This window comes from Chelonia mydas, chromosome 11 (assembly GCF_015237465.2).
Source record: "Chelonia mydas isolate rCheMyd1 chromosome 11, rCheMyd1.pri.v2, whole genome shotgun sequence".
Classification (NCBI taxonomy): Eukaryota; Metazoa; Chordata; order Testudines; family Cheloniidae; genus Chelonia; species Chelonia mydas.
Window position 1 is genome coordinate 79,397,380 of NC_051251.2, and position 55,777 is coordinate 79,453,156.

The 55,777-nt window shown below is 50.8% G+C and overlaps 1 pseudogene; it reads left to right on the forward strand.

The window, feature by feature from the left end:
- Nucleotides 1-12,900: 12,900 nt before the first annotated feature.
- On the forward strand, nucleotides 12,901-33,634 carry LOC102943005 (annotated as a pseudogene).
- The last annotated feature ends 22,143 nt before the right edge of the window (nucleotides 33,635-55,777 follow it).

The following is a 55,777-nucleotide window of genomic DNA, read 5'->3' on the forward strand; positions in this document are numbered from 1 at the left end:
AAAGAGGCTAGGACTTTTCATCTTGGAAAAGAGGATACTAAGGGGGGATATGATAGAGGTATATAAGATCATGAATGGTGTGGAGAAAGTGAATAAGGAAAAGTTATTTACTTGTTCCCATAATATAAGAACTAGGGGCCACCAAATGAAATTAATGGGCAGCAGATTTAAAATAAATAAAAGGAAGTTCTTCTTCACACAGCGCACAGTCAACCTGTGGAACTCCTTGCCTGAGGAGGTTGTGAAGCCTAGGACTATAACAGGGTTTAAAAGAGAACTGGATAAAATCATGGAGGTTAAGTCCATTAATGGCTATTAACCTGGATGGGTAAGGAAGGGTGTCCCTACCCTCTGTTTGTCAGAGGGTGGAGATGGGTGGCAGGAGAGAGATCACTGATCATTACCTGTTAGGTTCACTCCCTCTGGGGCACCTGGCATTGGCCACTGTCGGTAGATAGGATACTGGGCTGGATGGACCTTTGGTCTGACCCAGTATGGCCATTCTTATGTTCTTATGTTCTTTGTTCTTGCCAGGATTTTGTAATTAACAAGTGTTATTTCACAATTTTTGTTCTTTTTATTTTTCCTCTAGCACAAGTTTATTCTTTATCATATGACCTCATCGATATCACAGATGTAGGCCTGGAAGGGACCTCAAGAAACCATCGAGTTCATTTCCCTGTAGCTGTGGTAGGTTCAGTGTATCTAACCATCCCCAACAGGTGTTTGTCTAACCTGCTTAGAGATTTTGGAAATCCTACAGGCACCTACTTGTATTTTGAGGTGCCTAGATACTTTTGAAAATTTGTCCTGCAGAATGTAGGCCCTACAGAACGGGGGAATGTCTTCTGGAAAGCAGTGACTCTGGGAAGAACTCACGGGTCCTTGTGGACCCATAACTAAACAGAAGATCTCAGTGCGATGCTGTAGCAAAAAGGGTTAATGTGACCCTTGGCTGTATAAACAGGGTTGTAGCAACTAGGAATAGGGAGCAGAATGTAGCTCTGCATATGGGATCAGTGAGACTGACACTAGAATACTGTGCAGAGTTCGGGGACCAGCGCACAGCTCAGGGTCATAGGAGCAGCGAGGGGGATAACAGTGGGAGAATTTACCCCATGTCTGAGACATCTATACTTACACCAAGACAAGGAGTACAGGGAACGAACTGGAAGCATTAGCACATTAGCTAAATTATGACTTAATCGGCATCACAGAGACGAGGTGGGATAAATCTCATGTCTGGAATATCAGTAAAGAAGAGTACAGCTTGTTCGGGAAGGACAGGCGGGGGAAAAGGGATGTGGTGTTACGTTATACATCAAGACTCTATTCACTTGTTCTGAGGTCTAGAAGGAGATGCGAGGTAGATCTGTTGAAAGTCTTTGTGTGTAAGGACCAAAGGCGCCGGAAGAGGGGAGGGGACAGCAGAGGCCACCGCCGTGTGTGTGTGTGGGGGAATGGCCCCCGCACTCCCACCCACACATACACGCATCGCCTCTGCCCACAGTGCCACTGGCAGGATATGCGGAGGTACAGCCAAGGAGCACTGTGGAGAGTAGGCACTGCAGGAAGTACTGCCCAAGAGACCCAGAGTGACAGTACCCTGCAGCCCTCAGGTTGGACAGGTGTCCCTACTTAATCCAGGAAGATATCTGGGCAACCACATAGATCTTGGTCTGCTACATCTCCTGATTCCAGCCTAACTTTGACCCTGACTCATGATCCTAACCTGATACTGCCTCTGGTCTCTGACCCAGCCTGACCCGGACTCTTTTTTATGGAACTTGGCTTTGTGATTCCTCTAACATTGACCCAGAGACTCTCTTCCCTGGTAGGCAGACCTCATTCCAGCTGTGATTTGTAGGCAAGACTGCCTATGCTCTGATCCCTTACAATGGGTTAAGATAAAAGTGGGGGGGGAACAGAAGCTATGTCATGATAGGGGTCTATTAGTGACCCCCAAATCAGGAGAAGGAGGTAGGTGTGGCATTTCTAGAACAAATAACAGAAATATACAAAACATAAGACCTAGTAGTAATGAGAGGCTTTAGCAGATACCTGTTGGAAAAGAAATACAGCAAAACACAAATGGTTCCTATATGTTTTTGGAATGTATCCGGGAGAACCTTTTGTTTCTGAAGGTGGAGGAAGTAACCAAGGGAGTAGCCATTTTCAACATGATTCTGACTAGTGGGGTGGAAGGAATTGGTCGTGAATCTGAAGGTTGGAGGCAGTTGGGTGAAAGTGGCCCTGTAATGCCAGATGCCATGATTGGAAGGGAAGGAAGGAGTGAGAGTAGCAGAACAAGGACAATGACCTTTAACGAACTCAGCGAGCTGGCAGCTAAGATCCCACGGGAAGAAAATCTATGGGAAAAAGGAGTTCAGGAGAGCTGGCAGTGTGTCAGAGACACTAATAAAGGTCCAACCCAACAGCAAGCTCTCCTGATATAAAGGACAGATAGGAAGAATAGTAAGAGGCCCATATGGCTCCATCAGGAGCTTTGTAATGACCTGCAAACCAAAAGGGAATCCTACAAAATGTGGAAACATGGACAAGTTGCTCGGAATGAGTCCAGATGACTAGCACAAGCACATAGGGACAAAATGAGAAAGGCGAAGTCAGAAAATTAGCTGCACCTAGCTAGGGACAAAAAAGGCAATAAGACGAGGTTCTGTAAATAGGTTAGGAGCAAGAGAAAGAGGAAGGAAAGTGCAGGCCCCTTACTTAGCAAAGGAACAGGGCTAATAACTGACAACCTCAAGAAGGCTGCGTGTCAGGAATCAGACCCAGTCTCTGGGCAACCTAATGAGCACAGCTGGCCGGCAGTAGGCTGCTTGATTGGCTACAGGAACTGATTGGTTGGAAGAGTCAGCAGAGCAGTTCTGAAGCCCAGCAGCAGCAGTTCAAAGGCTGCTCAAAGCATCACCCATGTCTGTGATAGCACCTGCTCCTGCCTTGGCCCCAACCTTGCCCCTTATTTGCCTCATTCCAGCTAACCCAGTTCTGACTCCTCAACTCAGATTCCTGATCTCTGACATCAGCTCTGATCCCTGACTCTGGCATCAAGGCTCTGACTCCAGTTTTGACCCTGGGCTCTGATGCCTGGGTACTGACCCCTGCTCTGACCTCTAGGCATGATTGCCCATTGTGACAGATTTCTGTTACCAATCTGCCTGAAGCATCAGGTGATCAGTCTAAGGCCACAGGATCATTAAGGGAGGAGATAACGGAACACAGCAAGGGTCTACATTTTAAAGCTTTATTGATAAAATAATAAAATAACAGCAGAGAGTACTGGAAATGCTTCCATGTCACTCAAAGGAAGGAAGGAAGCGTTAGTGCTCCAAGCCCTAACCCACTTTCATACTCATATATGCCCCACCCAAAGCTGGCCAAGCCTGGGTGTGACGTAAGAAGAAGAGGGGGGGAAGGGTGGACGGGAGTGCTGTCCTGGGCCCAGGTCGTCCGAGGATCCGCTGTGATCTCCAAATTGCTCCAGCTCTCAGGAGGGTTTTAAGTCCCAGGATCCTTGGGAGGGGGGGATGCTTCGTTCAGGGACCCCTGCTCCTGATGCCCTCTGTGCCAGTCCAAACCTGCTTTTCATGGTGTCTTCAGCTTTCTCAAAATACCCTGGCTCCAGGGACGCAAGGCTCAGCTCCCCCTCTTGCTGTCTCGCCAGTGTTTTCAATCTTTGCAGTCTTAGGGTATGTCTACACTACGTAATAAGGTCGAATTTATAGAAGTCGGTTTTTTAGAAATCGGTTTTATATATTCGAGTGTGTGTGTCCCCACAGAAGTGCATTAAGTGCATTAACTCGGCGGAGTGCTTCCACAGTACCGAGGCTAGAGTCGACTTCCGGAGCGTTGCACTGTGGGTAGCTATCCCACAGTTCCCGCAGTCTCCGCTGCCCATTGGAATTCTGGGTTGAGATCCCAATGCCTGATGGGGCTGAAACATTGTCGCGGGTGGTTCTGGGTACATATCATCAGTCCCCCCTTCCCTCCCTCCCTCCCTCCGTGAAAGCAAGGGCAGACAATCGTTTCGCGCCTTTTTTCCTGAGTTACCTGTGCGGACGCCATACTACCGCAAGCATGGAGCCCGCTCAGCTCACCGTCACCGTATGTCTCCTGGGTGCTGGCAGACGCGGTTCTGCATTGCTACACAGTAGCAGCAACCCCTTGCCTTGTGGCAGCAGATGGTACAATACGACTGGTAGCCGTCCTCATCATGTCCGAGGTGCTCCTGGCCACGTCGGCTGGGAGCGCCTGGGCAGACATGGGCGCAGGGACTAAATTTTTGGTGACTTGACCAGGTCATTCTCTTAAGTCCGGCAGTCAGTCCTATTGAACCATCTTATGGTGAGCAGGTAGGCAATATGTCCTTCTGCACTGTCTGCTGCCAGCCAAAGATGTAAAAGATAGATGGAGTGGATCAAAACAAGAAATAGACCAGATTTGTTTTGTACTCATTTGCCTCCTCTCCTGTCTAGGGGACTCATTCCTCTAGGTCACACTGCAGTCACTCACAGAGAAGGTGCAGCGAGCTAAATCTAGCCATGTATCAATCAGAGGCCAGGCTAACCTCCTTGTTCCAATAAGAACAATAACTTAGGTGCACCATTTCTTATTGGAACCCTCCGTGAAGTCAACCCTGTAAGCCGTGTCCTCAGTCGCCCCTCCCTGCGTCAGAGCAACGGCAAACAATCGTGCATCTGAGTTGAGAGTGCTGTCCAGAGCAGTCACAATGGAGCACTCTGATTGGGCTAAAACATTGTCGCGGGTGGTTCTGGGTACATATTGTCCGGCCCCCCTTCCCTCCCTCCCTCCGTGAAGGCAAGGGCAGACAATCGTTTTGCGCCTTTTTTCCTGAGTTACCTGTGCGGACGCCATACCACCGCAAGCATGGAGCCTGCTCGGGTAACCGTCACCGTATGTCTCCTGGGTGCTGGCAGACGTGGTACTGCATTGCTACACAGTAGCAGCAACCCATTGCCTTCTGGCAGCAGACGGTGCAGTATGACTGGTAGCCGTCCTCGTCGTGTCCGAGGTGCTCCTGGCCACGTCGGCTGGGAGCGCCTGGGCAGACATGGGCGCAGGGACTAAATTTTTGGTGACTTGACCAGGTCATTCTCTTTAGTCCTGCAGTCAGTCCTATTGAACCGTCTTATGGTGATCAGGCAGGCAATACGGATTGCTAGCAGTCGTATTGTACCATCTTCTGCCGGGCAGGCAAGAGATGACGATGACTAGCAATCGTATTGTACCATCTTCTGCCAGGCAGGCAAGAGATGAGGATGGCTAGCAGTCACATTGCACCATCTTCTGCCAGGCAGGCAAGAGATGAGGATGGCTAGCAGTCGTACTGTACCATCTTCTGCCGAGCAGCCATGAGATATGGATGGCATGCAGTCCTTCTGCACCGTCTGCTGCCAGCCAAAGATGTAAAAGATAGATGGAGTGGATCAAAACAAGAAATAGACCAGATTTGTTTTGTACTCATTTGCCTCCTCTCCTGTCTAGGGGACTCATTCCTCTAGGTCACACTGCAGTCACTCACAGAGAAGGTGCAGCGAGCTAAATCTAGCCATGTATCAATCAGAGGCCAGGCTAACCTCCTTGTTCCAATAAGAAAAGTAACTTAGGTGCACCATTTCTTATTGGAACCCTCCATGAACTCCTGCCTGAACTACTCCTTGATTTAAAGCCACCCCCTTTGTGGATTTTAGCTCCCTGAAGCCAACCCTGTAAGCCGTGTCGTCAGTCGCCCCTCCCTCCGTCAGAGCAACGGCAGACAATCATTCCGCGCCTTTTTTCTGTGCGGACGCCATACCAAGGCAAGCATGGAGTCCGCTCAGCTCACTTTGGCAATTAGGAGCACATTAAACACCACACGCATTATCCAGCAGTATATGCAGCACCAGAACCTGGCAAAGCGCTACCGGGCGAGGAGGCGACGTCAGCGCGGTCACGTGAGTGATCAGGACATGGACACAGATTTCTCTGAAAGCATGGGCCCTGCCAATGCATGCATCATGGTGCTAATGGGGCAGGTTCATGCTGTGGAATGCCGATTCTGGGCTCGGGAAACAAGCACAGACTGGTGGGACCGCATAGTGTTGCAGGTCTGGGATGATTCCCAGTGGCTGCGAAACTTTCGCATGCGTAAGGGCACTTTCATGGAACTCTGTGACTTGCTTTCCCCTGCCCTGAAGCGCATGAATACCAAGATGAGAGCAGCCCTCACAGTTGAGAAGCGAGTGGCGATAGCCCTGTGGAAGCTTGCAACGCCAGACAGCTACCGGTCAGTTGGGAATCAATTTGGAGTGGGCAAATCTACTGTTGGGGCTGCTGTGATGCAAGTAGCCCACGCAATCAAAGATCTGCTGATATCAAGGGTAGTGACCCTGGGAAATGTGCAGGTCATAGTGGATGGCTTTGCTGCAATGGGATTCCCTAACTGTGGTGGGGCCATATCCCTATCTTGGCACCGGAGCACCAAGCCGGCGAGTACATAAACCACAAGGGGTACTTTTCAATAGTGCTGCAAGCTCTGGTGGATCACAAGGGACGTTTCACCAACATCAACGTGGGATGGCCGGGAAAGGTACATGACGCTCGCATCTTCAGGAACTCTGGTCTGTTTCAAAAGCTGCAAGAAGGGACTTTATTCCCAGACCAGAAAATAACTGTTGGGGATGTTGAAATCCCTATATGTATCCTTGGGGACCCAGCCTACCCCTTAATGCCATGGCTCATGAAGCCATACACAGGCAGCCTGGACAGTAGTCAGGAGCTGTTCAACTACAGGCTGAGCAAGTGCAGAATGGTGGTAGAATGTGCATTTGGATGTTTAAAGGCGCGCTGGCGCAGTTTACTGACTCGCTTAGACCTCAGCGAAACCAATATTCCCACTGTTATTACTGCTTGCTGTGTGCTCCACAATATCTGTGAGAGTAAGGGGGAGACGTTTATGGCGGGGTGGGAGGTTGAGGCAAATCGCCTGGCTGCTGGTTACGCGCAGCCAGACACCAGGGCGGTTAGAAGAGCACAGGAGGGCGCGGTACGCATCAGAGAGGCTTTGAAAACCAGTTTCATGACTGGCCAGGCTACGGTGTGAAAGTTCTGTTTGTTTCTCCTTGATGAAACCCCCCGCCCCTTGGTTCACTCTACTTCCCTGTAAGCTAACCACCCTCTCCTCCTCCCTTCGATCACCGCTTGCAGAGGCAATAAAGTCATTGTTGCTTCACATTCATGCATTCTTCATTCATTCATCACACAAACAGGGGGATGACTACCAAGGTAGCCCAGGAGGGGTGGTGGAGGAGGGAAGGAAAATGCCACACAGCACTTTAAAAGTTTACAACTTTAAAATTTATTGAATGACAGCCTTCTTTTTTTTGGGCAATCCTCTGTGGTGGAGTGGCTGGTTGGCCGGAGGCCCCCCCACCGCGTTCTTGGGCGTCTGGGTGTGGAGGCTATGGAACTTGGGGAGGAGGGCGGTTGGTTACACAGGGGCTGTAGTGGCAGTCTGTTCTCCAGCTGCCTTTGCTGCAGCTCAACCATACACTGGAGCATACTGGTTTGATCCTCCAGCAGCCTCAGCATTGAATCCTGCCTCCTCTCATCACGCTGCCGCCACATTCGAGCTTCAGCCCTCTCTTCAGCCCGCCACTTACTCTCTTCAGCCCGCCACTTACTCTCTTCAGCCCGCCACCTCTCCTCCCGGTCATTTTGTGCTTTCCTGCAGTCTGACATTATTTGCCTCCACGCATTCGTCTGTGCTCTGTCAGTGTGGGAGGACAGCATCAGCTCGGAGAACATTTCATCTCGAGTGCGTTTTTTTTTCTTTCTAATCTTCACTAGCCTCTGGGAAGGAGAAGATCCTGTGATCATTGAAACACATGCAGCTGGTGGAGAAAAAAAAAGGGACAGCGGTATTTAAAAAGACACATTTTATAAAACACTGGCTACACTCTTTCAGGGTAAACCTTGCTGTTAACATTACATACATAGCACATGTGCTTTCGTTACAAGGTCGCATTTTGCCTCCCGCCACCGCATGGCTACCCCCTCAACCCTCCCCCCTCCCTGTGGCTAACAGCGGGGAACATTTCTGTTCAGCCGCAGGCAAACAGCCCAGCAGGAACGGGCACCTCTGAGTGTCCCCTGAAGAAAAGCACCCTATTTCAACCAAGTGACCATGGATTATATCTCACTCTCCTGAGGATAACACAGAGAGATAAAGAACGGATGTTGTTTGAACGCCAGCAAACATACACTGCAATGCTTTGTTGTACAATGATTCCTGAGTACGTGTTACTGGCCTGGAGTGGTAAAGTGTCCTACCATGAAGGACGCAATAAGTCTGCCCTCCCCAGAAACCTTTTGCAAAGGCTTTGGGAGTATATCCAGGAGAGCCGCGAATGCCAGGGCAAAGTAATCCTTTCACATGCTTGCTTTTAAACCATGTATAGTATTTTAAAAGGTACACTCACCGGAGGTCCCTTCTCCGCCTGCTGGGTCCAGGAGGCAGCCTTGGGTGGGTTCGGGGGGTACTGGCTCCAGGTCCAGGGTGAGAAACAGTTCCTGGCTGTCGGGAAAACCGGTTTCTCCGCTTGCTTGCTGTGAGCTATCTACAACCTCCTCCTCATCATCATCTTCTTCATCCCCAAAACCTGCTTCCGTATTGCCTCCATCTCCATTGAAGGAGTCAAACAACATGGCTGGGGTAGTGGTGGCTGAACCCCCTAAAATGGCATGCAGCTCATCATAGAAGCGGCATGTTTGGGGTTCTGACCCGGAGCGGCCGTTCGCCTCTCTGGTTTTCTGGTAGGCTTGCTCCTTCAGTTTCACGCGGCACTGCTTCGGGTCCCTGTTATGGCCTCTGTCCTTCATGCCCTGGGAGATTTTGACAAAGGTTTTGGCATTTCGAAAACTGGAACGGAGTTCTGATAGCACGGATTCCTCTCCCCATACAGCGATCAGATCCCGTACCTCCCGTTCGGTCCATGCTGGAGCTCTTTTGCGATTCTGAGACTCCATCATGGTCACCTCTGCTGATGAGCTCTGCATGGTCACCTGCAGCTTGCCACGCTGGCCAAACAGGAAATGAGATTCAAAAGTTCGCGGTTCTTTTCCTGTCTACCTGGCCAGTGCATCTGAGTTGAGAGTGCTGTCCAGAGCGGTCAAAATGGAGCACTCTGGGATAGCTCCCGGAGGCCAATACCGTCAAATTGTGTCCACAGTACCCCAAATTCAACCCGGCAAGGCCGATTTAAGCGCTAATCCACTTGTCAGGGGTGGAGTAAGGAAATCGATTTTAAGAGCCCTTTAAGTCGAAATAAACGGCTTCATCATGTGGACAGGTGCGGGTTTACATCGATTTAACGCTGCTAAATTCGACCTAAAGTCCTAGTGTAGACCAGGGCTTAGACCTTGTTTTCTTCTTTACTGGCCTCACTTGCCTCGTTTGTTATGGGCTGGCTCTGCAGGTCTGTTCAGTTGAATCTCCCTTTCTCATGGCTGGTCGGTGGATTCCGGGCCCCCTCTTTCTTGGCAAGCAGCCGAAAGACAGATGTGTGCCGTGGCCTTGAGCTGGTGGAGTCAGCGTCTTATCTTCGGGCCTAGCATGAGTGTGGAGTTAACCCGTTCTCTGCTCTCTTCCCCCCACCCACCCACCCCCTGGCCTCTTGCAACCTGCAAAGGAATCCTCCATTCCACACTCACTCAGACCTTTGACCCTTTCCAAAATACCCTGCAATGCTTGCAACAGTGTTAGCAATATACAAAGCCTATCTGCCTTCCCCAGGGGACCCTTTGAGGGAGGGGGCCATCGGGGTGTGACACCATGTCTGAGTCACTAACACTGGGGTGTTTAATGCCTATTTAGCTTCATTCTTCACTAAAAAAGTCAATTATGACCAGGTACTCAACACAATTCATATTCACAACAAGGGGGAAGGAGCCCAGCCAAAATAGGGAAAGAACAGGTTAAAGAATATTTAGGTAAGTTCGATGTATTCATGTTGGTGGAACCTGATGAAATTCACCTGAGGGCACTTAAGGAACTAGCTGACAGGCTCTCAGACCTGCTAACGATTCTCTCTCAGCAGAGCCATGCCATCCACAGGACGGTTTGAGCCGGGGCGACTCTAGGCATACCTCCCAACATTTTTGAAAATTTAATTGGCTTTATTGCTCCCCCCGCCCCATGAATCACTTTACTGGGTGAAAGGTTTCAGAGTAGCAGCCGTGTTAGTCTGTATTTGCAAAAAGAAAAGGAGTACTTGTGGCACCTTAGAGACTAACAAATTTATCTGAGCATAAGCTTTTGTGAGCATCTGATGAAGTGAGCTGTAGCTTATGCTCAAATAAATTTGTTAGTCTCTAAGGTGCCACAAGTCCTCCTTTTCTTTTTACTGAGTGAGCTTTACTGAGCTTTACTGCTTCCGGAGGATGTGGGGCCTGGGCGGCTTGGGGGCCGGCAGCAGTGTCCAGCCCTGCTCCACTCCACTCCGCTATGCCCCTCCTCACCAATTTCCAGTGTCACTCGGGAGAGAAAGGGGCACGGGCTTGGGGAAGGGGTGGAATGGGGGCAGAGCAGAGATGGGAAGAGGTGTGGCGGGGGTTTGGGAGAAGGGCCTGGGGTGGTGGTGGGGGGAGTTGTCCCGGGCCCTGTACCCCCCTAGGGACAGCCCTGGCTCTCAGAACTCATGGAGGATGGATGTGGATCCTGGGACTGGAGAAAGGCAAACACTGTACCTGTCTTTAAAAAGGGGAACAAAGAGGACACAGGGAACTATAGACCAGTCAGCCTAACTTCAGTTACCGGAATAAATATTTTAGAGCACTCTCCCATGCAGGCCCATCCCTAGGGGGGGTGCGGGGCCCACTAGGAGAACTAGGTAGTCGCCTAGGGCGCCAAGTGGTTGGGGGTGGTGGAGCGGAGGTGAGCTGGGGCAGGGGGGTGCGGGGAGGGCCACCTGCAGCAAGTAACGGGGGGCGGCGCACAGGGCAACGCTCCCCACCCCGGCTCCCGTCTGCTCTGGCTCCTCCCCTGAGCCCCGCCCCGCTCTGCCTCTCTCCCTCCTAGGCTTGCGCACCAAGCAGCTGATTGGCCCGCAAGCCTGGGAGGCGGGAGAAGCAGCAGCGGCGGCCTGCTCGAGGAGGAGGCGGAGCAGAGGAGAGCGGCCACGGGTGTCAGAGACTCTGAGAGCCCCCTAACAAAGATGGGCACGGGTTCAAAGCTTCTGTCCAGGATTTGGCAGGGAGGGGCGCTCTGGGCACTGGATCCCCTGCTACAGTGCTCGGTCTGAGACCTCACATACAGCACTGACCCTTCGGATGAGCTGTTGGCACCAACAGGCCTCACTGAAGGAATTCTTAGGAGACACCGGTGCTTCCTGACTCTGAATGTAAATCTGGCTGTGGGAATGTCCCTGCAAATTCAGAGATTGCTCCATTCATCTGACTGGACTGGCACAGTGCTGGGCTCACTGGCACTCATTGGTTCTGTTCAGTGATGTTAGATGTTGATTGGCCAGTAATCACCATGTGTAGTTTTCCTTATGTGATGTTGTGATGCGGGGGTTAGTTGTTTGTGATTCTGCCCCCCTTCTTCACCTTTATTATTAAGTCACTAAACTGAAGTTCCAGAGTGAGGGGGTGAAAGACAAGAAGAGCAAAACCTTTGTCAATGTATCCCTATCAGCCCCTTGACAGTCTGCGGGGCCATTGCCCCGAGGGATGGCAGGTGCTGTTACCGCTGGCACTCATCCTATGGGTGTCTGCCAGGGCAGGGGGTGCTTCACCTGCCCCAGAGCCCTGTCAGTGGGAGTCACAGGGGGGTGGTGGTGGTGGCGGCCTTGAGTCTGTGCCCTGGAGCCTTGGTCAGGCTCCCTTCCTGGCCAATGCTGGCCGCTCTGTGGGCAACACTGGCTGGCGGCTCTCCCAGTCTAGGGAAAGTCACGGGCACAGTCTGGTTCACGCTGACCACTGCACGGCCTGGCAGGAGCTGCACGGCTGGGAGCAGCGTGCCCTGAGTGACTAACACTAGTGCAATAAAAAGAGCAGTGTAGCCGGGGGTAGCGTGGGCGGTGGCTCAAGCTAGCTGCCCAAGTACATACCTAAGGGGTCCAGGCGGGGTTGTTCTCAGGCAGGTAACCCGAGCTGCTGCCCGGGTTACCCCAGCTACGCTGCTAGTGTTAGTGCACTAGCTCGAGCAGACCTAGCATGTGTCTGTCTACACCCACGCAAAGCTCGCTCCCGCCTGCAGTGCAGATGCACCCTGAGAGAGGTTTGAATGTTTCAGATCCCAGGGGGCGCAGAGCCGAGGTGACCCTGTTCAGAATTCATCCGACCTTTGCACCAAGGCTGGAGCCAATGAGGGTGGGTCACTGACATGAAAAATCACCAGGGCCAGGGACTCATCTGCTCATTGAGAGATCCCCAGAGACCTGGGACAGGTGTGGTCAGGCGATGGAGCCACTTTTCCCCACAGCAATCAGTGGCCATTCATACCATACTGGCTTGTTTTCCTTAATACGTCCCATTCTACAGTAGTGCCTAAATGCCCCAAACGAGATACCCCATTGGGCCTGGCCCTGGACACACCAATAGTCAGGGACCATCCCTGCCCTGGGGAGTTCCTTACAGTCTAATAGACCAGACAGCTCCACATGCGCAGCCATAGAGTGAGTGTGGTATGGACTGGCTGCTGGCCCAGTGACATCTGACCCTGCTCAGAGCCAAGGCAGACGAGGCCTGAGGGGGAAATCCCTTCCCTTCTGGAGCATGGTTGGCTTGTTACCTCCTCCCCACTGCCCTGTGTCGTGTCACCACATCCCACTCACTCGCTGTCTCGTTTGTTATTTCTCCTGTTCCCCAGACCCAGCTACAATGATGGGGAAGGTTCCCTTGTTCTCTCCCGGCTCCACAGTGAGCTCCGCTCTGCCCGGCTCCGTCGCTCTCTGCCTCGCTCTACAGGTTCACAGTCTGGTGTCTGGTAGGAGCTCTGGGCTCCTCGCTGGGTTTGCTGATGTTCTCTTGCTGGTCACTAACACCCATCTTACCTCACTGCCTTTTCTTATAAACCATGTCTGCGCAACCTGCCAACAACCAGCAACGTGGAGAAACCACAGGGCACATCTGGGTCCCCAGTAACCGTGTTTGCTACCTATATACAGTCTTGTTGTCAGGCCTAGCTATACGCATGCTGCTGCTCTGACTAGAAGCTTCTAAGACATAGAAAATGGTGAGCATCATTGTAGGGCTCTCATACTATTTAAAGGGACACTACCCAATTCCTATAGATTACACGGCTGGACTGTGTAGGTCACAGATTAGCCTCTTAAGCCACAAACAAATTATGAATCCCCATCTCTCTGGTTATGAAATGAAAACCCACAAGTTATTCACATTGCACTAGGCACATCTGACTAGGGCCGAGAGCGAGATGTCATAGAATCATAGAATATCAAGGTTGGAAGGGACCTCATCTCACAATGGGGATGTGAGGATATTTACTGGCTTCTTCATTCTGTGCCCTTGGTGAAGACCTTATGTCCCACTCCACCCTGGGGCTGCTCCCACAACTACTCAGGCATTTTGGTTCCTCCTGCTGTGGTTTCCATCCTGCTAATTTAACCAGCTCTTGCTGAGTCTCTGCCCTGAGACATGCCCCCCCCCCCACCTTTTCTGTGCAGTTCCACAATGGCTGGTTCTCTGCCCCCAGCACTTTTCTATCTGCCGCCTTCTCCCTCTCCATTATCTGACCTGTAACTTTACCTGCATAGTGATGACGATCAATTTTCATATCTTTACACCTTGCAGGCCCTTACACCAGCCCTACACCAGTTGGAGAGGCCCTCACACTGGAACAGCATGAAAAGTCCTTGGTGTATCAGAGAACCAGACCCCCCCAGTATCCATTATACCCAAGGAGCCCTATTCAGAGATAATAGGGACAGTGTATAACATTCACATGTGAACTCTGGGTGACCGATATTGGAACCACATGCAGTATTTTGGGGACTATCAAATTAACATTATGCATGTTCTGTATATCTTTGTACCCCTTGATAAACAGTATCTATATGTAGCTTTGTGGGCTCAGGACTATAATCTCCTCCATCAGGGAGGGTGTGACGCTCTGTAACTCGGGGGAACACCAAGTATCCCATGTTCATCCTTGTAAAATGATTGTGTGGTATCCAATGCAAAGTTTGTCATGTCGGGTGTCTTCGGAAGGCTCAAGACGCACTGAGCATCGTTGTTACAGTAATGTTATAGTGATTGTTGTTACAAGTAACGTTCTAGTATTGTTATAGGTTATAATTTCATGTATGTAGTTATGAGCCTGAAAACATATTCTCCTGGCTTAAAATGAGCCCAGGCAAAAACTATCCAAGAGCAGAGGGGCAGTTCACACCTCATCAGGCAGGTATGAAACAAACCCAGCCCAGCCTCACGGGAACAAAGGACACTGGCCTAGGCAGCAACAAAAGAATCTGTTGGACTCTCGAGTGAGTCACCCCTCCTTCCTTTGGTCAGTTTCGGACTGCGATGAGGTAATGCTCACCTGACTCTGAAGGGGCGCGGGGGACAAAGCCAAGAGGAAAAAAGAACAGGATAAACGGGAGAGACGTTTGCCATGCTCTCTCTCTTCCACCTACACCTACAGACACCACCACCAAGCGACTGAAGCGCTGATCAAAGGGGAGAGCCTGGCTGAAGAGCAACCAGCCAGCCTGTGGTGAGAAGCATCTAAGGGCATGGCTACACTTGCAAGTTAGAGTGCATTAAAGCAGCCCAGTGCGCTCTAACTCACGACCCATCCACACTGGCAAGGCACTTAGAGTGCCTGGACTCTGCAGCTGGAGCGCTCCTGGTAATCCACCTCCACAGGAAGATTAATGCTTGCTGTGCCTCGGCTGAAACGCCCGGGCATCAGTGTGAACGAGGTGTTGCATTATTGCGCTCTGATCAGCCTCCGGAAATGTCCCATAATCCCCTTCAGGCAAGTGGCCACTCTTCTCATTGTTTGGAATCACTGCAGGAATGCGGATATGCCCTTTCAAAGCTCCATTTCTGACAGCCGGCTGCTTATAAAGCAACCATTACTGTGCAATGCTGTGTGTGTGTGAGAGAGAGGGGGGTGGGGGATCTGAACTTACAAGACAGCATGCTGATATGCTGTCAGCCCCCCAAAAACCCACTCTCTCTCTCCCCCCACATACACACAACACACTCCCTGCCACACTCCCCCCCCACATTTGAAAAGCACGTTGCAGTCACTTGCATGCTGGGATAGCTGCCCAGAATGCACCGCTCCCCATGCCGCTCCAAGTGCCGCAAATGTGGCCACGCTAGTACACTTGCAGCTGTCAGTGTGGACAGACTGCAGCGCTTTCCCTGCCGTGCTCTATGAAGGCTGGTTTAACTCAAAGCACTCTACATCTGCAAGTGTAGTCATGCCCTACATTTGTAAGGGCATTGAAAGTGTTAAGATCAGCTTAGAATGCGTTTTGCTTTCATTTCATTTGACCAAATCTGACTTGTTATGCTTTGCCTTATAATCACTTAAAATTTATCTCCATAGTTAATAAATCTGTTTGTTTATTCTACCTGAAGCAGTGCGTTTGGTTTGGAGTGTGTCAGAGACTCCCCTTGGGATAACAAGCCTGGTACATATCAATTTCTTTGTTAAATTGATGAACTCAATAAGTAGGTATAACTGGACGCTGGAAGATGGAGGTTCCTAGGGTTGTGTCTGGGACTGGAGATATTGGCTAGTGTCATTCAGTTGCACAATCCAAGGAGCAGATTACATGCCAGAGGCTATTTCACCAGGAGAGTGGTGAAGCACTGGAATGGGTTACCTAGGAAGGTGGCGGAATCTCCATCCTTAGAGGTTTTTAAGGCCCGGCTTGACAAACATAGTGTTTCCTAATATCCAACCTAGACCTCCCCCACAGCAACTTGAAACCATTGCTTCTTGTTCTGTCATATGCCACCTCTGAGAACAGCCAAGCTCCATCCTCCAAGTGCTTCAAAATGGATTCTTTGAGGACCTGCTCCATGATTTTGCCAGGGACTGAGGTGAGGCTGACTGGTCTGTAGTTCCCTGGGTTCTTTTTCTTCCCTTTTTAAAATATGGGCACTATATTTGCCTTTTTTCAATCGTCCGGGACCTCCCCCGATCGCCATGAGATTTAAAAAATAATGGCCAATGGCTCTGCAATTACATCAGCCAACTCCCTCAGCACTCTCGGATGCATTAGATCTGGACCCATGTTCTTGTGCATGTCCAGCTTTTTTAAATAGTCCTTAACCTGTTCTTTCACTACAGAGGGCTGCTCACTACCTCTCCATACTGTTCTGCCCAGTGCAGCAGTCTGGGAGCTGACTTGTCTGTGAAGACCAAGGCAAAAAAAAGCATTGAGTACTTCAGCTTTTTCCACATCATCTGTCACTAGGTTGCCTCCCCATTCAGTAGGGGTCCCACACTTTCCCTTGATCTGTTGAATATCCTGTTGAATTCTATGTACCATCATTTCATGTGAAGTTATGAAGTATTGCTATAGGTTTGTTACTGAAATATGTGGTAAGTGGGAGACACCCAGAGCTAGCCTTTCAGTGACAACAAAGGAGCAAGTGTCACTGGCTACCAACCCCCACTTCACATCAAGAATCTTTCTAGCACGTGGAGAGAAAATATAAGTGAGGGATGATGACATCACAGCTGGGCCTCTCTGCTCCCCACTCTGAACACCTCGAAGATTGACGGAAGACAGAGACTTTGAACTGTGGAGATTGGTCCCAGGCTGAAAGAGAATACAGCCTGTGTATTAAGAACTGTGAGCTGCCTGTAACATCAGTTAGGGTGAGAAACTACTTGATTCAAATCTTGCTTAGTCTGTACACTGTGATTTTATTTCTTATGTAATCTAAGTAATGTAATCTCTGATCTCTCTGCCTGCTACTTATAATCACCTAAAATCTATCTTTCTGTAGTTCAGAGGTTCTCAAACTTCATTGAACCGTGACCCCCTTCTGACAACAAAAATTACTACATGACTCCTGGGGGGAGGGAACTGAAGTCTGCACACCACTGCCTTGGTGGGGGAGAGGGGCAAAGCTGAAGCCCAAGGGCTTCAGCCCCAAGTGCGTGATCTGTATCCTGAGCCTCGCCACCAAGGGCTGAAGCTCTGGGGCTTTGGCTTCAGCCCTGGATGGTGGGGCCTGGGCTTTGACTTTGACCCCAGGGCCCAGCAAGTCCAACACAAGCCCTGGCAACCCCATTAAAAAGAGGTGATGACCCACTTTGGGGTTCCGACCCACAGTTTGAGAACCACTTCTGCAGTTAATATATCTGTTCTATATTTTACCTAAAATAATGTGGTTTTAGTTGAAGAGCTTAGAGAATTTCAACCAAGGGCGTTGGAGCCTTCTCAAAAGTGGGAGGGCCGGGGGCCCGCACTGCCTGAGGCCCCTCCCCTTCCCCCCAGGGGCCTGCCCCTCTGCTCCTCTTCCCCTGGAGTCCCCACCACTGGCCAATTCTGGAAGCTTCCAAAAGCAGCCTCTGCCCGTGTCCCTGCTCCCTGGATCTCCACTCAGTGCAGCTGGAGGGACCTAGGCTCACCACAGCTGCCCACGCAGCTCTCCCCAACCTGGCTCCATGGCAGGGTCTTGGAGCCGCAGCCGAGCTATGATAAGAGCTGCGTAGGCAGCTGTGGGGAGCCATGGCAGACTCTCCACCTGCCTGCAGTGTGGGGGTGGGGGGCACAGAGAGCAGCCCCCGGCCCATGTCCCCATCCCCCAGGTCCCAGTTCCAGGTTATACCCTGGGGATCCTATCACAACCACCCAGAGGGGAAACTGCTTAAAGTAATTCAGACCAGCTCCCAGAAGTTGAAGAGAACAATTTTTGGTTAAATCCTTGATTTAAACTGAGAAGAGACCTGGGATTTTGGGCTACAAACTGACATCACCTGCTAAGCAAGAGGGATACCATTATAGACATTTTTAAAGAGTCCCGTGTGCCAGATGAGAATCATTTGGTATAAGCATAATGTGTTCAGACCTCTGATTTACGATACATTTTCTCTGTCAGGCTTTTGCTCTGCTTTGGAAGTGCGATTTGATTACTGGTAACCGCTCACACATGCTGTTTGTAGCTCTGGGAGAGAAGGCAAAATGCAGGTGCTGGACTTTTCTCAGGCCTGCTGGGAAAACCACGGTGAATTGCCGGGAGCTGTAAAACCTCAGTGTGGCGAGAGAAGGACATGGATCCCTGCCCAGAAAGAGGTGATGGCTGAAGGCTTGAGACCTAAGGGGACATTCCTTGAGCAGACCCCAGAGGAAGTCAGAGGCCAAACTTGTGACTCTCTACACTCACAGACATGTCGAGAGCACTGCCTGGGTACATGGTGTTCACTGCTAATGCAGGGCACTCTCTTACTGTATATCTTACTGCTGAATTAATGCCACCTCCAGCCTCTCGCCTATTTAATTTCCTTTTTTCACTGTACATTTCACAGCACAGTTCACAGTGATTGGACCTGACCATCCAGCCACTGCCTCCCTAGGGGGTGAGGCCGTCCTGCCCTGCCACCTCTCCCCCAGGATGAGTGCTGAGAACATGGAGCTGAGAAGGTTCAGATCCCCGTACTCTGCAGTTGTGCACCTGTACCGTGATGGGCAGGATCAGTATGGAGAGCAGATGTTGGAATATCGAGGAAGAACTGAGCTCTTGAGCGATGACATCACCAATGGGAGAGTTTCCCTGAGAACATACAATATCCGACTCTCCGACAAGGGACAGTACACATGCTTTTTTCAGTCCCGTGTCACTTATGAAGAAGCTTTATTGGAACTGCAGGTGGCAGGTCAGTAACTTGTGATACTTTGACGTCTTCAACAGGGTAATAAGTGGAGTCAGAGGGGCCATTGTGAGATGACACCTGATTTATCTCATTTTAGTGGGGCAGCAGCTCTGCTCTGGTTGAGGTTTATTCTAGTTGACTGTTAACAGCTGTTTTTTCTAAGGGCTCTAAAATCCAGACCCACACTCAGGGTTGTCTTGAAAATTGCTGTGGCTCACTGGACTCTGGGGTAGTGTTAGAGAGCTAAATTTAGGGTCATAGAGCCAGGGATTAATGAGACACACAGACACCAATAAAAGGTCACGTGATACTAACAGGTAGTTATTAGAACATTTTTGTGCACATCAGGGTGCCAGATGATGGCTCTGATCCTCCCCTCACTGATGTCACCAGTGGGGATTGATCTCGGCTGGTGTCTGGCACCCACAGTGTAACAGTGGTTGATACAGAGAGTCCTGTAGCCCAGGCCTGGTCTAAGAGTGGGAGAGCTGAGGAATTCTCCATGAGGACAGGTGAAGGCAGGAGGTCTGACCCCTGAAAGTGCTGCCAGACAGACCAGCCAGGGGGCAGGTGTAGCTAGTTCTGTAACCGTGACAGGAGGCTTAGGTCAGGTGCAGCAAACACCAGACTGCTGACAGTCCCCGTGGCAAGAAGACGCCTCTGGGCAGTTCTGCTGACAGTCTACCTCAGCACTGAAATAAGACACGTATGTGATCCCTCAAGGTACACACACCTCTCCTCTTATCACAGTGACAGCTCTGCCAGTCTGCTCGAATGAATCCCTCCCCCAGTCAGTACGGCGACTCTGAACACGAGCAAGACAGTGGGAGTGCAGGCAGATAGATGCTTGAATCCAAATCCGAGAAACACAACACCAGCAACGGCACCTTCCCTAGCCCTTCCTCATGCCTGTGTATGATGGCACCACCCTTACTGAACTGTTTCCAGCACCTGTTGCCAGCCCAGGAGGCAGAGTTCAGGGGGCACGGCTGGGGTGGTGGGTGCTGTTACTTTGTATCTCTTGCATTTCAGAAACTTAAGTTTAGCTGCTCTCTGCATTTTGGAAAGGGACAAGGGACTGCTGGGCAGCCTTAATTCTGCACTGACAAGTATTTTGTTGAGCACAGCAGGGTAATTCCCTTCCACCGTAAGGGCACCTGTTCCAACCTCCCCACCCCCCGTCCCCCAGGGTAAATGCACACACCCCAGAATAATACCACAAATATAGGAAAGGGAAATATTGACTTACAGAAGGATGAAGGTAGACAAACAACAGGGGAGAACATAGTGGGAACAGGAAAACGGGGTTCGAGCCAACACGGGCCCGGTGGTACCACAATACAAGAGGGCAGACACAGAGCACTGCAGCTACATTCAGAGTTCAGGGATCCTGGGCAGATCCTGGTCATCTTCGGCGCCAGTGAACTTTCCCCAACAAACCCCTTCAGTGCCCTCTTTTGCTGCTCTCTGCAAACCCCACAGAGCGACAGCCTCCCCATTTAACTGGCTACAGCCCCCTCCTTATTCCCACTGCAAAGTCACCAGCCCCAGTAAGGGGTGACATATTCTTCCTAAAAGGGGGGGACCCACGAGGCCCCATCCCCTCTGCGGCCCTGCCCCTACCCCTCCTCTCCCCCCCAAGGCCTCGGCCCCCGGCCAAGCTGGAAGCCAGAAGCTGGGCTGGGGAGCCTGGGCTCCTCCATCTGCCTGGGGTGGGGGGGCCTGAGAGCAGCCCCCTGCCCATGTCCCTGCCTCCCCGGCCCCCACCCAGTGCAGGTTGTGGGTGTGTGGCTCCCCAGAGCTGGCTGGGCTCCAGCTTCTGATCTGGCTGGGGGGCATGGCCTCGGGATGAAGGGGAGGGGCAGGGGGTCAGCCCATACTGAAAAGTGGATGGGCCAGGCCCCCTGCAGAATGCCAGAAGTGGGTAGCAGAAAATTTGGTACCTCTGAAAGCCAGGAAATACACTGAGCAAAACAAAACCACAAACACTAGATAATGGAGGCCAAGGCAACTTGAACTCCCTTAGAATGACGTTTTTTATTAGTGAATTATTTAAGGCTTGTCTACATGTACATATGCACTGGTTTCAATGAACTAGTGCAAACCTCTGTGTGGACACTTACATGGGTTTAGAAATGGCTTATATTGATTTAGCTTGAGTGAATTCCTTCTTGATTTAAGAGTGTCAACACAGGAATTTGCACTTGATTAACTAAATCAGTTTAATTAAACTGGAGCAAGAAAAAGCCCTAACATTAACATTAATTTTACTGTGTATCAAATCAGAAGCTGACCAGATTAACTGACCTAACGCACTCGTGGTCTCACATTCAGTTATTAGTTTGAGAGGAAATGGCTTTTGATAACGCTGTAATAAATCTTTTGGCTCATTACTGGGCACTGTAGGATTATCACAAGTACATTTATTTCTTCTGTAGGTTTTGGCTCTGCTCCTGACATCTCTGTGGAGGGACATCAGGATGGAGGGATCCAGGTGGTGTGTTGATCATCCAGATGGTATCCACAGCCTGAGGCTCAGTGGAGAGATCTCCAGGGGCAGCTCTTACCATCAGCCTCTGAAAAAATATCCCAAGAGGCCGTGGCCTGTTTCAAACAGAGATTGCCATTGTTCTAACAGAAGAGTCCAACCATAAAGTGTCCTGCTGTGTCAGGAACCCCCGACTCGACCAGGAGAGAGAGTCAGCGATTTCCATAGCAGGTCAGTGCCCGTCCGTGCTGCACATGGGTAGACAGAGACGCTGCAGACCTGGGCAGAGACTATTTATCATTGTGTCTCCTGTGTATTGGCCTGGGCCTTCAACATGCTGAGTACTTCTTAGTAACTTCTGAGCAACCTTAGTTCTCTATGGATATGCCTACACTGCAATTCAAAATCCACTGGTGGACCATGCCAGCTGACTCAGGCTTGCAGGGCTTGGGCTAAGGGCAGTTTAAATTGCAGCGTAGACATTTGGGCTTGTGCTGGAGACCAAGCTGTAGGACCCTTCAAGGTGGAAGTTGTGCCTGCTGCTTTAGGGAGCAGCCCCTCTCTGTTTTGGGTTCTTGTGTTTAAAGGTTTTGGATTCTAAGAAACAAAGTTATGTTACGCTTCAAGCAAAAGTATTTTTGTTAGTATTTGACGTGTGTGTGTGTGTGTGTGTGTGCTGTGAACATCACAGTTCTCAATGGGGGTGATGGAGAAAATTCTTATTTAAAAAAAAAAAGGCTCGAGAGATGTTCCTGACAATTACAGGCTGGTGAGCCTGACTTCAGTACCAGACAAATAGGTGGAAACTCTAGTAAAGAACAGAATTACCAGGCACATAGGTGAACATGATTTATTGGGGGAAAGTCAACGTGGCATTTGTAGAGGGAAATCGCGCTTTGCTAATCTACTAAAGTTCTTTGAGGGGATCAACAAAAGTGGAGAAGAGTGATCCACTGGATGTAGTGTACCTAGACCAGGGGTCTCAAACTCAAATGACCACAAGGGCCACATGAGGACTAGTGCATTGGCCTGAGGGCCACATCACTGACACACCCCCTTGCTGCCCCTGGCGCCGCTCCCACTCCACCCCTTCCATGAGGCCCCGCCCCTGCCTCGCCTCTTCCCACACCTTCCCTGCCCCACCCTCATTCCAATCCCTTTCCCGAAGTCCCCACCCCAACTCCGCCCCCTCCCTGCCCTCAGGGGGTGCAGGAGGGGTGCAGGGTGTGGTGGGGGTTCAGGGCAGGGAGTTGAGATGCAGGGTCGGCAGGGGGTTCAAGGCAGAGGGTTGGGGTGCAGGCAGGGGGATCAGGGTAGGGAGTTGGGGTGCAGCAGGGGGTTGGGGGCAGGCAGAGGGCTCAGGGCACAGGGTTGGGGTGCAGGAGGGGGCTTAGGGCAGGGAGTTGGGCTGCAGGAAAGGTGTGGGATGCAGCAGGGTGCTCAGGGCAGGGAGTTGGGGTGCAGCAAGGGATTGGGGTGCAGGCAGGGAGCTCAGGGCAGGGGGTATGGGGTGAAGGAGGGAGTGCAGGGTATGGCAGAGGGTTGGGGTGCAGGCAGGGGGATCAGGGCAGGGAGTTGGGGTGCAGCAGGGGGTTGGGGGCAGGCAGGGGGCTCAGGGCAGGGGGTTGGGGTGCAGGAGGGGGCTTAGGGCAGGGAGTTGGGCTGCAGGAAGGGTGTGGGATGCGGCGGGGGCTCAGGGCAGGGAGTTGGGGTGCAGCAAGCGGGTGGGGTGCAGGCAGGGGGCTCAAGGCAGGGGGTTGAGGTGCAGGAGGGGTGCGGGGTGCGGCAGGGGGTTGGGGTGTGGAGTGCAGGAGAGGTTAGGGGTGCAGGCTCCGGCCCGGCACCACTTGCCTAGAGTGGCTCCGGGGTGGCAGCGGCATGCACTGGGGCCAGGGCAGGCTCCCTGTCTGTCTGCCCTGGCCCTGGCCCTGGCCCCGCCCCGCGCCATGCCGCTCCCCTCCGGAAAGCAGCCAGAACCATGTCCCTGCAGCCCGGGGGGGGCGGGGTGGGGGAGGCGAGGGCACAGAGCTCCGTGTGCTGCCTTGCTGCTCCTCCAGGTACCTCTCCCGAAGCTCCCATTGGCTGCGGTTCCCCGTTCCCGGCCAATGGGAGCTGTCGGAGGCGGTGCCTGGAAGCCAGGGCAACGCATGGAGCCCTCTGCCCCTCCCTGCTGCTGGGGCCAGGGACATGAGCCGCTTCCCAGGTAGCCGAGGAGGCAGCGCAGCGGCTCCAGCGGGCCCTGCTGGCGCAGCCTCAGAGACCGGGCAGGGGAGGGGCAGGCATGGGCGCCTGCGGGTTCACCGGCGGGGGGAGGGGGCTGTACCTATGTGCGTCCCAACAAGCAAGAGAGAAAGACGTCCCTCTGGCGTGTAAGGGTCGGGCTTTTTATTATGCAGGAGGCAGGCTAGAGGCACAAATGTAGCAGCCTGCCTGAGTTAATTGATCTCATTCTCTGAGGCACAAATGCAGCACCCTGAATGTGTAGTAAAGTTGTTAAAGTTGCTGTTGATGGTTAATTGATCTCCTTCACAGAAGCAGAAACGCAGCAGCAGGCCTGTTGTTCCTATTGTTAGTTAACTGGTCCCATTTTCAGTCAATTCCCCCAGCAGTATAAAACCTGTGAAACTTTTCAGGCCCCTACATTGCCAGAGGGACGTAAGGGAGTCTTCTTACTTATAAATGACGGGAAGGGAATCCTGGTTTTAGGAAGATCTATGTACTGTCTCACTTTTTTCTTGTGCCAAAGTGGCATAATGGGGTTAGATTACAGCTCAGGATTTATTGTATTTACCCATTTAAAAAAAAAAAGACTTTAAGGGCAGATAAAACATTCACCAAGCAGTCAATAAAATGTCAGGACAACCAGAACCAAGCACTTCCCAAAGTACCATGCCAGGTCCAGGACAATAATTAGCAAAACGGTATGACTTTCATGTGTGAAAGTCTGAGCAATTTAAAAAGACATTCTACTTTTTTTGTTTTTGTTTTTTGCTGTTTAGTGTTCCGAAATGTAATTTAAATGAAAATCCAGGATTATAACTGGAATGGAGGGTATTAGTTATCAAGTGTTTGTAACTTCATTTTCATGTGTTTAGGAAATGCTGAATAGTTATTGTGACTTCTTTCTGTATTGTAGTTTAAATAACTTACTACAACAATTGAAACTGGTGTGATTATATTGCACAAATAAAATATGCAGAATTTGGGGGCACAGAATATTGAATTTTTTGGTGCAGAATCCCCCCAGGAGTAATAATAGGATAATACATATATATAAATCCATGATAGGCACACACCTTGAATACTGTGTGTAGATATGGTCACCCCATCTCAAAAAAGATATATTAGAAATGAAAAAGGTACAGAGAAGAGCAAAAAATTATTACACATATGAAAGCCTTAAGGGTATGGAACAACGGGGACTGTTCAGTTTGGAAATGAGACGACTAAGAGGGGATATGATAGCGGTCTATAACATTTTGACTAGTATGGAGAAAGTGAGTAAGGAAATGTTATTTACCGCTTCACATAACTCAAGAACCAGGGAATGAAATTAATAGGCAGCAGGTTTAAAAAAAACAAAAGGAAGTATTTCTTCACACAACACACAGTCAATCTGTGAAACTCACTGCCCGGGGATGTTGTGAAGGCCAAAACTATAATGGGATTAAAAAAAAAGAACTAGATAAACTCATGGAAGATAGGTCCATCAATGGCTATCAGCCAAGATGGGCAGGGATGCAGTCCCATGCTCTGGGTGTCCCTAAAACTAGCTGCCAGAAGCTGGGAATGGGTGACAGGGGATGGCTCACTGAATGATTGCCCTGTTCTGTTCATTCCCTCTGGGGCAGCTGGCATTGGCCACTGTCAGAAGACAGGATACTGGGCTACATGGAACATTTGTTTGACCCAGTCTGGCTGTTCTAATATTCTTATGTACATGCTTGTTCCCAAGTCAATAACACTTTCTCTTGCAGAGCAGTTTTTCCCAAGAGTCAATCCCTGGAGGGTGGCTCTGGGGGTGATCCTGGCTCTCCTGGCTGTTCTCATTGCCCTGGCCAGTTACTGCTTCTGGAGGCAACACAGAGAGAAAAGTAAAGTGACAAGAGGGGAGAAAATGAATAAATGAATTAATTTATAATGTATCAGAAACCCCCAGAAGGAGATGTTTATTTTATGTGCTCGGATGTGCCAGGATAGAAATGAGGCTTGGGTTCCTGCAAGTCCCCCTATGCTAGAAGAGGGTGCTCTGGAGATGACATCACTGCAACACTCTTGCAGAACTAGCCCCGAGTTACATTATCCAGAGCAGCCCAGGATCAGGAGGATGTCAGGGATGCTGAAAGTCACCTTAGCTCTTATGGGCTCTGAGGCTGCAGGTTCCCAGCACAGAATCTCATTGTGAAAATTTAGATCATTTGAAGCAAAATTATGTGGCTTTTTTTTTTAAACTAGAGGGCCTCCTACTTAATTGATTATGTAGGCTGAGTCCCTCCCCCCACACTCCGGTCAGAACCCTGTTGATTTTCTTGAAAATCAGAAAACAGGATAAGAAGTGGTTACTTGCTGTAATTGTGGTGCTTTGAGATGTGATTCACACCATAGTCATGTGTGGGACAAGCACATCGAAGCTGGGGAATTTTGCCTAGAAGTACTCATAGAGGGGCAGCACTTGTGTTTTATGGTGATGGCCCCTCCCCTGGCTAAGTGAGGCAACGCCGCCCTGCAACCCCTCGGTTCCTTCACACCAAGCATCCAGATACTGGACTCTGATGCAAAGGCGATGGGAAGTGGGTCATGGAGTATGCCTGCATCCCATCTCAAAGAATCACAGTTACAGTAAGTAACCAGTTTTTCTTCTTCAAGTAGAATCAGCCAGGTATTCCACTTAGGTGACTCACAAGCAGGACCTACCCCCCTGCCCCCCACCCAAGTGGCAAGGCTTGGAGTCTACCTAAACAAGGATTGCAGGACCACCCTACCAAAGCTTGCATCTGCCCTGGATGATACAGTAATGGCATAATGGTTCATGACCGTATATATTGATGACCACGTAGCAGCCCTGCACATGTCTGATATTGAGGCAATACTGAGGAACACTATTGATGCTGCTTGTGCTCTTGTAGAATGAGCTCGCACCTGCAGAGGAGGTGAGGCCAAAGCGATTTCATCTGCAGTCTTCATACACAATGTTTTCCATTTAGAGATCGTCTGTGAAGAGGCTGCTTGACCCTTCATACAATCTGCATATGACACAGACCAGGCAAAGCACAAAAAGGTTTGGTCCTGTTCAGATAGAAGGCTAGACATAGCCTGACATCTAAAGTATGGAGACGCTGCTCTTCTGGAGATGAATGCGGTTTAGGGAAGAACACAGATAAATGCACTGCCTGATTCAAATGAAACTGAGAAACTACTTCGGACAGAAATATTGGGTGGGGTTGTAAAGTCACTTTGTCTGTGGAGAACTAGGTATAAGAAAGCTCTGCTGTCAGAGCCTACAATTCACAGACTCGCCTTGCATATGTCATTGCTACCAGGAAGGCAGTCTTTTGACACAACAGCAGAAAGGGACAAGATATCAGGGGCTCAAACAGAGGTCCCATTAAAGCTGCTAGGACTGTGTTCAGGTACCACAGAGGAAGTGGCTCTCAGACCGGAGGACAGATGGATGAATAAGCCCATGGCATTAGAGAAGACTGATCTTCTGTGAATGGAGGATGAAACACTGATATCGCCACTTTGTGCACTCTCAATGAGCTAAGCGCAAGGCTGGATGACTAAAGGTGCAACAAAAGCTCCGAGATGTCCTGGATAGAAGCCAGCATCAGTTGGATTCCGTGGGTCAACAACTGCACCAAAAAACACGTCCATTTCACTGACTAAGCCATTCTGGTAGAAGGCTTTGTACGGTTGAGTAGGCCACTGAACAATACTCTTCCTCCCCATTCAACCATGAAGCAGCCACACTGTGAGATGCAGAGAGCTGAGCGTGGGATGCAAGGAGTGACCATGCTTCTTTGAGAGTAGGTTGGGATGGAGAGGAAGGGGTACCAGAGAGGCTGAATTGGTAACATGAGAAGGTCGGAGAACCAGCACTGCCTCGGCCATGCCAGGGAAATTTGAATGAGCTTGCCATGATCCGCTCTCAGCTTGAGGATGACCTGTATGATGATTAGGATTGGAGGAAAAGCATACAGGAGAGCTGACTGCTGGCTGAGGTGGAAGATGTCAGACAGGGAGCCCAGACTCAGACACACACCCCCAACCCCCAAGAGCAGACAGCATTTCCTGTTATCCCTTGTGGTGAACAGGTCAATTGTTGGAATGCCCCACACTGCAAAAACGACTCACAGATTGCAAGGCTTCAGAGACCACTAGTGGTTTAGGGGAAAATTCCTGTTGTGGTGTCTGCAAAATGATTCTGAACCCTGGGTAAGTGATCAGCCATTGGAGTGATATGCTCATAGATGCAGAACTGCTACAGCCTGATCTCCTCAAGGCAGAGCATCCTGGAGCGTGCTCCCCTCTGCCTGTTCACACCATAGAGTGTTGTTGGTAAGTATATGAATTATTGACCCCCTGATGTGGGGGGGAATCTGTGCTCTACTTGAACAAGAAACTCGATTTCCACTAAAATTAGGCTTTTCCAGTTTTCTGATTTTTACCATAATCATTAGGGCTCTGCCCATTAATGCCTAGAGCACACCTGGAAATGTTGGAATTGATCAAATGTCGTTTTCAAAAGCTATTGAATTACAGACAAAGAAATAGAAATGCAATTGAGTTTAGTGTAGGATCTTGCTTCACTCAGCCACCAATAGTGGATTTTCATAAGACTGCCTTAACTTCAAGATAGCCACATTTATTTGGAGATTATCATCTAGATAGCTGTTACAGGAACAGGCCTTTAAATGTATATTCACTAGAGCCCCTGTTCAAAAAGGTGGTTAAGCACATGTTGAACTACAAGTAAATCTATCCCTGCTCAGAATGTGCAGTGTTTAGCTGCATCAGGCTCTAAACCAGTTGCTTTTAAGAACACAGGAATTGCCAGAGTAAATCAGACTGGAGGCTGTCTAGTCTGGGATCCTGTCTCTGACAGTAGCCACAGTTTCTCATCCATGATTGTATGTTAGTCTCTCATACCATGATGACTGGGTTTCCTTATAATCTTTTGTGAGGAACTTTGACAAAGACTGTTTGGAAGTCCACATAAATTACCACCTCACCTACCTTGTCTCTCGTATATCCTAAACCCAACATGGCTACAACAACATTGCAAAGATATAAACCCATTCCAGAGGGTTCTCCTTTGACCACTATTTTATTGGCATGCTCAAAGAATTCAGATAGATTTAATGAGACATAATTTTCCTTTGCAGAACCTCGGCTGGTTTGACTTTAGAATTTCATGCCCATATCATTTTTAGAATTTGATTTTAGTTATTGATTCAACCAGTTTACCAGGTATTGAAGAAAGGCTCTCTGGGCTGTAATTCTGTATTTCTTCTTTTCCAGTATCCTTTGTTGCTCAGGGGGTGCTGGTGCCTGGTTGCTGACATAAAATCCTTAGGCTCAGTCTGGAGCCTAATTTCCTTGCTTTAAGGTCTTTTTCACTCACTTCCATTCTGCAAGGTAATGTGACACTGACTCATTTCTCTCTGTTTTATTTTCAGACAAACTCCAGGCTGAGCTCAGTAAGTTCCATTCCCCCCAGTATGACCCTCGTGTGACATTGTCTCCTGCTCAGTGTGTCTGTGGCCAGGGGTGTTCTCACCCCTCTGTGTTTGGTTGCAGGGTGGAGAAGTGCCCAGCTCTATGCAGGTACTGTACATACCGCTGGCACTGTATCCATGGTGAGACCCACCTTCCCCTGGGAGCTCTCTGCTCCTTTCCCTGCACAGAGCGTTTCCCTGTGACATTCAGTCGGCTGGAAATAGCAATGTCACTGGGGGCTGATGGAAAGGGGCAGACAACACCCAGGTTTATTGCAGAGCAGGGAGATGTTCCCTTTGGGAAAGGGCTGATGGGTGAGGCAGTGCTGCCCCCTGGTGTCCCCTTTGCAGGGTGGTACCTGGGTTCTGCAGGATGGGCATTCCTATCTGTCCATCACTGGCACTGAACGGCTCAGCTCTCTCTTCCCAACGGCAGGATTTCCGTGCTCAGACCGGGCTTTAGCCACAGTTTTCTTCTAGTGGAACATGCCCAGGGAAGAGCTGTTCAGTGTCTCCCTGGCTCTGGGGTGAGGCAGGCCCTGTCCCCAGTGCAAGGGCAGACAGGTTTTTATAACCAGCTTGTGACACTCCCCTGACCCAGTTGCCACAAAGCAGCTTTTCTGCCTCCCAGCAGTGGCTGAGCAGTGTGTGTGTGTGTGTTTGCACCCAGCCTGACTGTGGGTAGCTCCAGCAGGAATTAGAGAGCCCACTGGATGTGCACGCACATTGCAGCATTGCTAGCCAAGGGTGAAAGTGGGACTTACCAGTGCTCCCTGCACAGGGCCCAGTGTCCTTACCAAGGGGGGGGGTGGTTCTGCCCCCTGGAAGGGGCAGGGCCTTGGGGGCGGAAAGGACAGGGCTGGGAAACTCCACCCCTTCCCCTAAGCCCCCACCCCTGTTCTGTCACTAGCCTAGCGGCTCCTTGCATGGCAGAGTATCCCACTACACTGAGCTGGAAGGGGGGGGGGGTGTCCATTATAGTTACCATTAGGGAGCACAGGCATCGGCTTCCTCCTTGCCCTGGGGGTGCTCAAGCCCCACTTTGCCCCATGCCCTGCCCCCACTCCATCCCTTCCCCCATCTCCCAGCCCTGCCGGTCCTCTTCCTGCAAAGTTCCACCCCCTCTGCTGAGCGTGCCCCATCCCCGCTCCTCCCACCAGGGCCTCCTGCATGCTGCAGAACTGCTGATTGTGGCGGCCAGAAGGTGCTGCGGGGAGGGGGAGGAGTTGATCATCAGGGCCACTGGCAGGTGCTGGGGGGGAAGCTGGCTGCCAGCCCTGGAGCCTAACATAGAGCCCGACTCTGTGGGTGGAGTCTGTGACAACGTACAGAGAGTATAATCTAGACTAGTGAGTAGCTGTGCCCCCCCCCACACACACACACACTGCTTTGCTGCTATAGCATCCAGTCAGGATTGTTCACAAAGAGCTTGGTGTGTGTACCTGCCATCGGCCAGTCACCCTGAGGCTCTTACCAGCCTGAATTATACCACAGGGTAATCCCAGCACACTCCCAGGCCCACATTTTTCCCCAGACATGTAGGTCTTCTCCTGGACAATACAAGCTTGCCCATTTAAAGTCTGTCAAATTTATTAATAGAAATGATATGCACGAATCTGGTTATCCCAAATGGAATTTCCAAAAATCTTCAATTCAAACACACGGGATTAGATAAAACAAATTTGGCACAACAAAATAGATTTTACTTTTATTCAATTAATGAGGAGGCATAAATAGTTACAAGAAAAATAAAAGGTAAAACAACTCGTGCCCAACATAAAAAACTTCATTGCATCGCAACCCCCTTCTGACAACAAAAATTGCTACATGACCCGAAGACATGGGACCAAAGCCTGAGCCCGGCCAAACCCCACCACCTTGGGTGGGGAAGCCAAAGCCTTCCACTCCTCGGAAGCAGGAAGCAAAGCTGAAGCCCAAGGGCTTCAGACCCAAGCAGGGGGCCTGTAACCTGAGCCCCACAGCCCAAGGCTGAAGCCCTCAGGCTTTGGTCCTGGGGAGTGGGGCTCAAGCTTCAGCCCCGGGCCCAAGCAAGTCTAAGCCATCCCTGATGACCCCACTAAAATGGGGTTGAAACCCACTTTGGGGTCCCAACCCACAGTCTGAGAACCTCTGAGATAGGAAGTCTCAGAACAGACTCTCCCCTCTGTTGAACCTGCTCCACTATGGATTGAATAACTAAAGGTCATTGGGCACAGGTGCTGACTTTCTTCTTCTGGGTGGGTGCTCCACCCCCACTCCAAGGCCCTGCCCACACTCTGCCCCTTCCCCCAGGGCCCTGCCCTTGCTCCATCTCTTCCTGCCCCCGCTCTGCCCCACACCAGCACCTCCCGCCCACTGCCAAACAGCTGGGCCCACCAAAGAGCTGATTGGAGGGTGGCTGGCGGGCACCCACTGTTTTGTTTCTGAGGGTGCTCTAGCCCCGGAGTCTAACACGGAGTTGGCACCTGTGATTGGGTCAGAGAGAGCAAGTATGCAGCTGACTCTACAGCTGGGGGGTGAGAGCACCCCCCGGAGAGGGGGGAAGCCAGGGTCCCGTCCCTGCACCAATGGCCCTTTATTTATCCACCATGGAAAATCCTCAGCAGGAGAGAGTGTGGGAGCCCCCCACCTCAGCCTCGCCTAGTGGTCAAAGCGCTCTCCTGAGACTGGCAGAGCCCTGTTTCAGTTTAAGCTCCCCCTCTGCCCGAGGGGAGCAGGGACTGGGAGTCCCCCCATCCTAGGGGAATGCTCTAGCCACTGGATTAAAATGTATGAGGGAAGCCCTCCCCAGCCAGCTGCTGCGTGACCTCGCCTGAGGGACCCGGTCTGAGAGCGCCCCTGAGCTCGCCTACCAACCTAGCTGGGATGGCTGGACCCCGATCTTCCCCCAGCCTGTGGATCACGCTGGGGCTCAGGCAGGGGAATAGGCGTCCACGCGCCTGGAGGGAGGCAGCCGTGGTCATGGCTGGAGGGAGAAACAGGCACTGAGGGAACTTTTACTGCACAAACTTTGGCGCCAAGTGAGTTTTGACGCCTCCGGGGTCAGCAGGAAGTTTATGCATCACGGTGGAGCTGAAACCAGGGACTTAGTGACTCAGGAGCCCACCTCCCATTGATGGTCCTTGGGATCTGTGCCCCTCAGACACAGGTGAAGATCCCGCCTCTGTCTGTGCAGGGGCTGGCACAACAGGGAATTAGCCTGAGTGGCCTCAAGGCCTCACTGCCTCCCCCTGGCACCCACCCCTTCCCGCAGCTCCCACAGTGCCTGCCTATCCCATTCCCTCGCTGTCCTACCCCAGCCTGAGCACCTTCCCTCTGCCCCGGCACCTGCCCTTTCCCTCCCCTGCAGCCTGCCCTCCCCTCTCTGCCTCCCTAGCACCTGTCCCCTTCCTCTGCTTGTGCCAGCCCTTCCCCCTCACTACCCATCTCCTCCCAGCTCCATGGCACCTGCCCCTCCTCCCTGGTCCTCTGCTGCAACCCACCCTTCCCCTGCCGCCACTCCAGCCCACTCCCATTTCTTTCCCTGTGACCCCACCCCTGTTTCCCCCCCCCCCCACACACACACACACACATCACCCTAGCAACCACCCCACCCCTCACCTTTTGCACCCTGGTACATGCCCCCCGCCCGGTGCCCTGCCCCATCCCCAGGCACCCACCCTTTCTTCCCACTCTGATTCCTTGGTGCGTGCCTTGCCTCTTCTCCTACTCCCTAGAGCTTTCCCTCCTTCCTCCCCCCCCACCCCCAAAGCATTAACTGAGCTCCTGACTCCCCTTAAGGGTGAAGAACCCCAAATCACAGTGATTAATGGGCATGTGGGTGAATTTCCCTTTGATCCCAGTGACCAGCCCCTGCCCCCAGCACTGACTCTAATTCTCTCCCCAGTGGATGAGACTCTGGATCCAAACATGGTTCATCCCAACCTTGTCCTGTCTGAGGATCAGAAAACTGACATACGATGATAGATGACAGGATCAACCTGACAATCCTGAGAGATTCAATACTTATCCCACTGTCCTGGGCACAAATGGATTCACAGGTGGGAGGTTTTACTGGGAGGTGAAGGTGGTAGACAAAATAAATTGGACTGGGGGGGTTTGTAGGGAATCTGTGATCAGGACAGGGAAGGTCAGACTCACTCCTGGGAATGGATACTGGGCTGTGTGGCTGAGGGATGGGAAATACGAGGCCTGCACCTCCTCCCCCAAGATCCCCCTCCCCACAGGCATCACACCCAGCCAAGTGGGGATTTTCCTGGACTATGAGGCAGGTGAGGTCTCATTTTACAATGTGACTGACAGGTCCCATCTCTTCACTTTCACTGACACCTTCTCAGACGCTCCATCCTTATTTCTATCCTGGTTACAAAGAGGAGGGTAAAAATGCAGCTCCCCTGACAATCTGCCCTGTGCCAGCTCAGGCTGGAGGGAATCTCTGTCCCTGACAGTGACCCTGCAGCAGAAACTGTCCCCTCCCAGTGCTGACCAGCCCCCAGCCCTGTTCCCACAGGGTTGGTACAAAGGGTATCACCTGCCCCCCCCCCCCCCATTATGCTTAGAAAATGAAAAACAGCAGGATTTTATTTAGGGGATAAGGCAATACGCTGTGTTTTTTTGTGAATATAGAAAGAATTTTTATATATATATAAAATTCTATACACACGCACACACAAATCATACCAGCCAAGGCTTTGTCAGAGCCAGGGAATCTGCCCCTTCTTGGAGGGCAGTACAGCCCAACAGCCAGACTCTGGGAGTTCTGCACCCTTTTTGCAGGGTAGTGGGGCCCAATGGCCAGTGATGATACAACTGCTCCCCGATGCAGGAGCATGTGGCCTAACAGCCAGCACCCAAGGGGCCACCGGCCCAGGTAGAGGGGACCCAACCCAGGGCCCTATTAGTGGCATAGCAGGTCATCACTCGCTCAGTGGGGAGTCCCACCAAAACACCCTGAGCTTACCTCAGTAGGAGATACCACTCCACCTCCCCTGGGCCACTTCCTACTGCAGCCTCGAGTGTCTGTCCAGGAGGCGTTGGGAGTCTACAGGTTCCGCAGTGCAGGTTGCTCCCTGGGCAGCTGGGGCCCCAGACTGTCTTCCAAGTCTCCTCAGGCAAAGGCAGCCTTCAGCTGGAGCTCCTAACACAGATCTTTCCCTAACTGAGCTGGGCTGCTCTCTTTTATACTGCGGCACCTGGAGCATGCCCAGTAGAGGGAAGGGGGTGTGGCTCCCTCAGCCCACAATGTAAGATTAACCCCTTCCCGCCCAGTGCACCCCATCACAGGGATGTAATGAGAGGCAGAGGGGAGAGAGATCACAAGGAGGAAGAGTCTGTGGCAGAAATGACAGGGGAAGGAGACCCCAGTGTGAGGAGGAGGAGCTCAGGGGAGCAGGAGGATCCTGGGGAAGGTAAGAGTTGGCAGAAGGGAGGGAGCCAGGAGCACGAAATGCTGGAGCCAAAGAAGGGAGGGATGGGCCCTCCTAGCACTCTGTCTCTTGTTCCTGCAGGAGCCATTGAGCACACGGTGGCTGCCAACACCCTCAGAGCGCGGCTGGGTGCTGCAGTGTAGACAGGACTAATCTCGGTCTCATCTGTGCCCTGAGCTGCGCTGCCCCGGGAGGCACCTGCAGGGCCCTGCATGACTCAGGGGAAGATGAACATAGATCAGAACCATGTTCCATTGCAAACCCCACCCAGCGTTAGCCAGGAGGGTGCAGTGACCAGATTCCAAGATGTGTGGTTTGATGGTGGAGAGGACAGGCCCATAGAGGGGGGAGGAGGGGGGAAAGCATTGGAGGGAAAACAGTTCCTGGGAGTCATGGTGAAAAGACAGCTGCCAGTGAGGCAAGGAGCTATCCAGCAGAGAGAGAGAGAATAGAAAGAAGGGAGTTATAATGGGATGGTGGTGTACAGAAACACCAGAGCCAAAATGTTTCAAAAGTGGCCCAGGAGCTCTTTGATACTAATTGACAAAGCCACCATACTGTAACTCAGATCAGGGCTGACTCATTCACTACCCCCACCACACAGTTGTCTTCATATATATCTAAAAGGTGTCATGTAAGGTGTCATATATAAACTGGTGACACACTGGTCCCCAAAATCATTGGATGATGTCTGTGTGGGTTGTGTACAAAGAGTTATACATGAGTGCTGGAAATATGTTCTTAATGTGTTTGGGAGGCAGTGCATAAAGCCAGCCAGCCCTAGCCAAAGGAATGTCTGACTGGTTTGAATAGAGGCAGAGAACAACGAAAATACATTTACATATAAGGTAAACAAAGCAAGCCAACAAGCTTCCGAGGAACGAGCTTAGTGAGCATGCCGCGGGACAGAGTCTGCACCCCCAGGAAGTCTTCCTGGCTCTTCAGAAAATTCAATAGACTTCCAGGACATACCCATCACTTAAGGAGCAAAGGAAACAGCACCCTCTGAGTCTGTGAAAACTGGATGCCTTGGCCTGGATGGCCAGTGATGCTGGTAACTTGATGTCAGTGAAAAAACTGCTTAGCCAAAGATTGTAACAGGCTGGTATGAGCTCTAGCTCTTTGGAGGCAACAAACTTAATAACTTTTGCAAGTGTACAGTGAGAGGGACTGGATGCTGCAGAGAAATGTCTCTGGGGAACTCAGGAACTGGAGTTCACTGACTGTTACCTGCAAGCTATGGTAAAGACTGGCAGAGTCTCGAGGAGTTTGCTGGTGAATTGAACAGAAAGATGTGGCAGGGAGCTGACACAGTCTAATCTCCAGTAAAGCTCACTCTTTCTAAAACAGAGGGGTAACACTTTGGTTTACAGTTCTGGGTGTCCAGAACAGAACTTTACACCCCTCTCACATAGGTTTGATTTCTCTCTCAGGAGATGTGGAGGGAGGTGCTTCTGTAGGTGGGGGCTCAGGGAGACCTGTTTATTGCTGGGAGACAGGCCCCCCACCCAAGTGATCCCTCCTCCCTCCCTCTTGCTCCAAGGAGGCCCCCCCATTTCAGTCTCACCTTGTGCTCTGTTACATCCCCACAGTGTTTAAGGTGGTGAAAAGTGAGGAATGTGGGTTTTGCACTTCACCTACCTGATGGGGATGACTGTGACTGTGAAGGAGTGGGAAGGGACTTGGAGGATTCTCAGGTCCCCTCGGGGCCATTAACTGCATTATACAACTTCCAAAGGAACGGCAAGCCCAGGCCCCCAGTAAGTGTAATGGGGCCAGAAAGCCCCCGCTGCTCCAGGGCGACATGGAGGAGGAGGGGCAGCGCCAGAAAATGAGAGGGGCCAGCAGGGGCCACCACCGGGGCAATGGGCCCTGTGGGTCCCCCCCGTGTGTTGCCCCTGATGGCGTTAACCCCTGTCATTTCATAGATCCAATAAAGATGTCGTTGACAGCCACATTATTTTGTACTTCCTGTTCTTCTGGCTGTAATTTCTGGCCCAGTTGCCCACCAAAGAGCAGAACTGGGATGAAAAGGAGACAGATTTAGTTGTCGGGCCCTCCCCTGCCATCTCCCATAGCCCCAGTGGGGAGGTCAGTGGCAGAGAGGTCACCATAGCCCAGAAACAACTGTGGGGAGTTTTTAAAATCAATGTTGAATACTTAACCAGAAGGGGCTGGTTTCCCCCAGCCCTGCCATTGACATGGGCAGCAGGGAGCCCTGGGTGACACCATGTTAACAGGGGCAGGGAGAGCGGATGGAGCCAGGCGGTCCCTTGGCAGCAGGAAGGCACAGCAGTGGGGAAAGGGCTGGGGGCAGCTGAAGGCGGGGAGCTGGGTTGGGCTGGGGGAGAGGAGCCAGGAGCTGGGACTGGGCAAACTGGGGCCGGGCAGTCTCAGTGGGGGACGTGGCTCTTTCCTTCCTCTCCAGTGACCCAGCCGTGCCCTGTCACTGGCACAGAATGGCCACCACATTCCCACCCAGGCCCTGGTTGTTTCTGAGAGCTGTGGGAAGCGACCTCCCCCCCACCCCAGGGTCATTTGTCCTGTGGTGACTGAGGGGAGGGAAGCATGAATAGCTGGGACAGGAGTTTGTGGCCACTCTGGGTCCTGCCCATGGGAACAGGGTCAATTAAGCAGAGAGCAGCCCTCTAACTTCCCACTTTTCTGCCCCATCTGGGGCAGTAAAACAGCCTGTCAGGGTCTGGCCAGCTCTGCTGTTAGCAGCTGGGCGACACCGTTCCCCAAACAGGGGCAGGCTTCTGGCTCTGATGTTCATTAACTACAGGGCGAGTCACATTCTTCAGCAACATGTCGATTTTATTGTGTGTAAAGGAGGGAACAATTCAACTCTGAGATGTGAGGGGGAAAGTTGATCACTTGGGGGGTTTGACCTCCTCCCACTGCACCCCCCCCTCACAAAGAAAATGACTCAGAGTAACAGCTTCCCTCAAAAAACAAGTTGCTGCAAATAAAGAAGTGAGGAAAAAATTGAAATCGGAGAGGATTTTATATCAAAACCTGAAAGTGACAAGCCTGAGGAGATTTGATATCAATGTTCAATTATTAAAGAGGAAAGGGTGGAGGTTTAATTGATGTGAAGGGGAAAACAACTGGATTCTCAGACATGAGGGGAAAGTTTGTCCTTTGGGCGTTTAGCTCCCCCACCCCTAACTGGGGTAGTGACTCAGAACAACAGTTTCCCTCCAGAACAAGACGTGGCGGCAGACAGGGACTGGGGAGGCCAGAGCCGGAGAGGATTTTCCATCAGTATTTGAGAAGTAGACAGAAAGTGACACAATCTGAGGAGATTTTATATCAATCACGAGTAACGAGAGAGAAAGTACAGCGTTGAAGGGGATTTTGTATGTAATTTGGTAATTAAATGGAAAATGGGAGAAATCTGTGGGATTTTCATCAGTATTTGGTTTTTAAAGAGAAAAGGACAAAATCCAAGGGATTTTTCATCAATATTTAATAAATCACTGGAAAGTGTTACTCCCCCCGCCCCCCGAGCCCTGCCATTGACACAGGCAGAGGGTGACACTGCATTGGGTCAGCACTGGGCACACGGGCGCATACGCCGGTGAAACTTATGTGGCTCAGAGCCTTGTTTTTTTCACACCATTAAGCGACAAAAGGTTTTCCGCCATTAGTGCTGGTGTAGACATGGCCTGAGTTCAGTGCGCGAAGGGTCCAGAAGCCCCACCTGACACCTGGTGGTGAGGTGTAGCAAGTTGTGGAAAAGAACTTCAGGGGCCGATCTCATTTGCATAGGCACACCCACCCCGCCTAGAATGAGGCCATAGCTGCCCAAATGGTCACTTTGGCTGCTGTGGGATCCCCAGTGTCTCTGTTATTGGGGCAGAAAGAATAAATTGTTATTACCCTGTGTCATAAATATAAAGGGAAGGGTAAACCCCTGTAAAATCCCTCCTGGCCAGAGGAAATCTCCTCTCACCTGTAAAGGGTTAAGAAGCTAAAGGTAACCTCGCTGGCACCTGACCAAAATGACCAATGAGGAGACAAGATAATTTCAAAAGCTGGGAGGAGGGAGAGAAACAAAGGGTATGTGTGTCTGTCTATATTTTGTCTTTGCCGGGGATAGACCAGGAATGAAGCCTTAGAACTTTTAGTAAGTAATCTAGCTAGGTACGTGTTAGATTATGATTTCTTTAAATGGCTGAGAAAAGAATTGTGCTGAATAGAATAACTATTTCTGTCTGTGTATCTTTTTTGTAACTTAAGGTTTTGCCTAGAGGGGTTCTCTATGTTTTGAATCTAATTACCCTGTAAAGTATTTACCATCCTGATTTTACAGGGGGGATTTTTTTTTTTCTATTTACTTCTATTTCTATTAAAAGTCTTCTTGTAAGAAAACTGAATGCTTTTTCATTGTTCTCAGATCCAAGGGTTTGGGTCTGTGGTCACCTATGCAAATTGGTGAGGCTTTTTATCCAACATTTCCCTGGAAAGGGGGGGTGCAAGTGTTGGGAGGATTGTTCATTGTTCTTAAGATCCAAGGGTCTGGGTCTGTAGTCACCTAGGCAAATTGGTGAGGCTTTTTACCAAACCTTGTCCAGGAAGTGGGGTGCAAGGTTTTGGGAAGTATTTTGGGGGGAAAGACGTGTCCAAACAGCTCTTCCCCAGTAACCAGTATTTGTTTGGTGGTGGTAGCGGCCAATCCAAGGACAAAGGGTGGAATATTTTGTACCTTGGGGAAGTTTTGACCTAAGCTGGTAAAGATAAGCTTAGGAGGTTTTTTTCATGCAGGTCCCCACATCTGTACCCTAGAGTTCAGAGTGGGGGAGGAACCTTGACATGGTGGCATAGCGGTGGGATTAACCTGAAATCATTTTGAGATCCAGTTGAGATTTTTTTGAACTAGAAATACAGATTTTAAAAAAGGAGATTTTTTCCTTTCCTTTGGAAAGGAAGTCCAGAAGCAGCTGAAACTGAAAGCAGCTTGTTTTTTTCTCTGCTTTGTGGCCAAGCAGAGACAAAAGGGGATTATCTTTGTGAATTGCAGGTTTTCTTTGCCTGGAGGCAGGGTACTTAACTCCTGCAGGGAAATTCACAGTCTTCCAACCCAGAGTTTTTTTTTTTTCCCCTAAAAGTAAATAGAAGGGGGGGGGGGGGTGTTCTACCCATTTGCCTGGAGACAAAAGGGGCAGGGTTTTTTTTTTTTTTTTTTTGGATTTTGAGTTTTTACAAGGAGCACAAGTTTAAAAAGGAAACTTGTTTTTTTCTTTGGGCTGGGTAAACAGGTTTCAAAGTAGCTGGAAGTTTTTGCTTTGATTTGGGCCCAGAGCAGAGACAAGGGAATTGTCTTTTTCTGTAGGCTGACAATCACTATCAGAGAATAGGTATTCTATTCCAGCACAGCAAAATTTTACAGCCAAGTTTTGTTTGTTTATTTCTAAACCTCGGGTGTAAAGTTAGTTAAAAACAGAGAGGTTAGAATGACAAAATCTGCAGCTCGACTACAGCTGGAATTAGCCAGATTTCAGGCTGAGGAAAGACAAAGGGAACATGAAAGACAGATAGAACTCATGCGGCTGAAGAAGGAGGAGAAGGAACAAGAGAGGAAGCATGTGGAGGAGGAGAGGGAAAAAGAGAGGAAGCATGTGGAGGAGGAGAAGGAAAAAGAGAGGAAGCATGTGGAGGAGGTGGAGAAGATAAAGGCTCAGCAGAATATACCAACAAACCCTAGCAATCCTTCTCCAGGTACCACTTCCCATCCCAGAAAGTTCCCCACCTACAAGGCAGGTGATGATACTGAGGCCTTCTTAGAAAACTTCGAAAGGGCCTGCCTTGGGTACAACATCTCTACTGACCAATACATGGTAGAGCTGAGGCCGCAGCTCAGTGGACCCTTAGCTGAGGTGGCGGCTGAAATGCCTAAAGAACACATGAACAAGTATGAACTGTTTAAATCCAAGGCGAGAGTCAGAATGGGGATAACACCCGAGCAGTCTCGTCGGAGGTTCAGAGCCCTAAGGTGGAAACCAGACGTGTCATTTACCCGACATGCCTACCACATTGTGAAACATTGGGATGCCTGGATATCCGGAGCAAGTGTTGAATCTCCAGTAAATTTGCCCTTCCTAATGCAAATGGAACAATTCTTAGAGGGTGTTCCTGAAGAAATAGAAAGGTACATCCTAGATGGGAAGCCCAAAACTGTAATCGAGGCAGGAGAGATTGGAGCCAGATGGGTGGAGGTGGCAGAGAAGAAGAAAACTGGTCGCAGTTGGAGCGGAGACCAGAAGGGACAACCCCAGACCACACCCTATTACCGGGGGCCGCCCAAAGCCCCACCTACCTCCCAAAGAACCCTCCAGACCCCTTATCGTCCCTCCACCCCGTTCTCCAGCAACCCTCCTCGCCCCAGTGACCAGTCAGCTGGACGATGTTTTAAATGTAACGAGCTGGGGCATGTAAAGGCCAACTGCCCCAAGAACCCCAACAGATTACAGTTCATTGCACCGGAATCGCACCAGAGGTCCACAGGCCCAGATACCTCCCAGATACCCTTGGAGCGGAGGGAAACTGTGAGTGTGGGCGGGAAGAAGGTCACCGCGTGGAGGGACACCGGAGCACAAGTGTCAGCTATCCATGCTTCCTTAGTGGACCCCAATTTAATCAACCCAGAGATCCAAGTGACGATTCAACCCTTCAAGTCCAACTCTTTCGATTTGCCTACAGCCAAGTTGCCTGTCCAGTACAAGGGCTGGTCCGGAACGTGGACTTTTGCAGTCTATGATGATTATCCCATCCCCATGCTGTTGGGGGAAGACTTGGCCAATCATGTGAAGCAGGCCAAGAGGGTGGGAACGGTCACCCGCAGCCAGGCTAACCAAGCCGTGAGGCCTAGCTCTGTTCCGGAAACTTCTATCAGGACCCGGTCAGAGGTGATGGATCCGGACCCCAGACCAATGTCTGCAACAGCAGTAGTGGATCCAGTCCCAGAGACCCAGACGGAACCAGTCCCAGAACCGGAACCAGCCGAACAACCAACACCAGACCCATTGCCAGCACTGAATCCAGTACTTGCAACCTCAACACCAGAGGGCCCCACCGACCCTGAACCGACAGCAGCCGATAACCCGACACAAGAGGCTCAGCCGGAGCCTGAATCCCAACATAGTTCACCAGCGGAGAGCGGTTCACAGTCAACAGAAACAGCCCCATCCCCTATATCGCTTCCAGAGGGACCAAGCCTAGGTCCACAATCCAATAAGGAACTGATGTCTCCAGCATCAAGGGAACAGTTCCAGACCGAACAGGAAGCAGATGAAAGCCTCCAGAGAGCTTGGACGGCGGCACGGAGCCACCCACCGCCTCTCAGCTCTTCTAATCGATCCAGGTTTGTTGTAGAAAGAGGACTTTTATACAAGGAAACTCTTTCTGGTGGACACCAGGAAGACTGGCATCCTCAGAGACAGTTGGTAGTTCCAACTAAATACCGGGCCAAGCTCTTGAGCTTGGCCCACGATCATCCTAGTGGCCATGCTGGGGTGAACAGGACCAAAGACCGTTTGGGGGGGTCATTCCACTGGGAGGGAATGGGCAAGGATGTTTCTACCTATGTCCAGTCTTGTGAGGTGTGCCAAAGAGTGGGAAAGCCCCAAGACCAGGTCAAAGCCCCTCTCCAGCCACTCCCCATCATTGAAGTTCCATTTCAGCGAGTAGCTGTGGATATTCTGGGTCCTTTTCCGAAAAAGACACCCAGAGGAAAGCAGTACATACTGACTTTCATGGATTTTGCCACCCGATGGCCGGAAGCAGTAGCTCTAAGCAACACCAGGGCTAAAAGTGTGTGCCAGGCACTAGCAGACATTTTTGCCAGGGTAGGTTGGCCCTCCGACATCCTCACAGATGCAGGGACTAATTTCCTGGCAGGAACTATGAAAAACCTTTGGGAAGCTCATGGGGTAAATCACTTGGTTGCCACTCCTTACCACCATCAAACAAATGGCATGGTGGAGAAGTTTAATGGAACTTTGGGGGCCATGATACGTAAATTCGTAAATGAGCACTCCAATGATTGGGACCTAGTGTTGCAGCAGTTGCTCTTTGCCTACAGAGCTGTACCACACCCCAGTTTAGGGTTTTCCCCATTTGAACTTGTATATGGCCGTGAGGTTAAGGGGCCATTGCAGTTGGTGAAGCAGCAATGGGAGGGATTTACACCTTCTCCAGGAACTAACATTCTGGACTTTGTAACCAACCTACAAAACACCCTCCGAACCTCTTTAGCCCTTGCTAAAGAAAACTTACAGGATGCTCAAAAAGAGCAAAAAGCCTGGTATGATAAACATGCCAGAGAGCGTTCCTTCAAAGTAGGGGACCAGGTCATGGTCTTAAAGGCGCTCCAGGCCCATAAAATGGAAGCATCGTGGGAAGGGCCATTCACGGTCCAGGAGCGCCTGGGAGCTGTTAATTATCTCATAGCATTCCCCACCTCCAACCGAAAGCCTAAGGTGTACCATATTAATTCTCTAAAGCCCTTTTATTCCAGAGAATTAAAGGTTTGTCAGTTTACAGCCCAGGGAGGAGACGACGCTGAGTGGCCTGAAGGTGTCTACTACGAAGGGAAATGTGCTGGTGGTGTGGAAGAGGTGAACCTCTCCATGACCCTTGGGCGTATGCAGCGACAGCAGATCCAGGAGCTGTGCACTAGCTACGCGCCAACGTTCTCAGCCACCCCAGGACTGACTGAACGGGCATACCACTCCATTGACACAGGTAATGCTCGCCCAATTAGAGTCCAACCTTACCGGGTGTCTCCTCAAGCTAAAACTGCTATAGAACGGGAGATCCGGGATATGTTACAGATGGGTGTAATCCGCCCCTCTGAAAGTGCATGGGCATCTCCAGTGGTTCTAGTTCCCAAACCAGATGGGGAAATACGTTTTTGCGTGGACTACCGTAAGCTAAATGCTGTAACTCGCCCAGACAACTATCCAATGCCACGCACAGATGAACTATTAGAGAAACTGGGACGGGCCCAGTTCATCTCTACCTTGGACTTAACCAAGGGGTACTGGCAGGTACCGCTAGATGAATCTGCCAAGGAAAGGTCAGCCTTCACCACACATCTCGGGCTGTATGAATTTAATGTACTCCCTTTCGGGCTGCGAAATGCACCCGCCACCTTCCAAAGACTTGTAGATGGTCTCCTAGCAGGATTAGGAGAATATGCAGTCGCCTACCTTGACGATGTGGCCATATTTTCGGATTCCTGGGCAGACCACCTGGAACATCTACAAAAAGTCCTTGAGCGCATAAGGGAGGCAGGACTAACTGTTAAGGCTAAGAAGTGTCAAATAGGCCTAAACAGAGTGACTTACCTTGGACACCAGGTGGGTCAAGGAACTATCAGCCCCCTACAGGCCAAAGTGGATGCTATCCAAAAGTGGCCTGTCCCAAAGTCAAAGAAACAGGTTCAATCCTTCTTAGGCTTGGCCGGTTATTACAGACGATTTGTACCGCACTACAGCCAAATCGCCGCCCCACTGACAGACCTAACCAAAAAGAAACAGCCAAATGCGGTTCAGTGGACCGAAAAGTGTCAGAAGGCCTTTAACAAGCTTAAAGCAACACTCATGTCTGACCCTGTACTAAGGGCCCCAGACTTTGACAAACCGTTCCTAGTAACCACAGATGCGTCCGAGCGTGGTGTGGGAGCAGTTTTAATGCAGAAAGGACCTGATCAAGAATTCCACCCTGTAGTGTTTCTCAGCAAAAAACTGTCTGAGAGGGAAAGCCACTGGTCAGTCACTGAAAAAGAATGTTACGCCATTGTCTACGCTCTGGAAAAGCTACGCCCATATGTTTGGGGACGGCGTTTCCACCTGCAAACCGACCATGCTGCACTGAAGTGGCTTCACACGGTCAAAGAAAATAGCAAAAAACTTCTTCGGTGGAGTTTAGCTCTCCAAGATTTTGATTTTGACATCCAACACATCTCAGGAGCTTCTAACAAAGTGGCTGATGCACTCTCCCGTGAAAGTTTCCCAGAATCAACTGGTTAAAATCGTCCTTGAGATGTAGAAAATATTGTTAGTCTTTATGTACTTGGTAGTATATTTAGAGATGCATGTGTCTTATTAACTCTGTTTTTCCTAGAGCTCCAGGAAGAAATCCCAGCCAGTGTTTCATCCTAGCTGAGATTTGGGGGGCGTGTCATAAATATAAAGGGAAGGGTAAACCCCTGTAAAATCCCTCCTGGCCAGAGGAAATCTCCTCTCACCTGTAAAGGGTTAAGAAGCTAAAGGTAACCTCGCTGGCACCTGACCAAAATGACCAATGAGGAGACAAGATAATTTCAAAAGCTGGGAGGAGGGAGAGAAACAAAGGGTATGTGTGTCTGTCTATATTTTGTCTTTGCCGGGGATAGACCAGGAATGAAGCCTTAGAACTTTTAGTAAGTAATCTAGCTAGGTACGTGTTAGATTATGATTTCTTTAAATGGCTGAGAAAAGAATTGTGCTGAATAGAATAACTATTTCTGTCTGTGTATCTTTTTTGTAACTTAAGGTTTTGCCTAGAGGGGTTCTCTATGTTTTGAATCTAATTACCCTGTAAAGTATTTACCATCCTGATTTTACAGGGGGGATTTTTTTTTTTCTATTTACTTCTATTTCTATTAAAAGTCTTCTTGTAAGAAAACTGAATGCTTTTTCATTGTTCTCAGATCCAAGGGTTTGGGTCTGTGGTCACCTATGCAAATTGGTGAGGCTTTTTATCCAACATTTCCCTGGAAAGGGGGGGTGCAAGTGTTGGGAGGATTGTTCATTGTTCTTAAGATCCAAGGGTCTGGGTCTGTAGTCACCTAGGCAAATTGGTGAGGCTTTTTACCAAACCTTGTCCAGGAAGTGGGGTGCAAGGTTTTGGGAAGTATTTTGGGGGGAAAGACGTGTCCAAACAGCTCTTCCCCAGTAACCAGTATTTGTTTGGTGGTGGTAGCGGCCAATCCAAGGACAAAGGGTGGAATATTTTGTACCTTGGGGAAGTTTTGACCTAAGCTGGTAAAGATAAGCTTAGGAGGTTTTTTTCATGCAGGTCCCCACATCTGTACCCTAGAGTTCAGAGTGGGGGAGGAACCTTGACACCCTGATTATGGGAACTGTGCTTGGAACTGTACTTGGCCTTTTGTTATGATGGAGGGACTCACCATCAACTAAGTAGCACTCGCTGGGCAAGGGTCATGGGTTCCAAAACTCTGTGAATGGAGTGAGGCTGGGAACAGGTATTAATACCTGGTGGCATGGGCCCTCTGGTGAGGGCCTTACATGCTAATTGCACTTTCTTCTCTCTCCACTGTAGAATATCAGAGCTAATTTTGATTCTATTAAGAGTCTAGTTACAGGCTGCTGAGCTGAATTCACTTTAGGCTAATGGTGCACGAGCACTGTGGCTCCCCTACTACAAGCTGAAATCACTGAGTGTTGTGTTAAGGAGTTGGGGAGCCTGAAGCTATATGGTAGAGCTGTTTGCAGTATGGTGAGCAGAGCGGCTGGCAGAGCAGTTTGTGGTGCGGCGAGTGGAGGAGAGCGGCTGGCGGAGCGGAGCCCCATGGAGAGGTGGGGCCATCAGTGTTGAACCACGTAAGGTGCCACGTAAGGTAGTTTATGTATTTATTCATTTATTTGCCTAGGTTTTTTTCCTGTTGATGTTCTGTGAATAAATGTTGCACCAGTGAGCTGCCATAGAAAAAGTTTAAAACTGAACAGTCGGTATATATTTTTATTCTTCTTTTGGGGATAACAGAGATAAAGCGCACATTTAAGTACATATTGTTAAAAAATAAATATGCCTTCCCACAAGATCTATCCCCCTCCCAATTTTCTGTCTAGCCCACCTCAGCCCCTCCACCGAGAAGAGGCTGGAGCCACTGAGTTGCCAAATCCTCCCCAGAGAAACACTGTCCAAACAGGGACAGCAACTTCATCCCCTAACCCAACCAACCTCCCCACCCCTCAGTACCCCCCTGTATAGACATGACTTCCCATTTCAGCAGCGCTGGGCTGTGGCTGAATCAGGTCAATGCCCTTCCCACAGACATGAGACACCCCTCCACCCACCCCCAGCTCATAGCTCTCTGCATACAGACCCGGCCTGGTTGGAGCGTTTCACTGACTGTCATTCATACTTGTTTTATATACCATTGTATTGGGAATGTTTGGAGTGTGAGAGCCGCGTTCCTCACTTCTCAAAGCCCACCAGCCTGCACCCCCAAGCGCCCCTGCAGTTTACATCCCCCATCCCTTTCTCTGCCCCTCTCCTCTCCCCCTAGCTCACAGGCCTGGTGCTGGGAACTGAGATCTGGGGAACAGGCCTGGGGGCTGGTCAGTGCTGAGAATGGACAGTGTCACTGTCAAGGACAGAGATTCCCTCCGGCCTGAGCTGGGACCAGGCAGATTATCAGGGGAGCCGCGTTTGTACCCCCAGCACTGACACCAGGATGGAAATAAGGGCAGAGTGTCCCGGAGAAGGAGCCAGTGAAAGTGAAGAGATGGGACCTGTCAGTCACACTGTAAAATGAGACCTCTCCCCGCTCAAAGTCCAGGAAAATCCCCACCCAGCTGAGCCTCACGCTCACGGGGAGGGGGTTGAGGGGAAGGTGTGGGCCTTGTATCCCCATCCTACGACTACACGACCCAGTATCCATTCCCAGGTGAGAGTGTGACATGCCTCTTCCTGCTCACAGATTCCCTACAAACCCCCAGGTCCCAGGCAGTCTTGTCTCCCACCTGCACCTCCTAGTAACAAGGGCCAGCTCTAGGTTTTTTGCTGCCCCAAGCAAAAAATTTGCCGCCCCAAGCTCCAAGAGCGCAACTGCCCCAGCAAAAAAAAGAAAAAAGGGTGGCCGGACGCCGCCCCTGGAATTGTGCCACCCCAAGCACGTGCCTGCTTTGCTGGTGCCTAGAGCCGGTCCTGCCAGTAATGCCTCCCGCCCGGGAGCCCCTCAGCGCCCAGGACAGCAAAATAAGTATCAAATCTCTCAGGCCTTGTCTACACTACAAAATTGGTCAAATTTGTAGAAGTCAGTTTTGTAGAAAGTATTTTTATACAGTCGATTGTGTGTGTCCCCACACAAATGCTCTAAGTGCATGTAGTCGGCGGAGTGTGTCCACAGTACCGAAGCAACCGTCGACTTCTGGAGCGTTGCACTGTGGGTGGCTATCCCACAGTTCCCGCAGTCTCTGCCGCCCATTGAAATTCTGGCTAGAAATCCCAGTGCCTGATGGGGCTAAAACATTGTTACGGGTGGTTCTGGGTACATATTGTCAGGCCCCCCTTCCCTCCCTCCCTCCATGAAAGCAACGGCAGACAATCATTGCACGCTTTTTTTCCTGGGTTACCCGTGCAGACGCCATACCACAGCAAGCATGGAGCCCGCTCAGCTCACCATCACCGTATGTCTCCTGGGTGCTGGCAGACTTGGTACTGCATTGCTACACAGCAGCAGCTTATTGCCTTTTGGCAGCAGACAGTGCAGTATGACTGGTAGCCATTGTCGAGGGTGCTCTTTTAAGCGACCTCGATGAGGTCAGGGGCACCTGGGCAAACATAGGAGTGACTCAGCCAGATCATTACCCTTTTAACTTTAGTCTCATGGTGATTCAGTCCTGCTGGCAGTCCTACTCCACCGTCTTTTAATGAGCAGTCAGGAGACGACGATGGCCAGCAGTCATACTACCCCATCTTCTGCCGAGCACCCAGAAGATGATGATGGCGGCGGCGGCGGCGGCTAGCGGTCGTACTGCACAGTCTGCTGCCAGCACGATGTATAAAGATCGATTAAGTGGATCAAAACAAAAAATAGACCAGATTTGTTTTGTATTCATTTTCTCCTCCCTCCCTCTGTGAAATCAACAGCCTGCTAAACCCAGTTTCGAGTTCTATCCTTGAGGTTTTGAGTTCTATCCTTGAGGGGTCCATTCTGTTTCTCGCAAAGCCACCCTCTTTGTTGATTTTAATTCCCTGTAAGCCAACCCTGTAAGCCATATTGTCGGTTGCCCCTCCCTCCCTCCGTCAGAGCAACGGCAAACAATCGTTTCGTGCCCTTTTCCCTGGATTGCCCGAGCAGGAGCAGACGCCATAGCACAGCAAGCATGGAGCCTGTTCAGCTCACCGCAGCAGTTATGACCATTTGTAAACACTTCACACATTATCGTGCAGTTTATGCAGAACCAGCACCTGAAAAAACAGGCAATGAGGCAACGGAAGTGCGGTGATGAGGACATGAACACACTTTTCTCTAAAACCGCGTTCCCCCGCAATTTGGAGATCATGGTGTTAATGGGGCAGGCTCATACCGTGGAATGACAATTCTGGGCCCGGGAAACAAGCACAGACTGGTGGGACCGCATAGTGTTGCAGGTCTGGGATGATTCCCAGTGGCTCCGAAATTTTTGCATGCGTAAGGGCACTTTCATGGAACTTTGTGACTTGCTTTCCCCTGCCCTGAAGCACAAGAATACCAAGATGAGAGCAGCCCTCACAGTTCACAAGCGAGTGGCAATAGCCCTGTGGAAGCTTGCAACACCAAACAGCTACCAGTCAGTCAGTAATCAATTTGGAGTGGGCAAATCTACTGTGGGAGTTGCTGTGATGCAAGTAGCCAGTGCAATCATTGAGCTGCTGCTATCAAAGGTAGTGATTCTGGGAAATGTGCAGGTCATACTGGATGGCTTTGCTGCAATGGGATTCCCTAACTGTGGTGGGGCTATAGACAGAACACATATCCCTATCTTGGGACCGGACCACCAGGGCAGCTAGTACATAAACCGCAAGGGGTACTTTTCAATGGTGCTGCAAGCACTGGTGGATCACAAGGGACGTTTCACCACCACCAACGTGGGATGGCCGGGAAAGGTTCATGATGCTTGCATCTTCAGGAACTCTGGTCTGTTTAAATGGCTGTAGGAAGGGATTTACTTCCCAGACCAGAAAATAAGTGTTGGGGATGTTGAAATGCCTATAGTTATCCTTGGGGACCCAGCCTACCCCTTAATGCCCTGGCTCATGCAGCTGTATACAGGCACCCTGGACAGTAGTAAGGAGCTGTTCAACTACAGGCTGAGCAAGTGCAGAATGGTGGTAGAGTGTGCATTTGGACATTTAAAGGGTCGCTGGCGCAGTTTACTGACTCGGTTAGACCTCAGCGAAACCAATATTCCCATTGTTATTGCTGCTTGCTGTGCGCTCCACAATCTTTGTGAGAGTAAGGGGGAGACGTTTATGGCGGGGTGGGACGTTGATGCAAATCACCTGGCCGCTGAATACGCGCAGCCAGACACCAGGGCAGTTAGAAGACCACAGCAGGAAGCGCTGCGCGTCAGAGAAGGTTTGAAAACCAGTTTCATGACTGGCCAGGGTACTGTGTGACACTTCTGTTTGTTTCTCCTTGATGAAAACCTGCCCCCTTGGTTGCCTCTAAATTCCCTGTAAGCCACCCGCCCTCCCCACTTTGATCACAGCTTGCTTGCAAAGGAAATAAAGTCACTATCGTTTAAAAAACATGTATTCTTTATTAATTGATTATAAAAATAGGGAGATAACTCACAAGGTAACCTGGGTGGAGTGTGGGAGGAGGGAAGGCAAAGGCCTTTTTAAAACTTCTTGAATGCCAGCCTTCTGTTGCTTGGGCTGTCCACTGGGGTGGAGTGGTTGGGTGCCCGGAGCCTCCCTATTCCCCCCCCCCCCGCGTTCTTGGGCATCTGGGTGAGGAGGCTATGGAACTTGGGGAGGGGGGAGGGCAGTTAAGCAAGCACTGCAGTGGCAGTCTGTGATCCTGCTGCCGTTCATGAACCTCCACCAGACGCTGGAGCATGTCCGTTTGATCCCGCAGTAGCCCCAACGTTGCCTCATGCCTCCTCTGATCATCCTGCCACCACCTCTCCTCACGTTCATCGGCCACCATCCTGTACTCTGCTATTGTGTCCCTCCACACAGCTCTGTCAGTGCCAGATGACTGCATGAGCTCAGAGAACATGTCATTGCGCATGCATTTTTTTCGCCGCCTTATCTGAGATAGCCTTTGGGACAGAGGAGGGAGTCTTGAAACGTTTGCAGCTGCTGGAGGAAAAAAAGGGAGTGAGTATTTAGAAAGATACATTTTACAGAACAATGGCTATATTCTTTCACGGTGAACAACACTAGTCACATTACATAGCACCTGTGATTTTGTTACAAGGTCGCATTTTGCATCTTATATTGAGTGCCTGCGGCTTTGGTGTTAGAGATCACACACGCAGTGTCAGGCAACAGAATTCAGCTTGCAGGCGACCATGGTAAGCCATAGTCTCTCGGCTTCTGCAACCTTCATAACAGCAGCACCCTCCTTTCCCATAACAAGCAAAGCCCGTTGAGCTGGCCATTTAGTGCTGCGGTTTTCCTGTTAACATGCAGCAGCAGAAACCAAACTAACCCCCTCCCCACATCCAATTCTCTGGGATGATTGCTTTACCCCTCCCCCCACCGCCTGGCTGGTATCAGGGAACATCCCTGAGAGCCAAAAGCGAACAGCTCAGCGCCAATGCCCCCCTATCCCCCCTCACCATGTGACTAACTGCAGGGAGGATTTCTTTTCAGCCACAGGCAAACAGCCCAGTAGGAACGGGCACCTCTGAATGTTCCCTTAATTAAATTCCCCTATTTCAACCAGGTTACCATGAACGATATCACTCTCCTGAGGATAACACGGAGAGATAAAGAACGGATGTTGCTTGAATGCCAGCAAACACCAGGACCATACGCTGCCAGGCTTTGTCATGCAATCATACCAGATTACTTGCTACTAGCATGGCATTGTAAAGTGTCCTACCATGGAGGATGGAGTAAGGCTGCTCTCCCCAGAAACCTTCTGCGAAGGCTTTTAGAGTACCTCCGGGAGAGCTTCATGGAGATGTCCCTGGAAGATATCCGCTCCATCCCCAGACATGTTAACAGACTTTTCCAGTAGCAGTACTGGCCACGAACGTATGCCAAGTCCTCAGGGCTACTTAATCAATAAAAAATGCTTGCTTTTATAACATGTATTATATTTTAAAAGGTACACTCACCAGAGGTCCCTTCTCCGGCTTCGTTGGGTTGGGAGGGTATTTCAGTCAGGGTGATAAAAAGATCCTGGCTGTCGGGGAGAACGGTGTGCTGTGTGCTCTCCCCAAGCTCGTCCTCCTCCTCCTCATCTTCCCCATCTGCAAAACCATCAGGCATGGCGGAGAGTACCCCATCACTGGAGTCCATGAACAGGGGTAGGGTAGTGGTGGCGCTCCTCCCCTGCCTCAGAATTGCATGCAGCTCAGCGTAGAAGCGGCATGTCTGGGGCTCTGTCCCAGAGCATCCGTTTCATTCTTTGGTTTTCTGGTACGCTTGTCTGAGCTCCTTAAGTTTCATGCGGCACTGTGTTGCATCCCTGATGTAGCCTCTGTCCCTCATGGCCTCTGAGATTTTTTGAAATTTTTTGGCATTTCATCTTTTAGAACGTAGTTCTGATAGCATGGATTCCTCTCCCCATACAGAGATCAGATCCAGTACCTCCTGTTCGGTCCATGCTGGAGGTCCTTTTCGATTCTGGGACTGCATGGTTACCTGTGCTGATGAGCTCGCCTGGCTAAACAGGAAATGAGATTCAGAAGTTCCCGGGGTTTTTCCTGTACACCTGGCCAGTGCATCTGAGTTCAGAGTGCTGTCCAGAGCAGTCACAATGGTGCACTGTAGGATAGCTCCCGGAGGCCAATACCTTCAAATTGCATCCACACTAACCCTAATTCGAAATGGTGATGTCGATTTCAGCGCTAATCCCCTCATTGGGGAGGAGTACAGAAATTGGTTTTAAGAGCCCTTTATGTTGAAAAAATGGCTTCGTTCTGTGGACGGGTGCAGAGTTAATTCGGATTTAACGCTGCTAAATCCAACATAAACTCGTAGTGTAGACCAGGCCTCAGGCTTGTCGGGCAGATCCTGGCTTGGGTCTCCATGTCTCACACGTTTCCGATCCTCAGACAGGACGAGGTTGGAATGAGCTGTGTCTGGATCCAGAGTCACATCCACTGGGGAGAGAGTCACAGAGTTAGAACCAGGGGCAGGGGCTGGTCACTGGGATCTAAGGAAAATTAACTTGCGTCCCCATTAATCAGAGTGTTGTGGGTTGTTGCCCTTTCAAGGCAGTCAGGGCCCAGTCTACCCGTGAAGAGAGATGTTGATGGGAATGCTGGGTGTCAGTATGGAGACGGGTTGATGCTGAGGAGGTGGGGGAAGAGGAGGGGCAGGTCCTGGGGTGATGGAAGTGAGGGCAGTGGCAGGGAAAGAAGGGTGGGAAACAGAGGGGGCAGGGAGTAGCTGGCCCCAGGAGGGAAGAGGGGTGGGCACTGGGCGCAGAAGAAGTGCGGGGGGGGCGGGGTGGACAGGCACTAGGAGAACGGGGGGTGAAGAGAGGAGTGGATGCCAGGAGGGCAGAGGGAGTGGCACTGTAAGGGGAGGGGAAGGTACCAATGGGGCGGAGGGGAGGGGAGGAAGGGGCAGACACTGGGGGAGGGACAGTTGTTTGGTGGCTGGGGGGCAGGGAGAGGGGAGAAGCAGTTATCAGGGGGCAGAAGGGATGAGATGGGGAGTGGAATCTAGGAGCACAGGCAGAGGGGACAGGAGGGGGAGGTGCCAGGAGGGCAGAGGCAGGTGAGAGGCCTGAGCCCATGGGGCCAGAGGGGAGGGGCAGGGGCCCAGCGGGGGAGGAGAGAGGCAAGGGCCAGGTGGCACTGTTGAGTCGCAGGCACCCGGGAGGCGGAGGGGTATGAGGGGAGGGGTGGACCCGATGGAATCTCTATTGCTTTGGAGGGGGCATTTCCCCACTTCCTGCCCCCTCCATCTGGGAGAAGCTGCCCCAGGGGCCAGTCCCAGTTCACACCTGCACAGCAAGTCTGCACTAGGGATTTCCACCGGGGCAGCTACATCGATGCAAGGAAACACCCGCAGACACAGCCTGAGACCCTGCAGTGCCAGAAGGCGTAACCCCTCCCCTCACTGGGGTTATGGGTCAGTAATTACAGGGTCACTGGAGCAGGGGAGCTGGCATCTCTGGGCTCCCAGGTGGGGCCTGACCCACTGGGCTGCAGAGTCCTTCTCACTCCTATGGTCTGGCCCAGGGCCCATGGCCGTGTTTAGACACAGGGGGCATCTTCAGCAGGAGAAATTGAGGGAGCCCCACGTCAGACACCCAGAGCCCAATGGTTCCAGGCCTCACCTGAGGTGATGGGGGGAGACCCACATTCCAATTCCTGCCACACATCACATAGGGGGATTGAAGCTGGGGCCACCAGCTGAGGGCCCAGCCGTTGGGCTAAAGGCGAGAAGGGAAGCACCTTTTTCTGTTCAGTGAAACTAGTCAGCAAACTTGACATGGATTCGCGAATAGTTTCAGTCGAACTGAAATATAATTTAATTAATAAATTAAATAATTAATTTAAATATAAATAAGTTAAATAAATAAACTATTTGTCCAAAACGTTCCTCCCAGCTCCATTTCAAACCTGTCTGAGCAACTTAGGAGCCCAAAGCCCAGTGACTTGCAGTTGAGTGACTGTCAACATCCCCAGCAACGCACAGTGACGGGCAGGCCAGGCTCAGGACATCAGCTATGAAACACTCCAGAACTGCCATTAAATTTGCCCTTGGTAGAAAAATTCTGTCTCCTCCCACTCACCCCCTAGCTCCTGATCTCACCCGCACAAATCAGGCTGCAAATGGAGACTCGGCTCCAGCCTGAACTCTCTGCCCAGAGTGATTTGTCCCATAGGCTCTGCGAGCAGCACAGACCCTCTGCAGCTGCACCGGGGCATCTCCCAGAGCAGATAACGGTCACAGAGACCATCTCAGAGCCCCAGGGGCTCAGGTGTCTCCATCTAACGACTGCGCCAGCCACCCCCTCGCTCTCACTAACCAGCCCTGGGTCAGACATGCTGGGAACTTTCATACCAAGACTCAGGAGACCCTTTGTGCCCAATTGCACAGCCCATGGCAGCGAGTCTCAGAGCCCAGGCTGACAGGCTCTTGCTATGGCACTAAAAATAGCCATGCAGACATTTGGGCTCAGGCTTTTTTTCATTTAATGTCTCACGATATTCTCTGGTGAACTCCCCTCCTCAGGTTTCAAAGCCTGAGCCCCAGCCCAAGTTGCATCATCTACCAAGGTGGTTTTAGCATCATACCATAATATCCGGGAGCCTGAGTGTGCCAACCCAACTCTGAGACTCGCTGCCATGGGCCATGTAGATGAACCCTTTGTGTTTAAAACATGAGACTTTTCCCAAAGCCAGAAACGCAGTTTTCTCCCTGGCCTACCCAGATAGGCCTGAAATGTCCAAAGTTTTCTCCCCAGGCTGGAGGGAGCTAAGGAGACACTATAGGAGGGAAGCAGTTTACGTCACAAGCAGAGAGGGGATGATCATTACCAGGAAGCACAGGGCTGGCCTTACCGTGAGGCGAACTGAGGCGGCCACCTCAGGTGCCAGACTGGGGGGGAGAGCGCCGCTAGGACCCAGAGTGTAGAAAATGGTGTCTGCTGCTGGTGCATCTGTATTCTCTCTGCTCGAGATACACAGAGAGGGTGGAGTGCTGTGCTGGAGGAAGGAGGACACAAGAGACATGACAGGCAGGCAGGAGACAAGCAGAGAGGGCATAACAAAAAGCAGCAGGAGTTGCAGGAAGAGAGAGGAGGAGGAGCCTTTTATGTACCCCTCGAGCAACCCCAGGAACCTGGGCTGATTAACCCCAGCTTCTCAGGGAGCTTCCTGTTTCCTGCTGCTTCCCTGAACCCACTTGAGGAGAACAGGCCGTCAACTGAAGTAGTAGGAGCCAGTTAGCCCTTAAGACGCTGACATCTTCCCTCACTCAAGCTCTGCTACCAGCCTGCTTATTTGTCCCCTTCAATTGAGTGTTGAGAGCCACTATAGCTGGCACAGAACAGCAGTCATGAATGAAAAAAGAAAACGCCCCTCTGGGGCAGCATTCAGAAAAAAGAAAGAAAGCAAAGGAAGCTTTTCTATCTAAGCAGGAAGAAGCTCTCCTGAGATACATAGACACTCCGGCCCCAGTGAGGATGTGAGTGGTGAGGAGATGCCTGATCTTCCAGTTAGTCAGAGTGCAGGTGACCTGGCAGCCACTGCAGCATCCATATCTCCATCTCAAATGGATGTAGCCCTGCACATTCCTGAAGAAAAGTGTAGATCAGAGAAGAGTGTGGTGGAGG